At 31.2% G+C, this 56,132-nt stretch overlaps 2 protein-coding genes across 2 annotated transcripts; both read left to right on the top strand.

The window, feature by feature from the left end:
- Window positions 1–5,500: 5,500 nt before the first annotated feature.
- LOC111696187 (mucin-5AC) lies at window positions 5,501–11,238 on the top strand. The gene is made up of 5 exons (XM_023465737.1): window positions 5,501–6,598; window positions 7,806–8,000; window positions 8,395–8,463; window positions 8,940–9,038; window positions 11,173–11,238. Exons 1-5 carry the CDS (start codon window positions 5,501–5,503, stop codon window positions 11,236–11,238), a joined length of 1,527 nt encoding a protein of 508 aa, XP_023321505.1.
- Window positions 11,239–11,644: 406 nt separating this feature from the next.
- Window positions 11,645–45,662, top strand: LOC111696154 (sex peptide receptor). Its single transcript, XM_023465705.1, has 13 exons — window positions 11,645–11,775; window positions 15,491–15,560; window positions 15,762–15,853; window positions 17,591–17,696; window positions 20,362–20,432; window positions 27,126–27,207; window positions 31,811–31,887; window positions 33,667–33,739; window positions 34,899–35,009; window positions 40,299–40,346; window positions 41,058–41,120; window positions 43,498–44,096; window positions 44,446–45,662. The coding sequence occupies exons 1-12, from the start codon at window positions 11,682–11,684 to the stop codon at window positions 43,586–43,588; spliced, it is 978 nt and encodes a 325-aa protein (XP_023321473.1). The 5' UTR covers window positions 11,645–11,681; the 3' UTR covers window positions 43,589–44,096; window positions 44,446–45,662.
- The last annotated feature ends 10,470 nt before the right edge of the window (window positions 45,663–56,132 follow it).

Below are 56,132 nucleotides of genomic sequence, written 5' to 3'. Positions count from 1 at the left end.
CTCATCCTATATTCTCATCCTATATTCTCATCCTATATACTCATCCTATATTCTCATCCTATATTCTCCTCCTATATTCTCATCCTATATTCTCCTCCTATATTCTCATCCTATATTCTCCTCCTATATTCTCATCCTCTATTTTCATCCTATATTCTCATCCTAGATCTTCATGCTTTAACATAACTCAGCCCAACCCACCCAATGTTCTTGATTATCTAGATCGACGTGAATATCAGCCAAATTTCATGATTCAGATTTATATCCTGATAAGCTAAATCAGGTTGATATCTCCTTATATAGTTGTATACAGGTTCATCATATTCATTCAATTATTTAATCAGTAATCCGTTCATCTGTATATTGATCAAACTGCACCATTCATCAATCCGCAATTATTGAATTACTGATCCCCTAGGCTATATTAGGGATCATCAAATCTGTTTTTGATTCAAGGTTTTGAATATTTCCGTGAATAAGGAAATATATCTAAAGATGATTGCTTTATTCCTGGGAATTGGGCGGATGGTAGAAATAAACTTGAGCTCTTTTCAAACTGAAGTAGACAGCAAGTAAGATTGAAATCTGATAAGTTTTCAATCGTAATTCCTCTTATTGAAGAATCATTTAACACTTGTTTCATTTAACACCCTTTGCAACGTCGCAGACCTTTGATATTTCAAACTATGAATTATGTTAGATCAAACAGTCAAAGTTTAAAATATAAAAGGTTTACACCATCATATTACACAGATATAGGAGTTAGAAAATTTGAGTATGTGGCAAAAATTCACTTCCTTTGTTTGTGTGTAAAATCAAAAGTAGAGGAGTGACGAGGTCACAAAGTTCTACCATTAATGTTATTATTTGAAACAGTCGTTTTAAAATGGTAAACCTTACGAAGAAAAACAGGTGACCCCGTAACCTTTGCCTGAATTAAAGAAAGTGTGTGAGCTGATTTGAACAATATTTGTTAGACAGGTTGCTACAAAAATGGGATAGCACAAAATAAAGGTTGTTAAAAAACGGTGAATATTTACAGCTTTTATGACGTTTGTGGATATTCGTAATATTTGAAGAATCATTTAACACTTGTTTCATTTAACACCCTTTGCAACACTAAGTCGCAGACCTTTGATATTTCAAACTATGAATTATGTTAGATCAAACAGTCAAAGTTTTAAATATAAAAGGTTTACACCATCATATTACACAGATATAGGAGTTAGAAAATTTGAGTATGTGGCAAAAATTCACTTCCTTTGTTTGTGTGTAAAATCAAAAGTAGAGGAGTGACGAGGTCACAAAGTTCTACCATTAATGTTATTATTTGAAACAGTCGTTTTAAAATGGTGAACCTTACGAAGAAAAACAGGTGACCCCGTAACCTTTGCCTGAATTAAAGAAAGTGAGCTGATTTGAACAATATTTGTTAGACAGGTTGCTACAAAAATGGGATAGCACAAAATAAAGGTTGTTAAAAAACGGTGAATATTTATAGCTTTTATGACGTTTGTGGATATTCGTAATATTTGGAGACACCAATTTGGTGAATATATAGTATGTTGTTATATATTCTGTCGTTGAATATTAGTAAAGCTTGTAATATCTGGGACATCATGTTACTGTTAGTAGATTTTGTTATAAGACCAGGTTAATGACCCAAGGAAGGAAGTGTAGTTTCACGACCTTTCTGATCCAGGGAGATATCAATCCAGGGACTTAGGAAAACAAGAAACTGATCCAGGGAGATATTAATCCAGGGACTAAGGAAAACAAGGACCTGATCCAGGGAGATATTAATCCAGGTACTTAGGGAAACAAGGAACTGAAATAGGGAGATCTGTAATTTTTATGAATTTTCAAGCTTAACATTTTGCGGAGAAAAAAAAATAATAAATCTGTAATTCTCTAAAGGTAAAGCACATATACGCATTGCATTTGTTAGCCAACTTCTACCAACCAAGTTTTAGAGTTAATTAGTTTTACCTCTCTAACATCATTACCATCATTTCCCACTAACTTTGATCAACCGATGTTTAGGATGTCGTCTTCAACTTCATTTGGTTTTAACTTGCTTATCTATTTACATATAGTACAAGGTTACCCACAAAGGACTGTAATGACGACACAAAACTAAAAAATATGACAATTTGAAGCTTGCTTTGTGGTTTCTGCACTTAATTGAAGTAGTGTTGTAGTACAGTAATATTCTAACAAACCTGGAATAATATTAATTGATTAACTGATGACTTCAAAATCGTCTTTAACCTATAGAATAAGCATGTAGGTAACCTGGTTTCAGCAATGTTTTTTTAATATAAAAATGAATTACAAAACAACCCGATTATGTTACTTCCAAAAAAACCAATTTCATAATTATTAATATTTCTTTTTTCATTTCCTTATTTGATAGTAATCAAAAAAGTGTGAGGTCAAAAGCAGACGCATAATCGTGTAGTTTTCTTCATATTTTTTTATTCTGCTTGATTGATTCATATATAACGAAATACCGGTTAGATTGTATGTCGTCTTCTTTGTCAGCAAAAATTATTATTCATGAAATGGGTTATGACTTATGCTTTGATAATATAATACATTTTAATACAGTGGTAGGCAATTATATCAATACAATGAAGACGACTTTTTTGTTTTGATTGTTAACTACAAGTAATCAAGGAGAAAACCTTTTAGATTTGAAAGGTTCTCTCATAACTTCATATTATATGCTTTATGTGTATCCAGGCTGTCATAAATATGAATCAACATTGAATCTATCTTTTGTCGTAAACTTTATTAAGAACATTTTCTACTGCAAACTTAAAGATATATATACATAATAAAATGTACATTTTATAACATAAACTAGGTGTTTCCCTCATCCAACACTAAACTACATATAGACAGAAGGAGAAGCTCAAATTTATGCGACATAACTGATTAGACTTTGTGACCTCGTAGCACCTCTAGTCCTGATTGTATGAAACATGAGGAAAGCAAATTAGTCCGGTTATGTATTTCAAATTCAGAACATTTTTTCTTCTTCTCTTTAATAAGAAGAGTTATGATTAAAAACATATAAGATTTCACTGTTACGTTCAATTTATATTAGTTTTAAATGATATCCTTATTGTATGAAATATTTGCTTGAAAATATTAAATGTCCAATGAACATGAAGCACCACAACTGTACAATGTACAACAACAGTTAATGATTAAATTCACAATGTGGATATCTACTGGATATCATAACAGTTCAAAAACTAAATTAGAGCTGAAAACTTTTGTGTTGGATATCCAGAGAAAGAGTTTCTTAAATTAATATCCAGATTAAATATTGCTTGTTCTCCACATGAATTTAAACTCCAGATTAATTATTCGACGGGATATCTGGATATTTCATTCTAAAGTTTTCAGCTCAGATAAGATAAGATAAAGTTTATTGCTAAAATAAATGTATCTGTATACAGATAGAGTTTACAATCACAAAATTGATGATTATATTAACAGTACAAGTATAAAGCAATTAGGTGGAAAATAGCTCTTGGCCGTTTTGATTATTTTTTCCACCTAATGTTAGTAATTCAATGTTTTTACCTATATTGTTTTCCCATCCTCCTGATCTATATTTACTTATAATACTTCTCTCATGGTTCTACTTTCTACTTGTTGGTTACGTCACAGCTGGAGAACGGAGAAAGGACCTCCGGGCCTCATATCTATCTATCAATATATCCATCTTTCTATCTATCTATCTATCTATCTATAAATCTGTCTATCTATCTATCTATCTCTAAAAGCCTCCAGCTGGTACAACATTAGTATTACGAGTAGAATATAACGAAGCAGACTTTTATATATTTACTGCTACATTTTTTCTAAATATACAGGAAATATACGAGTAGAATATAACGAAGCAGACTTTTATATATTTACTGCTACATTTTTTCTAGTTAAATATTGTGCAGTAAATTGTGTTATGTGCTTTGTACAATGTGCAAATACATTCTGTATTTAGTAATGTTAGATTAGTTTTTATTGTACAGTTTACGATTTGAAAGATGTCTTTAGATATAAAATACATATGGAATTTTGATAACATTAATGAACAAAAATACCATCTAGCTCACTGTACACTCCGCATCATTTCAATTACCGGACCGACATTAAAGCAGATAGAGCAAGATGTTCAGGGCACATACACAGACTAAAGACTAAACGGGACAGCAGTATAAAAAAGAATCAGTCCCTTCCAAACTTAAAATGGGAAAATAAGGAATAATATGTATTTTAACTAAATATTTCGTTAATACATTCTTTAATAAGATTGAGTATATTTTGTAAAATTTCATGCATTTTTATCAAAAGACGGGCTCGTCGGAACTAATCCAGGTTAAAAAATAACATATGTAAATAAAACAGAAAAATTACACAAATTGAGAGACACTCAAACCATGACTTTAAAAGAGGAAAAAAAATTATTCATAAGATAAAATATAACTAAATAAAAAATTTTCATTGGAAATGTTATAGTGCAAGTGGAAACCTTCGTCTGAATGGGATTATGATATTGACAAAGATAAAAATCAGTTGAAAAAGGCTACAAGAGAAAACGAAAACGATTTTTTAACAAATCATGATTTTGAAAGTCCGGAAAAAAGAATACTCTGTAAGAAATTAAAAACATTTTGTTATAAATATACAGGAAATATACAGGAAATATACAGGAAATATACAGGAAATATACAGGAAATATACAGGAAATGTGCAGGAAATATACAGGAAATATACAGGAAATATACAGGAAATATACAGGAAATGTGCAGGAAATATACAGGAAATATACAGGAAATATACAGGAAATATACAGAAAATATAAAGGAATTATACAGGAAATGTGCAGGAAATGTGCAGGAAATATACAGGAAATATACAGGAAATATACAGGAAATATACAGGAAATGTGCAGGAAATATACAGGAAATATACAGGAAATATACAGAAAATATAAAGGAAATATGCAGGAAATTTACAGGAAATATACAGGAAATATATAGTAAATATGCAGGAAATATACAGGAAATATATAGTAAATATGCAGTAAATATACAGGAAATATAAAGGAAATATACAGGAAATATAAAGGAAATATTTAGGAAATATACAGGAAATATACAGTAAATATAAAATATACAGGAAATATAAAGGAAATATACAGGAAATATACAGGAAATATTTAGGAAATATACAGGAAATATACAGTAAATATAAAGGAAATATACAGGAAATATGCAGGAAATATACAGGAAATATACAGTAAATATACAGTAAATATACTGGAAATATACAGGAAATATACAAGAAATATACAGGAAATATACAGGAAATATAACTCATTTGCGTCTGAATTAGATTAAATTAGACAGATCTATCTTGTTTATATTTTTTAAACCATTTTAATTATTTATCTTATATTTTTAATTTTGTTTTTTCTTTAGAGATGACAACATGCTCTAAAAATGGAATAGTTAATGGAAGTCAGAGGAGTTCCATTGTTGGGATTACCAATGAGCAAGAGTTTGATCAAGATGCTGGACAACGATTAGAGGAAATTTTCGACAAAAAGCTGGATTTTGATACTTCTGAAAAGTTGGTTATTGATAAAGCTAAAAACAAAAATTTCGATACATCTACTGAACCGTTTAACGCATATACTTCAGCACTATCTAGTGGACAGGCACCAAACAGAGCAACACTAGAGTCTTCTAGCGAAATAACAGGGATTGAATCTGACAAAATAACATGGGAGACTTTGGGTGGACAGACTTTGCAGATGTCTAACAAACCAATGCCAACAGCATCTAGCAAAGTCTCTTTAGAGACACCTACCAGCGTAACATTAGAGACATCTCTTGGACCATCTTTAGAGACACCTACCAGCGTAACATTAGAGATACCTCGTGAACCATCTTTAGAGACACCTACCAGCATAACATTAGAGACATCTCGTGGACCATCTTTAGAGACATCTACCAGCGTAACAGTAGAGACATCTCGTGGACCATCTTTAGAGACACCTACCAGCGTAACATTAGAGATACCTCGTGGACCATCTTTAGAGACACCTACCAGCATAACATTAGAGATACCTCGTGGACCATCTTTAGAGACACCTACCAGCATAACATTAGAGATACCTCGTGGACCATCTTTAGAGACACCTACCAGCGTAACAGTAGAGACATCTCGTGGACCAACTTTAGAGACACCTACCAGCGTAACATTAGAGACACCAAGTGGGCCAACATGTGAGCAATCCATGGAAGAAAATTATGTTGGAATAAAGTTAGAGACGAGCAGTGGGAAACATTCTGTTCAAGGTCCAACCCGGAAATTGGGAACAGTCAATGAACAACATTTCATGACATCAGTCTGCAAACAGCTGACAACGACTAAAGAAGACCTAATCAAAACTTTTGACGCTGATGCTACATTTAAACCAATAGCTGTGCTAGGGATTGGTGAACAAATAAACAGTTCCTATGATATAGTAGATCTAGATGAACTTGATGAGGATGAAATCAGATCTGAAGATCAGGTTACACATAATATTTATTTTAATTAATGTTATGTTCACTTCATTCCACAATCATGCTTCACGCTTTAATATTGAAATAATTGCACATATATTTTTTTGATTAAAGTATAGTTTTATTGTAAGGGGGTTAAGACGGCTCAACATTAAGAAAACTTGTCTCTTATGGAAAGGTTGAATTTAAAATTTTTTAATGTTAGCTTAATTTGGATTTAGCCACTTTTGTTGTCTACATTTACTCTGCACTTTGCTGTTACTTAGGTTACCTAAAGGCATAGGTTGCAAAGATGGCAATGCCTGATTCACAACGGTACCTGGGAAAGCTTTGTCTGAACAACTATGAATTAGATATCAATGTTTGTAATTTTTAAAACTGATTTCTCTACAAAAATTAAAGGAATTATCAGAATCAAACACATTTTAACCCTAAAAATACGACGATATCTTCGACATTGATGATCTGATGCAGGTTTTAATGGTACCGTTGTGAATCAGGCATTGCTAGCTTTGCATGCAAGGTCATCTTGAAATTACGCTGACAGTTCCTGTAACGTAAGAAGGTGGATCATGGGTTCCTGATCTATATATTATATTTTGTTTTCCAAGTCAACTTAAAGTTTTCATTTTTTACTGGATCAATTTGGTTGTGTAACACCATGCAGACTTTTCTTGAAGTCATTTAGAATAAAAAAACTTAAAGAGATTATAGGCACAAAGAAACTATGAAGTTTTGGCAGCAAAGTTGAATAGCTGCCAAATAATCGATTTTTTTGATTTTGTCATTAAGAGTGTAGATTTCTTGTTATATTTTTTTCTATTTTGGTTTATTTATTTTGAATAAAAAGTAATGTTTTTATTAGTTCTGCATATCTCACAGCTTTAGGTTTAGTAAGAAATTTGTATTTTGCAACGTTCTGATGCGGAATATATTGAAAACAATAATTGTGTCCTGGAACTGATGCGGAATATATTGAAAACAATAATTGTGTACTGGAACTGATGCAGAATATATTAAAAACAATAATTGTGTCCTGGAACTGATGCGGAATATATTAAAAACAATAATTGTGTCCTGAAACTGATACGGAATATATTGAAAACAATATTTGTGTCCTGAAACTAATGCGGAATATATAGAAAACCATATTTGTGTCTTGTAACTGATGCGGAATATATTAAAAAGAATATTTCTAAATGAAAATGTTTTCAGTATTGTGAAAGTGAGGAGGACGAGGAGTACAACTATCCGATGGGACTCCGACTAGGTCCTATAGGACAGGATAGGGAGGACGAGGACAAGGAAGGATGGAACTATGAGAAGGATGACGGAAGAAAGCCTCTAAACTATGAGGATGAGGACGCGGAGAAAGTTCGAGAAAAGATGAAAAGAATGGAAGCTGAGCAGGTTTGATTTTTAGACACTGTCATGTTAACCTAATATTTTTTTATCGAGAGATTCTTTAAATTCCCCTCTAATATATATTCTATTCTCTATGCTTATATCTTAACATCCTAATGGTGTAAGCTGTAAACCTTTGATATTTTGTGCTTAGATTATGATCTAAGAGCAAAGTTTGAAATATCTTGGGTCTACGACATCGGTTAGCAAGCCTATATGTATTAGAAAATCAGAGTTTGTGGCAAAGAAGACGACTTCTCTTGACTTTTATGTTTATGTGTATCCATGCTGTTTAACAGCTTGATATTAATCATTTAAATCGAAAGTTGTCATCATTGTATTGATATAATTGCCTACCACTGTAGTTATTATTAACAAATGGGTCATTCTTTTTATTTAGGAAGAGTTATCTGGAAGTCTTCAAGCTTTAACATCTCATTTTGCTCGTTTACAACTTCGGCTTCAACAGGTCAGTTTTATTGATTCATTAAATATTTCATTCATTAATTATTTAATAAATTAGCTCGTTAATTCATTAATTCATTAATTCTTTATTAATTAGTTCATTAATTCATTAATTCATTAATTCTTTAATTAATTAGTTACTTAATTCGTTTATTCCTTAATTAATTTTTTTAAGTATTCGTTTTTCGTTATGAAAGGTCCCATCTATGAAATATCTAATCTATGAAATGTCTAATCTACGAAATGTTCAATCTATTAAATGTCCAATCTATGAAATGTCAAATCTATGAAATGTCCAATCTATGAAATGTCCAATCTATGAAATGTCCTGTCCATTCCAATATATGAAATGTCCAATCTATGAAATGCCTTCTATTAAATCTTATTGCTTGTTTGATAATTTGATCAAATTTAATAATTATTATCAATCTATTAATTGGAATTGGTGATCATTTGATTATTTAGTTGATATATCTTCAGGTGACTGCTGCCCCGGAAGAGCAAAGAGAAGAACTTTTAAATGATCTTCTCAAGTTTTCTAACCTTGGAATACCAGACTTCAGAGCAGCTTATTCACAGGTATACCAGACTTCAGCTTATTTACAGGTATACCAGACTTCAGCTTATTTACAGGTACACCAGACTTCAGAGCAGCTTTTTTTACAGGTATACCAGACTTCAGAGCAGCTTTTTTACAGGTATACCAGACTTCAGCTTATTTACAGGTATACCAGACTTCAGAGCAGCTTTTTTACAGGTATACCAGACTTCAGCTTATTTCCAGGTATACCAGACTTCAGAGCAGCTTATTTACAGGTATACCAGAGTTCAGAGAAGCTTATTTACAGGTATACCAGAGTTCAGAGCAGCTTATTTACAGGTATACCAGAGTTCAGAGCAGCTTATTTACAGGTATACCAGAGTTCAGAGCAGCTTATTTACAGGTATACCAGACTTCAGAGCACGACTTGTTTCCAAATAAACCCAACTTCAGAGCAGCTTAACAGACAGAAACTTTAGTGTAGCCCATAAATTATAATTTACAGATAAACCAGACAAGAGGGCCAAACAACATGAATAGTTTATCTGGAAATCTTGATTTTGATATTTAAACTATTGTAACCAGTATGAGCTCAATAGCTCGGAATAAGGATAGGTCTATTGCTGTAACCCCTTCAGTTTTATTACGGACCTGGAGCTAAGCTCAGATTGGATAGTTCTATTGATGTAACCCCTTCAGTTCTAATACGGACCTGAAGCTAAGCTCAGATTGGATAGTTCTATTGATGTAACCCCTTCAGTCCTCATACGAACCCGGAGCTAAGCTCAGATTGCANCTATTTGAATTCTAGTCAGGAAATAGGATTTGCCAGGATAAAGCCGAAATAAAGTTAGTTGTTATGAAGAACCGAAAAGAGGAAAGTTAATCCGTCACATGAGGAGGAAGAAAGGCGGAGAATCTACCCGAGAGCTCCGGCTTTATTCAAGTCATTATTATCAAACACTATCTTTTCTTTTTTACGCTGTAAATACATTTTTCCTATACTCTGTAGACTTATTTACGTCAGTTTCAGACTTTACATTTTCTTTACTTTCGACCACTTTTAAATGGTAACAGTAGCATGATAATTTATGCATTCTTCTTGCATCAAGAATGCATTTGTACTTAAGTTAGTGCAGTTGTACTTCCGTCTAAATAATGCATTTGTATTGCACCAGTTTTCTGTAAATGAGGAAATGGTGAAACAATTTTATACTGAAAGTGTGTTTAGAAGTGGGTTAGAATTGAAAATTTGTGTTTTTAGTTATTTTTAAAAATGCGCTTTTTGAAAATAGAAGCGAGCCAGCGATTTTAAGCGTCTAAGGACTGAGTGATTGACAATTAAATGAACTATAAGGGATTTAATGATCTCTGAATTCTGTAAGGTAGCGAATAAATAATCTGTTGAATATGCGAGCTATTATGTATAATGTATATGTAAATGAATTGGGAAAGAATGTGAATTGATCAAGAACGATTGGGGGGGGGGGGGATTCATAATCGGAATCATTATTTAGAACATATTGAAAATTAATGACATATCCCCCTTCCTTCACAACTTACTTTGTTGAACCTTTCTAAACTAAGATAAGGAATATAGTGTTTTGGTGTGAAAGCTTAAACATAAATAATTCAGTGATTTTGACTGAACCTTCAGAAAAGTTTTCAAATAAATACGAAATATATTTATTAAACGATACTCCTTAATTTTAAAGCTCAGGCTTATACAGGGTGTCCCAATAAACATGGGAATTCAGTGACGAATTCGATATCATCTTTTTATATAACTCTTTGATTTAGTATAGTATACTGAGAAAGCTGTAATCTGTAAGAGTTTTGTCTGCTATGTTCACATTTTGTTTGTTTATGTTTTGACTGCATACGGTTGTACTTAAAACAAGAAAATTGCTGTATACAAACAGAGTAAACTTGTCCGTCTTCACTGTTCATCTTGCGGAGACACATCTTTACAGCCATTTATCGTTTTCATTAAATAAACTCTAGCAGACATAATAATATTATGGGTTTGAAATTAGTTATTACAATCCTAATTCATAACAAAGACGATATCCAATTCGAATCTTGAAAAATAAAATCTTAAATTTTTGAGGAAAGAAATATATATTTTGAAAATAAAAATTTTGAATATTTGTTAGCCTATGTTACTCCCAGGGTTCCCATGGGTTTTCTCAAAGAATGTCAGCCAATTTGGTCCAGCAGTTTGCTGCTCAGCTATAGCTATTATATATATATATATATATATATATATGCATGAGCGAATAGCTTTTTTTTATAAACTAGGCTTTCAGGGCGCTTCGTGCCCATCTTCTATTTCAACTGTGAACATTTTCTATTTTGTAAATATTGTACAACAAAAATTTGCGGATTTTCAAACAAAACAAAATTCGTGAATTTTCAAAATTTTCAAAAATCGAAATTTGTTAGAGGTAAATTTCTGAAAATTCGATCGTCCATAAACCTTCCTTAGGGTCACGTGAGGTCCCACAACAAAATTTGGCCCCGATCGGGTCAGCCGCGCGTTTTGACATTCATTGGATACAAAAAACAAACGGATAAACAAACAGACAGACAAGCAAAGTATATATATATGTAAAAGATATATAAACATAGAATTGTACTGCAGGTTTGTGTATCTGTTTACTCTGGGAAACTACAATACTATGGGTTGGACTGGACCACTGTGCTACATTTTTGAGTTTATGATAGATACAGCTCCTCAGCTTTTCCACAGTGCGTCAAACCTTCTCACTCTAGGTAGGTTAGCAGAAAAGGGATTTTTGCTCAATTTAAAGGGACTGTAAGCGTAATTTCAAATGACCCTCCATGCAAAGATGACAATGCCCGATTCACAAAGGTACCCTTGAAATCTTTATCTGATAATTATCGTGTAAGATATTGTGGTTTTGTTAAAATTGTTAAATTCAGATAATGCCTATATGTTCTCCTGCTCAAGTCAGTTTTGTAGCGAATCCACAATTGAAAATAAATTTTTAACGCTATAAATATAGATATATAATTCCTACCTTGATCAGACAAAGCATAGTACTCTTGTGAATCGGGCTTTGCCAACTTTGCATGAAGGGTCACTTATACAGTCTATTAATTGATACTTTCTTTTATAAGTATCAAAAAGTTTGTTTAACTATTACTGTCCAAAATTGTATTAAGATATTGAGTGACAAATTTTCAACTTTTATAGTGGGACCAATACAACCATACCTTAATAACAATACAGATAGAACACTAGATGTCGTCTTTTCTCATCGGCATTTCATTCAACGCAGCATTGCGCGTAACTCGTTAGGGTTTCTGCCTCAGGGTTACTATGAACAAAATACCCCTAAATCTTGAAAAGACTACATCTAGTGTTCTATCTGTATTGTTATTAATCTATGACTACAACTAAATAGTACAATTAACATAAAACACAGCAATTGTACACTGTACAGTATATACTGTACACATACTAATTTCACAAAAAAATGTCAACGTTTCTTGCATAAATATTTGCTATATAACTACAATAAATGTCAATGTTTCTAGCATAAATATTTGCTATATACTACAATAAATTTCATTGTTTCTAGCATAATTATTTGCTATATAACTACAATAAATGTCAATGTTTCTAGCATAAATATTTGCTATATAACTACAATAAATGTCAATGTTTCTAGCATGAATATTTGCTATATACTACAATAAATGTCATTGTTTCTAGCATAAATATTTGCTATATAACTACAATAAATGTCATTGTTTCTTGCATAAATATTTGCTATATAACTACAATAAATGTCATTGTTTCTAGCATAAATATTTGCTATATAACTACAATAAATGTCATTGTTTCTTGCATAAATATTTGCTATATATAACTACAATAAATAAATATAAAATTACTTAGATATCGGCCTTTTTCATTTTATGGGGTAAAACTTTTTTTTTCGTGCTTTCAACATTCTTGCTGTCGACCATGCACAGCGAATTCATATTGGAAATAATGTTCAATGATTTCTATATCTTGTAAACTAGGACAATGCAGTCTAGTTGTGTAAACTTTAGATTTGAACAAAAAGTTCGAAAATGACAATAAAATACATTTTCTTGTTTTGCTCTTGTTTCCTTAGTTGTTGTTTATTCATGCAAATATTTAGCCCAAGACATATATATTATATATATACAGGGTTACCCACAAAGGATTATACTTCAGAGATGATTGTACGGAATTGGTATAGTCCGTGATCTTGCATTCAGGGTTCATTGTAGGCCAAAACTGGCTTATATCTGTGTTTAAACATTTTACACATCAGCACTCAGCAGAATACTGATTGAATGCAGAAGTAAAAAATTAAGCTTCAAATCGTCATATTTTTTAGTTCTAGGTCGTCTTTACAGCCTCATCATTTGTGGGTAACCCTGTTTAGTGTATATATAACTAGTATAATGTGCTGCTGAAGAATGTCCAACATGATACACAGTGTCCAGCAATAACTAATCTTAATAATAGAACATGTTCTAGACTTATTTTAAGAAGATAATGTATATATATATATATTTATATATACAGTGTATATATATATATATATAAAAATATATATATATATATACCAGGGTTAACAACAATTAGGATAAGAAATAAAAGGTGGTTGTACCAAGTTTATATAGTATGTCTTTTATGTTAAAAATACCTACAATTAAGTCAGTGAAAGACAAAAAGGACATGAAGAATTAAATCTTAGGATCGTCATTTTTAAAGATTTTGAAGTTGTCTTTACAGTCTTATCCTTTGTGGGTAACCCTGTAAATACATATATATATATATATATATAAACAGTACAGACACTGTATACTGTATTCTACAATGCAGTACAGTACATATGAAGTATTGAACAATACAGATACTATACAGATAACGTTTAAGGCAGTAAAGATGAATCACAACATAGTTCTTTATAGCGCAGCAACAACATTGCACAAGGCAGTACATTACAGATATAATACATAACAGAAACTACCATAAGATAACTGCCAGGTTCATAGAACAAGCTGTAACTTGCTGTAACTACGACTATGATTTCCAGACATAGCTCTGAGCTCTGATCTCAAAATTGGATCACACCTCGTTCATTAGTCTCAAGTCATAGCATTTGATAGCTGTGACTTCGAGTCGCAGCTAAGCTGTAATCCAAGCTGCGAAGTCATAGCAATTTGACAGCTTAAATTGAAATCTTACTGGGCATTTGCACAAAAAGCGATCTCTTTAATAAAGTCGTCTTTTAAAAAAGGACAAAATTTTACCAAAAAAATTTGTATTACAAAATTTCAAGATACTAAATTCTGAAAATTTCATCATATTTTGTTGACAAATTTGTCTAAACAAAGAATAAAGTTTTTTAGTTTTATGTAGATGAATATGCAATTTTAATATTTATTTATTTATAAAAATGCATCCTCCCCCTTGGACCCAACGCCCCCCTCCCTTTCATTTCTTCAAATACCAAAATTTTTTTTTGAAAAATCAAATTTTCGAATTTATTTTTAATCATTTGTTTATGAACAATTTACATTTTTATTGCAATATAAATTTGATCAATTATCTTTTCATTTTGTAAACAAAATTAACTATTCTTTTTTTGATAAACTAAAAGTAAAACAATACAACAAAATATTATATTCGATTTTTCATATTTTCATTTTAATGGCTGAATAAATGTTCCCATTTCATTTGGATTCTGTAAATAATGGCGTCCAGTTTGTTCCCATTAGCTGTGATTTCGCTGTGAAGTCGGAGCTAAATCCTAGCTGAGGTATGATTTGGATCAGCTGAAATTTTGCTACGATTTGAAGTCACACCTAAGGTCTGATCTAGGTGCGTTCATTGACTAGAAAACTCAGACAGCTTTAACTAGCTACAGCTCAGCTGTCAAGTCATAGCTACAGCTCGATCTATGAACCGGGCTAACATGTACTGCAGTTTCTGGGAGGTATGTAAACATACGGAATGTCAAGGTACTAATGCAAGGAAAGTTAATTGCGGTCACGTATACTCTCGTACATATTTAAACCAGTTCTCTCTGGGCGGAATTTGTAAACAAGAATAGATGCATCAGTGTTCGTCTAGTATCTGAGGAGGATTAAAGCATTTAATTTTGATAATTTTGATAATTCACATAATAGTTTCCGATGACCAGAATATTTCATAGATTATTTTTGTGAAAATCGATCCCAAGTCAGGCTGTGGAATCCGTCTTGTGTTTACTTTTCCGCCCAAAGACAGTACACTGCAGTACAAAAAATGCGTACACCTCTGAAATAACTTTCCTTGCATTTGCACCTTGCGCAGTGCTACCAAGGCTAATCTTTGTTTACATTCCTACCAGAAACTACAGTATATACATTATTTTATATGAGTTTTTAAATGCTCTTTAATTCCAGATAAAGGACTAATTAAATACATTTATTTTAGCTTTGGCTGTACAGAGATACATATACGTCTGTCATGCTACTACAGCCAAACAGTGGTGCACTATTGCTAGGTAACAGACAAGACAGACAAGACAGACAAGACAGACAAGACAGACAAGACAGACAAGACAGAAGACAAGACAGACAAGACAGACAAGATAGACAAGATAGACAAGGCAGACAAGGCAGATAAGACAGACAAGACAGACAAGACAGACAAGACAGACAAGAAAGACAAGATAGACAAGGCAGACAAGACACTAAATATTCAGGAGTAAGGTAGTTATCTGTTTAATTTTGACCTTGTCTGTTGCGCATATGGTTAGCCGTACTGCGGATAGGAACTACTCAACAATAATGACAGGTTTGCTTCATTTTTCAAAATAATATTTTAAAGAATTTTTAAATATTTGAAATGATATTATCCAGCTTCTAGAGCTGAAAACTTTAGAAGTAGATACCTTTAATCACGATTCCTTAATATACACTTTTTGAAATATCAAACTTAAAATAATATTTATCTTGAGTTTATATAATATTGATCCCGATATCACAATTCTAAAGTTGTCAGCCCAGTTTACAAGATCCAAAATATGTGAGCACTGTGCAGTGTATCATCCCAATGTTAATCTTCTCGCAGTAGATAACAATGAATAAGTGATAGAATAAAGAAAAGCATTTGGTAGGGTTAATTTCAAGAGTTTTATGAGTGTATGTTCTACACTAGAATATATCTAAACCAGAATATTTTGTTTTAATTTTTGTTAAAAAAATTTTAAGTTAGAGAAGATAATTTAAACAAAAAATTGTTAATGAAATTCACTCTCTTCTATTTTCCTTGTTTGCTCTTCAATATTGGTTATATGCAGGTTTATAAATTATGTAAACTGGATGAAGCCTGTCTATGTTTGTCTTGTTTTTACTTTTTACCTCCTCCTTTTGTCCATTAACATTAGAGCAAAAAGATAGAAAAGGAATTGTAAAATCGATTTTACAATTGGTGTAAAAACTGAAAGAAACCTAGGAATGATACTCATTTTCTAAATAGACGATATTTATTTTATATTTTTATCTTTATTTGCAAAAATATTTATATTTGTCATCCAATAAATACTGTAAAGGAAAAATGAAAGGGGGTAAAGGATGAAACCTGTGAATCTCAGGAGTTGAACGATACATTTAAGACATCTAACTAATGTTTCTGTCTCGAGAAATTGATATAAAACTGTGTCAAATTTATACGAAAATTCATTTATATGCAATTTGTATAAAAGTTGTGGTAGTAAACAGATCATATTCAACAAATACGAAACCAATCTGAAAACGACAATATCCCACAGGAGTCTGAGAATCTCAGGTTTGTTCCTATTATAATTTCTAAATTTTTATTTTGCATTTTTTATAGATATAATTGATAATATTATTACATATAGTCCGTATTACGTCACCAGAACTTCAGCCAATGGCCCGGCAGTGCAGTAAACTGGTCACGTGATTTCCGTCTGTATCACGTGACAATGATACTGCACTGTCATTGGCTGAAGTTCTGGTGACATAATACGTACCATACAGACTATATGTAATTATATTATCAATTATCTATTAAAAATGCAAAATAAAAATTTTAAAATTATAATAGGAGCAAACCTGGGATTCTCAGGCTCCTGTGGGATATTGTCGTTTTCAGATTGGTTTCCTTGCGTATTTGTTGAATTTGATCTATCTACTTTAATACAAAATTGCATATAAATGAATTTTCGAACAAATTTAACACAGTAATATATCAATTTCTCGAGACAGGAACATCAGGTAGATGTTTTATATGTATCGTTTAACGCCTGAGATTATCCGATTTCACCCTACACCCCCTTTCATTTTTCCTTTACAGTCCCTTTAATTCGATTATCATAATCGAAAAATATATTTGACTTTAAGAATGGTCACAAAATCTTTTAACTTTTACTACTGAGGTGTGGTGCCAACGAAACTCTAACGAAATCAGTTTTCCACGAAATGTTGTGACGCCAACATAATCTATACCGATTCTAATTTAAATAACAAAATTTCATTTTTTAACTACGGTGACATTTTGTTTTTGCAGATGGCGCCAACGGAACTGCGATAATACCAGTTTGTCGCGTTGAATTCTCTCACTGGCTGACAGCTGCTCCAAATTCTCTCACGATCTACTTTAACACATACTTCTGGTAAGTCCCCTCTCAACGGTCATCTCATTATTAAATATTAACCTGGCACCGAAATTAATGAATTTGAATCAACACTTCAAATCCTCTCTTAATCTTTAAATTTGATTCGGCGGCAGTAGGAAGTTTAAATTCGCTCACTGATATTTTTACAAGAAAGCGCTAGCTATCTTTTCATAAAAAAAATTACAACTTAGAAATAATAAAATTTTATTTAATCATGCACTTCAATGCAATTTCTATATGTTAAGAAGATCATGTAACAATATAGTTATAGTATCATGTCAGTTCCAATTATTTGTGTGACGTTGTCTGTTTCATGAATTAACCCTATTCCTGCTGGGGGAGGGGGAGGTCAATTTGACCCCCCCCCCCAACCTGTAGATTTTTTTTTCATAACTCAAAAAGTATTTGTCTGAGGCTGTTGAAATTTTCTGACCTATAGCCCTCTCTTAAGGTCTAAAACCGGGCTTTTATTCTTACTGCCTAAGTCCTCAGGCACACTGCCTGAATGACTACTTTTTCCTGTAACAAACTAAATCTTTGTTTTGACCCACTTTCGGTTGTCAGATTTTAATAATTTTTAGTTTTGGAAAGCCTATGATATAAAGAAACGGATTGCACAAGTTTTGTAAATTATTTGCAACCCGTCAAAAGAAATTTGCACATTTTTAGTTTTTCTTAATTATACATCAGGTTATTTAAAATTTTGCAAAATTGTTTGCATATTTAAAATGGCATGATCAAAAATGCATATTTTATCATTTTTTGGACATATTTATTTTGCAAACATTTTTACTATTAAACTGGATTTTGCAAAATTTTTCAATTTTTGCATACGAGCTTTCCAATAATCATTTGTCATATTTGGACATCAAACATGGGATTCAAATTGACCCCCATGGCGTATCCTTGTTTTCATGTACCCCAGCAGGGATAGGGTTAAAACGTATAATTTTTAACATAAAAGAAGTCTCAACTTTCTTCTTTTCTTTGATGAATGATTAATAAACAACGAAAAGATTTTCTGGAACTTATCAAAAGACATGAATAGTTAATTTTAATTAGCAGTAAAAATGAAGTCTTTCCTTTCTTCCAGAATGTTTAATGTTTGCATATACTAATCATACAATAATTACTTCATAGCGGGGATTTTTTTTATTAATAAGACATGATTTATAAAACATAAGATCAAAATTTATAATTTATCTTATCAAAACCGGCTGGCTTTGGGCTATTTGCTATAGTGATAAAAAACTGAAAAAAGCTTAATTCTAAAAACTTTTTAATGATAACAATATTTTTTTTCGGAATAGGCTTGTTATTTTCTATTTTTACTGTAAATATGTTCCAATTAAACCATATTCAGTTATTTTTCGTCTTTAATCCCCAGGATGCACAAATTAACTAAAATAAAAATACTTTTGCTAGAACTTATCATCAATTTTTTCAAAAACAAAAAAAGCTGACTAAACCGTATTATTAGTCGTTATTTGTAAAATCATTAATTGACTCATCAATGTTTTTAATCTTTCTGAAAGAAATATATTTAAGAAAGGTTTGAATTTGGGTATCATTGTATCATTTCATCATTCCCCGTGTCTTTCGTAATTCTAAATAGATATTTTTTTAAGTTATGCACAATGCAAATTCTTTTATTTTATTACAGTATTAGTGTTCCAAGATCTGAAGTTAAAACTTTTGTATTGTGAATCTTGGGATCAACCATTGATTTCCAAATGGATTAATTTTAATCCTTTAATCCTTTGGTGGTTATACTCTGCAGGGATAACTTTAATTGAGGGATCCAGCATTTATCCTTATATCTAAAAGTGCCCCCAATATATATTGAGATCAAGAGTTCAAGATTAACACAAAAGTTATTACATTTTAACTTATAATGTCTTAGTCCTTTCATTTTTCAAACTTTGAACTCTGCTAGATCAAACAGTCGGACTTTGAACTCTGCTAGATCAAACAGTCGGACTTTGAACTCTGCTAGATCAAACAGTCAGATCTTGAACTCTGCTAAATCAAGCAGTCGGACTTTGAACTCTGCTAGATCAAACAGTCGGACTTTGAACTCTGCTAGATCAAACAGTCAGACCTTGAACTCTGCTAGATCAAACAGTCGGACTTTGAACTCTGCTATAGATCAAACAGTCGGACTTTGAAATCTGCTAGATCAAACAGTCGGACTTTGAACTCTGCTAAATCAAACAGTCAGACCTTGAACTCTGCTAGATCAAACAGTCAGACTTTGAACTCTGCTAGATCAAACAGTCAGACCTTGAACTCTGCTAGATCAAACAGTCATCTTGAACTCTGCTAGATCAAACCTTGAACTCTGCTAGATCAAACAGTCATCTTGAACTCTGCTAGATCAAACAGTCAGACTTTAATAATGGTTAATTATTTGAACTGTTCAGGTTTCGAGTTCTGATGATGGTTAATTATTGGAACTGTTCGGGTTTTTGAGTTCTGATGATGGTTGATTATTGGAACTGTTCGGGTTTTGAGTTCTGATAATGGTTAATTATTTGAACTGTTCATGATTCGAGTTCAATGGTTAAATATTTGAAGTGTTCATGTCTCCAGTTCAATAGTTAATTATTTGAACTGTTTAGATTTCCAGTTCTGAAAACGGCTAATTATTTAAACTGTTCAGGTTCAGAGTTCTGTTTGTTCAGCTATTTCCTTGTATCTCTCTAGTTATACTGAACATTCTTCTATTCTCAGGTATCCATAGTATATATATAAAGAAGTAATCTCTGTTTGTTTATTGGTATGTCTGATCATAACTCATCCATCTCTTGACCGATTTGCTTCAGATTTTGACATGGCAGCTCGTTATAACCACGAAAATGTTAAGTTCAAGAAATTGTTTAGATCTGCATGCAAAGCTGGGTTCCCAAGCTAGTACTTTACATATATAAAATAGTTTTCCCAGGAAATGTCTTTTTGGATGTCCGGCGATAGCAAAGAATCCTATTGACCGATTTTCCTCAAATTTTGTTTGGAGAACTCGGTAGAACAACGGGAATGTTCTTAGCTTGGTTTGAACATTCCAAGTTGAGTGGGTCCATTTGAACAAGGAAACTCCAGGGAAAGCTGAGTTCCCAAGTTATACCTTATATAAATGGGCGGACATCCAAACAGATAAAAAAAATTAGTAATCAACTTTCAAGACCGGGTTGACTCTGAAATGTCACAACGTCGCTGCCTTTACTACAGTGATAACCAGGAGACTTTAAAATAGGAAAACGACAGTATTGAATTAATTAATTGAATTTTATGTTGTTTCAAAGCAAACTATTACGAGACACTTATTTAAACACTAATTGATTGGAGTAGGCCTGTTTACACTGCACAATTGCCGTGTTCCATGCTCATTGGACTATTTAAAGTCATAACTTGAGTCTAAAAGTCGTCTTCACATTTCAAAGTTTTCTGGTTATCACTGTAACTCACTATATATGTATATTCTAATATCCCTACAAAAATACAAAAACACTAAATTGAAAGAACAAAAACGCAAAGTGAAATAGATTAAAGAATCCTTTTAACCAATCAAAACACCCATTAAAATCTCAACCGGGGCCGGAGGGGGGGGGGGAATAGTGTTTTATAGATCGTTGACTCTAAAGTTATCATCTTTGCCAACCATTTTATCATATGCCAAAGATGAAAAGCGGGGGAAAATCGAAAATGTGGAATCAAAACATAAGAAACTCTCAGATATACATCAAAATCTTGCTAATAAAATAATCATAAATTAATTAATCATTGAACGATCACAAATCCCAAAATTCTATTAGTCTTTTATAACCTATCGAAATTAAATATAAAAATTACGAACATTTTAATCGAAATTCAAAAAAAAATGATAAACGACTCTGTTTTTTTAATTACTTGCAAAATAATTGTAATATGTAAATGTGGAATCTCTATCCATAACATTTTCTTCACATTTTTGAAAAAAAATAGTTTTTTCGATAAAAGTCAGATATTACGATGAAAATGTTTTCTTCGGGGAGAATTCTTAGAATTTAAATGAAAACATGTTCGCGGTTTTTTAATTTAAATTGGTAAATTTTGAAAAATGATAAATTACGACAGTTTTCTGGGCAAAATTAGTCCCCTTCTACCAGCCATACACCTTTCCTACAGTGAAACCCTTAATAACGAATACATCGGAAGAATTTATCAAATGTCGTCTTGACAATTTTTTAAAGAGTTTTATACAGGGTGTCCCACATCAAATTAGACCGCTTCAATGGGTCTAAATTACGATTTAGAAAATTTAAGAAGAATGAATCATTTTGAAAAATTTAATAAGGCTAATAGAATTTTTTTTTTGCAGAAAATGCTAGATTTTTTGAGTATTATGTGCGTATTTTGGCGTTAAAGATTGGAGAAAGTCTAATATGATCTTGGACGCTCTGTACTCTATTACGTAAATTTCAGTATTTGCGAAAATAACTAAATAGCCATGAATATGCGGGAACAGTTTTAAAGAGTTCCATATCATTATTTAATTAAAAAACTAAATATCTGCAACATTCCATTATCAGAAAGTGAAGAATACGACATTTGATTAATTCTTTCGATGTATTCGATATTAAGGGTTATGGTGTACAGTCATGTAACACAAATTTTGGACTCAATCTGTTTAGCCATTTTAACGGGTACAAATAAACAGACAGACACCATGACAAACTAAGGACATACGGCTATCATCTTTCATTAATTCTAAAAATGTAGCACTGTTTTCCTTAAACTATACAAATTAATTAATAAGAAATGTTTAAAATTATTCTAAATATGCTAAAACTTCTTGTATCAGAAACTTTTTTATGGTTAGATCAGAGTATAAACTTTGGAGAAAACTTTCCTTTAAACTTATTTTCCCTGAGCCCGTTCTCTCCATAATAATGTTTAAACAGTGGCCGTGTTGTTCACGTACTTTGGGGTACGATAGTCTGACCGTTAGATGTCTCTCGCAAGAACTATCTATCCATCAGATAAGAATTTTGCGTGTGACATCTAGCGGCCAAACTATCGTCCCCCAAAGTACGTGAACAACATGGCCACTGTTTAAACATTATTATGGAGAGAACGGGCTCCGTAGTATTAGTATACAGGGTTACCCACAAAGAATGAAACTTTAATGTCAACCGTATATATTTTTAACTTTTATGCGTTTTTTTAAAGTCACTATTTACAAATGCAGGGAATAAAGAATTTTAGATAAAAAAATAAAGAATGAAAAATTTTTCTACAGTTGCCAAGTTTTATCCTTTGTGGGTACTCCTGTAGCAAGAAATGGACATCCTTTACGTGACCACTGACCGGCCAATAATGTTGTAAATTTAATTTTCGGAAAATAAACTTGGAATCTATCGAATAAATTAAAAATGATCTTTAAATCTTTGTAAACCAAAAATGTCGTTCTTTTTATGAAGGAGTTATTTAACGGTACGTCACGTCAAACTAAAGTAAAATGCACTTGCGATTCAAATCTTATATGTTTTTCATCATAACTCATCTTTTTTGAAGAGTTATTAAGAAGAATAAAAATGTTTTGAATTCATTATATGAAATCAAATAAATTTGCTTTTCTTATACTTGCGCTTAAAATCAGAACTAGAGGAGCAACGGAGTCACAAAGTCGTAAAAGCAATGTCAATTGAATTTGACCTTCGCCTCCTGGTTAGTTTGCAAATGAAAAATAACACAATAACACACAATAATGTTTATTTTTTCATTTTGTTTGATCTTTTCGGAAACGCTTAAAAAAGGCCATTTAAGAAAAAAAAAATTTAATTCATGAAAAGAAATTATAGTCAACACAAAAAAAGATCGAAGAACTTGCAGGGTGTTACTCAGAAAGGGTCAAAGAAAACTTTCAAAAATGTACTCAGACTTTTCACCCTATTGGTTCCCCGCAACAGCAAACTTGTTTCTTTCTTTGAAAAAATTAACGTATATTATTTATAAACTATAAAACAAACAGAATCAGGCTTCAGATTTTCATTAAAATCTCATTATTACAGGGTGTACTAGTCAAGTGTATTTTCCAGGCATTTACTAGCGTTTAGTAAATAAGAATTGTAAAAAGGGGGAAAAGAGATTAGAATCTTATCTGAAAGTGCCCATTAAAAGTTAGAAACCAGGATGGGGTGGGGGTGTGGGGGATATGGGGAAGAGATAGGGAAGGTGGAGGGGTACGTAAAGGGGAGAAACAGGGTTAAGGAAATGGGGAAGGATCCGGGTTCAGGTCAAAAACAGTTCTTCAAGATTTACTGGTCTTTTTCAAACAAATTACAAATTCTATTTTTTTATTTTTAACTTGATGAACCATCCTGAGATTATGAAGTTTTTAAAATCTCTAATGGTGAACATTTCAGATTTGTTTTTTAAATGCTAAAGTTTTCTTCAGCAGGTTTTGGTTGATAAAATCTTTGTAATTTTGTATTATATGGTTGATGTAATCTTTGTAATTTTGTATTATATGGTTGATGTAATCTTTGTAATTTTGTATTATATGGTTGATGTAATCTTTGTAATTTTATATTATATGGTTGATAAATCTTTGTAATTTTGTATTATATGGTTGATGTAATCTTTGTAATTTTGTATTATATGGTTGATGTAATCTTTGTAATTTTATATTATATGGTTGATATAATCTTTGTAATTTTATATTATACGGATGATATAATCTTTGTAATTTTGTATTATATGGTTGATGTAATCTTTGTAATTTTATATTATACAGTTGATATAATCTTTGAAATTTTATATTATACGGTTGATATAATCTTTGTAATTTTATATTATACGGTTGATAAAATCTTTGTAATTTTATATTATATGGTTGATATAATCTTTGTAATTTTATATTATATGGTTGATAAAATCTTTGTAATTTTATATTATACAGTTGATATAATCTTTGAAATTTTATGTTATACGGTTGATATAATCTTTGTAGTTTTATATTATACAGTTGATATAATCTTTGTAATTTTATATTATATGGTTGATATAATCTTTGTAATTTTATATTATACAGTTGATAAAATCTTTGAAATTTTGTATTATACGGTTGATATAATCTTTGTAATTTTATATTATACAGTTGATATAATCTTTGTAATTTTATATTATACGATTGATAAAATCTTTGTAATTTTATATTATACGGTTGATATAATCTTTGTAATTTTATATTATAGGGTTGATGTAATCTTTGAAATTTTATATTATACAGTTGATATAATCTTTGAAATTTTATATTATACGGTTGATATAATCTTTGTAATTTTATATTATATGGTTGATAAAATCTTTGTAATTTTATATTATACAGTTGATATAATCTTTGTAGTTTTATATTATACGGTTGATATAATCTTTGTAGTTTTATATTATAAAGTTGATATAATCTTTGTAATTTTATATTATATGGTTGATAAAATCTTTGTAATTTTGTATTATACGGTTGATATAATCTTTGTAGTTTTATATTATACGGTTGATATAATCTTTGTAGTTTTATATTATAAAGTTGATATAATCTTTGTAATTTTACATTATATGGTTGATAAAATCTTTGTAATTTTGTATTATACGGTTGATAAAATCTTTGTAATTTTATATTATACGGTTGATAAAATCTTTGTAATTTTATGTTGTTGATATAATCTTTGTAATTTTATATTATATGGTTGATATAATCCTTGTAATTTTGTATTATACGGTTGATATAATCTTTGTAATTTTGTATTATATGGTTGATATAATCTTTGTAATTTTATATTATATGGTTGATATAATCTTTGTAATTTTATATTATATGGTTGATATAATCTTCGTAATTTTATATTATACGGTTGATATAATCTTTGTAGTTTTATATTATACGGTTGATATAATCTTTGTAATTTTATATTATACAGTTGATATAATCTTTGAAATTTTATATTATATGGTTGATATAATCTTTGTAGTTTTATATTATACGGTTGATAAAATCTTTGTAATTTTATTTTATATGGTTGATATAATCTTTGAAATTTTATATTATATGGTTGATATAATCTTCCTAATCTTATATTATACGGTTGATATAATCTTTGTAATTTTATATTATACGGTTGATATAATCTTTGTAATTTTATATTATATGGTTGATATAATCTTTGTAATTTTATATTATACGGTTGATATAATCTTTAAAATTTTATATTATATGGTTGATATAATCTTTGTAGTTTTATATTATACGGTTGATATAATCTTTGTAATTGTATATTATACGGTTGATAAAATCTTTGTAATTTTATACTATACGGTTGATATAATCTTTGAAATTTTGTATTATACGGTTGATATAATCTTTGTAATTTTATATTATATGGTTGATATAATCTTTGTAATTTTATATTATACAGTTGATAAAATCTTTGAAATTTTGTATTATACGGTTGATATAATCTTTGTAATTTTATATTATACGGTTGATGTAATCTTTGTAATTTTATATGTTACGGTTAATATAATCTTTGTAATTTTATATTATATGGTTGATGTGATCTTTGTAATTTTATATTATACGGTTGATATAATCTTTGTAATTTTATATTGTACGGTTGATATAATCTTTGTAATTTTATATTATATGGTTGATATAATCTTTGTAATTTTTTATTATACGGTTGATGTAATATTTGTAATCTTATATGTTACGGTTGATATAATCTTTGTAGTTTTATATTATACGGTTGATATAATCTTTGTAATTTTATATGTTACGGTTGATATAATCTTTGTAATTTTATATTATACGGTTGATATAATCTTTGTAGTTTTATATTATACGGTTGATATAACCTTTGTAATTTTATATGTTACGGTTGATATAAACTTTGTAATTTTATATTATGCGGTTGATATAATCTTTGTAATCTTATATGTTATGGTTGATATTATCTTTGTAATTTTATTCTTTGCAATATCATTTCTATTGCTGTTTAAAGTTTTAAACCTGAAATTATCTATGTAAGTTTTCTTATTTTAAGTATTAGAACAAAAATTTATTTTCAACCTGTGTCAGACTAAAAATTTAAATTCTAAAAGCTTAAACTTTTAATATGAAGAAATTGAATCTAAGATCTTTATTAATAAGATGGCTATGATAATTAAGCATCAAGAGAATATTAAAAATTCTAATTTTTCCTCTCTAAATCTCTTTAATTTTGTAGTAAATATTAAATATCATTAAAGCGTAAAAATATTAAATATAAAACAATTTTCGCGGTATTTGACACAAAAAAATCGAAAGATTTAAAAAATAAAGGATTCCTTATAATTATTTTAAATTCTATAGGAAATTTGCCCTCTTTAAATATTTTATTCATTTCATAGCCATGAGGAGAGCTGAGAGCAGACGAAGACGACTTACAGTAAACAGAAACACTCCTAAAGTACAATCCGCGGCAACATCCAGGTAAAACGCGCTTTTTATGCTTCAGCCCATTTTTAGGAATAGATATCTCAAACCATAAATTCTTTAAGATAAAATAATCTAAGTTGAAAATATCAAAGGTTTACATCATCAGATTTTTAAAATAAAGAGACTAGAAAATTTGTAGACTCAGTTCCTTTGTGTGAACAAAAAATTGCCAAGACAATTATAATAGAAACATTGCTTTATTAAAAGTTTGCATAAAAAAATCTATAAATTTATCTATCAAGATATCCTGAAGATTGCATCGAGAGATGAAACGATAAGAATATTAAAGATATTTTGTAGTCTTGTACTTATTTTACCTATCAAAATAAATCAAAAGACTTAGATACAACGTGTCCCATTAGACATGGGAATTAAATGACATTTTCTATATCGTCTTTGTTCCAAGCAAGATTACTTCGTAAAGCTAATTTTGTAGAATCACATGCAGTTAAAACATTAGACACCGAAAACTACAAGTCTCGGGATTTTCAAAATGTGATCTACTATTTTTTACCCTAAAAGTTTACAAAGGCAATAGGAAATTTTTCCAGATTCCAGTTTATTAAAACTTAAAACTTGTCAAGATTTGGCTTTTCAGTAAAATGTTTTAGAATCTTCATAAGACATTTAACTCCAGTAAAAATATGAATAAATGTGAGTGCATTTTGTTTATTGATAATATCTAGTTTTATTGCATATTTCCTGCCAAATTCTACTAGGATCCCCAGACCATACATTGACGACAAAATATCCCACCCAAACCTTCTCTACCTGTTTGCATCCTATCCTACCATTCCTGTTTACATCCCATCCTTCCCTTCCTGTTTACATTCCGTCCTTCACTTCCTGTTTACATTCCGTCCTTCACTTCCTGTTTACATGCCGTCCTTCCCTTCCTGTTTACATCCCGTCCTTCCCTTCCTGTTTCATCCCATTCTTCCCTTCCTGTTTACATCCCATCTTTCCCTTCCTGTTTACATCCCATCCTTCCCTTCCTGTTTACATCCCATCCTTCCCTTCCTGTTTACATCCCGTCCTTCTCTTCCTGTTTACATCCCATCCTTCCCTTCCTGTTTACATCCCATCCTTTCCTTCCTGTTTACATCCCATCCTACCATTCCTGTTTACATCCCATCCACATTCCGTCCTTTCCTTCCTTTTTACATCCCATCCTTCCCATTCCTGTTTACATCCCATCCTTCCCTTCCTGTTTACATCCCATCCTTTCCTTCCTGTTTACATCCCATCCTTCACTTCCTGTTTACATCCAATCCTATCCTTCCTGTTTACATCCCATCCTTCCCTTCCTGTTTACATCCCATCCTTCCTTTCCTGTTTACATCCCATCCTTCCCTTCTTGTTTACATCCCATCCTTTCCTTCCTGTTTACATTCCGTCCTTTCCTTCCTTTTTACATCCCATCCTTCCCTTCTTGTTTACATCCCATCCTTTCCTTCCTGTTTACATTCCGTCCTTTCCTTCCTTTTTACATCCCATCCTTCCCTTCTTGTTTACATCCCATCCTTCCCTTCCTGTTTACATCCCGTCCTTCCCTTCCTGTTTACATCCCATCCTTTCTTTCCTGTTTACATCCCATCCTTCCCTTCTTGTTTACATCCCATCCTTTCCTTCCTGTTTACATCCCATCCTTCCCTTCTTGTTTACATCCCATCCTTTCCTTCCTGTTTACATACCATCCTTCCCTTCTTGTTTACATCCCATCCTTCCCTTCCTGTTTACATACCATCCTTCATTTATATTTACTTTTAACTTGATCAGACAAAGCTTTGTGAATCGCGTATTGCAACTTTGCAAGGAGGTTCACTTGAATTTACACTTCCAGTCCCTTCAAAAAACTACTAACAAGAGCAAAGTCTCCACCTTTCTTTATACATAGTTCCCCCTCAAATATTTGTCTATGAAAAGGTGGGGATATTTCCTCGTCCCCCCCCTCCCCATTATTGGTATTTGTTTTACGCAGTTACCTTTTCTATGGATTTCTTTGAATAATTTATTCTAAAGCCTCAATATTGCAACAATGAAGTTCTGTTCAGATAAATCGGTTTTATGCATTTTATATCAAAAAGTGCATCTAGGGATTTTCCACAAGAAAAAAAACTAGGTTACACTAGAGGCGGGAATCATTTTCAGATATTTTTTTGAAATTCGAATTTTTTTTATTATTTGATTGAGGAATTTAAATATAAGATGTTTGTCACTTTTCAACTTTGTCTGCTCTACAATTTTGCTAAAATTATAGATATAAATCAAAACATTATCGAGCTTAGCCATATTTTAAAGTAAAAAGATGGACAAGGTAATAAAAGTTTTTTTGGTTTGAAAAATGAATACTTGTGAAAAACTTTAATTTTTAAAAAGGGAACTTTAAAACACTGTCCAATGCCCATCTTTAGATTTAACATTCTTTGCATGGATTACACAAATCTCATTTATGCATATGTTGGAGAAAGGGGCGTACACAGACCTGAATAGGAAAATATGGAAAGTAATTGCCAATTACCCCCGCCCCCCCCCCCGCCCCTGCCCCTTCTTACCTAGTTAATTCTCCTCTGCTAGAGTCTTTTCTGTACAATTTAAAATTTTAAAGAGTGTCGTTGAATGAAACTCCCTAGTTTCCTTTTTGGGGGTTTCTTAACATTTTGTAGATTTTGATTTAAGAGATTCGAAAAAAATGGAGAATATAAACAAGCTGAAAAACTTTGAACAGGAAAAATTAGGAGGGGATTTGAGCTTTACACTATCTATTTTTTTCACCAATAGCGAATGAAGACAAATACACAGGATGGCAGATGTCCCATCCCCCCCTCTATGTCTTACTCAAGATAAAAAAGTGGAAAATGTGTAAAACGCCCCCCCTACCCCGCTCCCCCTCCATCAAGAAAATTTTATTGAAAGTGTGTTAGCTAGCAATGCAGGAGCTGACACAGTAACATGACTGAAGCAAAATTAAAAACAAACAAGGGAGAGAGTAACCTTTTATTCTTATTTTTATTCTCAAAATTAGCCAAAGTATGATTGAAGGATGGACAAGGAATGGACGATCAAGAAGAAAGGATGAAAAGCAAGAAATATAGAAGTCTCAAAATATTTCCATCTGATATCATATTGAAATTGAAAAATATTGTAAAATTTAATTAAAATAAATTATTAAAGTTAAAAACAAGCTGAAAAAAAGTAATATTTCAATATACAAAACTATTGATATTCACAAAACTGCCTAACCCCGTTCGTAAACCCGGGGTTTTAAAACTGGTTTTCATAACGATACTCAGTCTTCAGTTTTGGGCTCAGGTTTCTCATGAATCGTGTAAAGTGCAATATCTTAAAAAGAGAAGTTTTTATTACAACTAGCACAGAACACATCAAATTGATGTGGAAAGGTGCATCAATTTTTAAGATTTAGACGACTTTTAAGTGTCGCAACGCCTTGACTTTTCATCTTACCTCATAATAACATAATAGTATAGGATATACTATTTTGTAAACCTAGACATGCACATTTTATAACTATACGCATTTGTTTATAGCTAAAGTTTTAAAGAAGAATTCTGAAAAATGAAATCAGATTTTTGCGCTAATAAAATTAAACTTTTTTAATTGGCTTTTTAACTTTTTAATTAAAAACTAATTTAATCGTCTTCAAAAAGGACGAAATTTCAATTTAATTATATCTTTGTTAGATTTGAAATATTTTTAAATTAGTTTACATTACATCTTGAAATTCATTTGTTAACAAAACTTTAAGATTTAGATATTTAGATTTGAAAATTTTACGTCTTTTTAACATTAATATAAAAAAATCAGTTTAATGAAGTGATTCAATATAAATTTAAGAATTCTATAGCATATTTAAATGTCAAAATATTCACCTTCATTAAAATGAAAATTTAGAATATTGAAAACAGATAAATTGAAATTGAAGAATTCTTAAAACTAAAAAATTATCCAAAAATTAAAAAAGTATGGTTTAAGGATTTTAATGATAAATTATTAAATGCTTAAAGGCAAAACTAGTTTAAACATTATATAATTTTTGTGGGACCAAAAATGGCCTCATGAGAGCCTTAAAGGGACTGTTAACATAAAAGTGACTCTCCATCTATAAAAGGGCATCTATGATACACAATGGTATCCTTAAAAGTTTTGTCTGATCAAGTATCAATTAGATATCTTTCCTTTTGTTCTTGAAAAACTTAATATATTTTCATTTGTGGTTTTTCTAAAAAGTGGCTTTCTTGTTTGGGAAAAAATGGAGAAATTAACAAAATTAAGCACTTTTGATGTTAAACACCGTTATCTTCCACATTATTGATCCGATTATGGTCTAAAGGGAACCGTTGTGAATCAGACATACCCCTCTCGAAATGGAGGATCGCTTTAAATTACAAGAACAGTCCATTTAAAGTTTCAAATATTTACGACACTGGGTTGCAAAGATATAGGAATTAGAAAATCAGAGTTTGTGGCAAAGACTCTTTAAACATCTTTAAAAAAGTACGTATAATTAGTTTTGAATAAATAATCATAAGTGTGACATATTATGATTGGTATTTTTTTTAAAATAATTTATACCTAGAAGAGCATCGTTGTTTGGTCTGAGCAGAGAGAATAGGAGGCAGAGGGATGCTAACAGCACAACTATGATGCTCATAGGTATTATTATTATCAGTGTTATCATTTATTTCATTAGTATACTTATTATTATTATTAAGGATTGAGAATAATGATGTTAATCATTATCATCATTATCATTTTTATCATCATAATCATTATTATTTTCATTATAAATAGGGGTAAAAATTTTAACCCTATTGTCATGATTATCTTTTTATTATTATCATTCCTATTACCATTAGTAGTATTATCGTGAAAAAGCGTTCTAACATGCAGCATGCTGGATCGGAGTCGGCAGTTTGCCATAAAATAATCCCAAAAATGATTAACTTTTAGAAATAACAAAATGTGCAACTGTAAATTAAGTTTAAAAGTTGATTAATTCTATTATTTGCCACCATCCCCTAACTGCCTGGAGAGAGAAACTTTTGATTAAGATAGCTCTTAGCGTCATCGCTTAACTTGATATCCACTGTACAAACTTTTGAATCGGCGTTTTTTTAACTCCTTAAATCGGGGAAAGTTGGCAATTTCTGGAATCTTCGGTTAAACCAGAGGAAGAGTACACAACTTTTAAGTTGTAGCTTAAAAACTCTGTAAAATAAAGAGTTAATGATTCAATTAAAATTAGTTTCATACTTTTATATTAAATCAAAAAATGGGTTTCATGAATACGCAAGTGCTGCAGCTTTTTAAAGAAAACTATATACGACTGCTGGGATTTGATAGGTTTATAAATTCAACTCGTCGATTCGATGTGCCAAATATTTGTAAGGTTTAGTTAAGGTTTAGTTTTAAGTTACGAGCGACATTTAAACTTTAACTTTTTATTCTGTAGTTTTAAACTCAGGGGAAAATGAATCGCCTAAGCATTGGAGTTTAAAGGGAGTAACTGGCTAGACATGGTAGTTGAACTGAGAGTGCATTATTGTAAATACATGTTTTATAATTCATTTGAGACCCGTTAGGGAACACGTTGAGAAAAAATGGTCAGTGAGGGATAATTAATCAATTTTGCTCTCTTACTGAGCAATCATACAGTTTACACCATAAAACCGTCTGATGGTTTCAAATGAATTCCAAAAAGTCTCTACACTACTGCATTATCAGCTCAACTACCATGCCTAGCCGGTCACTCCCTTTTCGATACAAAAGTTTTTGCCTCAAGCCCATTAAGATTCAAGTTAGTGAGGATCTGTCCATCAAGTTTGTCCAAAGTTTCTAAGCTTGTCAGAACAGAGAAAAACTTGTATAAAGTCTGTATAAAGCAGTTTCCTGAATTTATCCTGGAGAATTAGAGCTAGAGAGGAGTGCTGCCAGAAATACATAAATAAAGACAAATGGGATGAATAAAATCGGATTAAGGAATAAATTAATAATGAGAGTTTAAAGCGGATGTTTGCGAAAAAATGAAAATGGATGGATTCTATAAGTAAACTTATCAACTTAGAAAAGGATCGTTATAATAAATATTACCCGTTAAATTACAAGTCAATATTGTTTTATTATTACGCTTTTTCATTTTTTGTGAAAACTCTTAACTCTACATAAATTAATAAGGAAAGTTATAATTTGGCAATTAACTTAAATGAAATTAAGATGAAATTTGAAGCAAAATGCTGAATGAAAAAAATAAAATGCAAATTGAAAAAAAAATGATTGCAAGGAAAACAATTTTCTAATGTTTAATATATTTTTATATGAATTATTACAAGGAAATGAATTTTCGTATATTTGATATTTTAATAATAATTCTTCATTCAATATTGATTAATTAATATTTGAATATTCTACTGATTAAAAAGAGATTCTGATTAGTTGTGATTGCTGTTTTTCTCGTCGTTGAGATACCACTTGCTGTCATGTCAGCCCTACATACAATATCCTCCAGGTATAGATATATATATGCATTACTTTTATGTCAGCCCTACATACAATATCCTCCAGGTATAGATATATTTATGCATTACTTTTATGTCAGCCCTAAATACAATATCCTCCAGGAATAGCTAGATATATGCATTACTTTTATGTAAACCCTACATACAATATCCTACAAGCATGGAAATATTCCCTACTTTCATGCCAGCCCCGCTTACAACATCCTCGAGGTATAGCTAGACATATTCATTACTTTTATGTCAGTCCTACAAACAATATTCTCCAGGTATAGCTAGATATATTAATTTCTTTTATGTCAGCCCTACATACCATATCCTCCAGGTGTGTAGATATATTCATTACTTTTAAATCAGCCCTACATACAATATCATACAGGTATAGCTAGATATATGCATTACTTTTATGTCAACCCTACATACTATATCCACCAGGTATAAAAATTTTCCTTACTTTCATGTCAGCCCTGAATACAATATCCTCCAGGTATAGATAAATTTCTTACTTTCATGTCAACCCTACATAAAATATCATCCAGGTATAGATATATATATTATTATTATGTCAGTACCCTACATACAATATCATCCAGGTATAGTTATAAATATTATTTTTATGTCAGTACCCTACATGCAATATCCTATAAGTATAGAAATATTCCTTACTTTCATGTCAGCCTGCATACAATACCCTCTAGGTATAGATATATTCATTGCTTTCATGTCAGCTCTAAATACAATATCCTCCAGGTATAAACATATTCCTTACTTTTATGTCAGCCCTAAATACAATATCCTCCAGGTATAGATATATTCCTTACTTTTATGTCAGCCCTAAATACAATATCCTCCAGGTATAGATATATTCCTTACTTTTATGTCAGCCCTAAATACAATATCCTCCAGGTATAGATATATTCCTTACTTGTATGTCAGCCCTAAATACAATATCCTCAAGGTATAGATATATTCCTTACTTTTATGTCAGCCCTAAATACAATATCATACAGCTATAGATTTATATCTTACTTTTATGAACTATGAACTAATATACCTATGTTTAGTGTTCATGAGTTTATGAGCTATGAACTAATATACCTATGTTTAGTGTTCATGAGTTTATGAGCTATGAACTAATATATCTATGTTTAGTGTTCATGAGTTTATGAACTATGAACTAGCGAGGGATATTGTTCTGTTTATCGACACAACCATCTGCTTGAGCTACCCGGTCAACTTCGCAATCTACTGTGGAATGTCAAGGTAAAACGACCTTATAGGGATAGCCATTGTTACGCAATTCTCCATTTAAAAAGGGACATTCTTGATTCTGAAGCAAAAAAAGGCAATTAAAAGTAATCCATTTTTGGAATAGAGAAATCACTTAACTATCATAAAAACAAGAAGTCAAATATTTTTTGTAATAGTTTCAGTACACGCATTTCAGCACAGTAAGACCTTTAGGAAATATAACCAAATAAGACAATTACATGACACCCTTTCCCCTCCTTTTTGAGCCTATTTTTTTAAGATCTGAATTACTGTTATTTTTCATTGTCATTTTTTATTTATAAGTCTTCAGACAGTAAAAAGCTGTCAATGCCAGTTATAAATGTTTTTAATAATAAATGAATTGGTCTCGCAAAACTATTTTTTAAAACTGTAAAAATTTCTTATGCGTATTTTTATAATAATGGTGCCATCAATGTTAAGTCAGTGAGAGTATTGGTAGACTTTTCTTATGTTATTCCTAATTCAGGGAGAGTATTGGTAGACTTTTTCTTATACTTGTCCTGATTCAAGGACACTGTGGGTAGACTCTTATTACACTTTTCCTGATTCAAGACACTTTGGATAGACTCTTCTTATACTTGTCCTGATTCAAGGACACTGTGGGTAGACTCTTATTACACTTTTCCTGATTCAAGACACTTTGGATAGACTCTTCTTACACTTTTCCTGAATTTAAGAACACTTTGGATAGACTCTTCTTACACTTTTCCTGATTCAAGAACACTTTGGATAGAATATTCTTATACTTGTCCTGATTCAAGGACATTGTGGATAGACTCTTTTTAACACTTGTCATGATTAAAGGACACTGTGGATAAACTCTTATTATACTTGTCCTGATTCAAGGACACTGTGGATAGACTCTTCTTATACTTGTCTTGATTCAAGGACACTGTGGATAAACTCTTCTTATACTTGTCTTGATTCAAGGACACTGTGGATAAACTCTTCTTATACTTGTCCTGATTCAAGGACACTGTACTCTTCTTATACTTGTCCTGATTCAAGGACACTGTGGATAGACTCTTCTTATACTTGTCATGATTCAAGGACACTGTGGATAAACTCTTATTATACTTGTCCTGATTCAAGGACACTGTGGATAGACTCTTCTTACAATACTTGTCCTGATTCAAGGACACTGTGGATAGACTCTTCTTACAATACTTGTCCTGATTCAAGGACACTGTGGATAGACTCTTCTTATACTTGTCATGATTCAAGAACACTGTGGATAGACTCTTCTTATACTTGTCCTGATTCAAGGACACTGTGGATAGACTCTTCTTATACTAGTCCTGCTTTGTTGCAAAATTTGCAAAATAATTCTTAGCTTTAAGTATTCATTCATATAAAACCTTTTTGGTGATTTTGATTGGAAAAAATAATTTCATGGAACAGTAAAGTTATTAATACATCCAGGGTTACCTAAAATGTACGAGAGTTCAGATATGACTGTACGCAAATTGTTTAAAAACTTTTACCTTTATAGTTACTTCTAAAAACTTTTTACATTACTTTTCAAATTATAAAATTTTTTATGTATTTAGGCTGCAAAGACAATGGAGAAAGTTGTAAGAAATTAACCCTTTATAAAATAAAAAGACGATAACAATAGCTTCCTCATTGTTACTTAGATAAAGGCTTTAAGGGTATTTTGTGAATCGGAAATGCCGCGCTATAAATAAAATAAATGCCGTGCTATAAATAAAATAAATGTCGCGCTATAAATAAAATAAATGCCGTGCTATAAAAAAGATAAAGTTCGCGCTATTAAATAAAATAATTGCCGCGCTATAAATAAAATAAATGCCGCGCTATAAATAAAATAAATGCCGTGCTATAAATAAAATAAATGTCGCGCTATAAATAAAATAAATGCCGTGCTTTAAAAAAGATAAAGTTCGCGCTATTAAATAAAATAATTGCCGCGCTATAAATAAAATAAATGCCGCGCTATAAATAAAATAAATGCCGGCTATAAATAAAATAAATGTCGCGCTATAAATAAAATAAATGCCGTGCTTTAAAAAAGATAAAGTTCGCGCTATTAAATAAAATAATTGCCGCGCTATAAATAATAAAAACGCCGCGCTATAATAAAATAAATGCCGCGCCCTAAATAAAATAATTGCCGTGCTAAAAATAAAATAAATGCCGCGCTGTAGATAAAATAAATGCCGCCCTATAGATAAAGGATTATTTAAAATTATATTAATGTTTAGAACTGCAAAGAAAGCATAAACATATCTGGGATGCTTTGGTCTGCGATAAAGTTTAGAAAATGTTTTTAAAAGTTCCAGTTGGAAATATAAGTTCCAATCCCTTCTGTGAATAGGAAGGGAAACCATGTAACTAAAGTTTTGATCTAGTTTTGATTGATCACTTGCGAGGAAGGGTGAGTAGAGCCAGCATTAGCCCAGCGAAAAGACCTCCGAGCCTCCAGATTCGCGGAATGCCCTCCAGGTCCCTGCGATACCATCTCAGTGCCTCTCGTTATTTCTTCGAGCCTCTTCATAACTTCATACACAGATGTTTTTACGGGACTTGGAGGTCATTCTGCAAATCAGGAGGCTCCGGAGGTCATGTTCCGGGGTCATGATGGATCTGCACTCCCTGCCTCCACTTCCTCTTATAGTTTATCAAACTGAGAACCCAGTTTCTAATCAAATATCTCTAGAACAGTCTTCAGTTTTCTTTTAGCTATCACTCTATTAACTGGTTCCTTTGGCGGGTTAATTTGAGTCATCAAATCCATGCACCACGTATTTCTGTAAATTATTTCTTATTATTTTATGGTAGATTTCGCATTTATAAGTATAACCAGTATGAAATATAAATCCATCAATGTAATAGTTTTCGTTGTGGATATCACTATTTATTTTTGAACATTTCATAACATGTTTAACCCATTTCAACCCCCCGGGATACCCATAAGTTCCCTCAAAAAATGTCAGCTAATTTGGTCCAGACGTTTGGCCAGCTATAGCTATAATATAGAGATTATAAACTTTCAGAAATTAGAGAGGAGCCTTTGTTAATCGAATTAAAAATAAACCCACCTCCTATAGATGCAACACAGAGCTGGGTGTAACATGCTGTACAAATTGTGGGAAGCGGAAGATTATTCCAAATTAATTCAAATGGAATAATCAACCAGCGGACTTTTTTTCAGCATGTCACCCTTAGCTCTGTATAAAAATTGAATGGTTTGATCTTATTGTAAATCGGTTTAGAAGGGTTCTGTTCTGCCCTTCATTTCCAAAAGAGTATAATAAGGTTAAGAAACATTTTTTATATCCTGATAAAGTAGCTGTAAAAAACTTCATCGTCTTCTGAGATGAAAATGCACGGTTTTTCACGAAAACATCGCTGAGGCCAGAGGGGGTGGTTATTTTACTTGATTGTTTCAAGAGACGTAAAGTGACTTGACGTCCCTCTGTTGGGGGGAATCTTGGATTGGTTATGTTGGTCAAATAGCAATAAAATTCTTAACATCTTCAGCAAAGGTTCTGTGACACCTTTACGGATCTAAATTGATCCGTAATGAATAGGAAACCCTATCTCAAGTGTGTCTGTTGTATAGGTTTTCCATGGTTCAATTTAACCTAATTACAACAAGAACTGGTTTCTAACAAATAAATAGAAAATGGAAGAGATTGAAGAAGACGATGAAGATAGATCTTGGAAAGATAATCATATGAAAAGTATAAATAAAGTTTTAATCTACTTTTCAAAATTATACTTATTTTCTTATATTATTAAAGGGACTGTAAGCGTGACTTATAGTGACCCTCCATGCAATGCCTGATTTACAACGGTACTCTAAAAACCTTAATCCTATAAATTAGAAAAACAATATTTTAACCCAGAATATATGAACAAAAATATTTTTTTTTAAATGCAGAGTCGTCCCTTAAGTCTCCCCCGTTGTGGTTAACCCTGTATATTGATGTACAGATTAAATATTAAAGAAACTATATTTATTGATTAGAGTAAATATATTCCGTACACCTAAATGATACTCTATAAAAATGAATAAATAATTCCATTTTACTTCTTACTTATCATTTATTTTTACATGAATTGATAATATGTCCTTGTTTGGCTGCCTGAAATGATTTTTTTTTTAAATTGTGGTTTATCCATGAAAGTGATTTGCGGTATTGTGCTACGGAGAAAATGATCGAAATTGTCAGAATTTGATAATTTTTTAAGAGAAAAACGACTGTTTGCTTCCGCATTGTGCAGGTTTAAAAGGTTCTAATTTTGTTGCATAAAGCACTCTAGATGAACCACAAAGTTGGTACACTAGACGGGTTGGTACGAGTAAACAATACACCAGGCAATCCTTGCACTGGTTTGGATCATGCAACTTATGAACTTTTGTTACCTGGGTACTGTTATGAATCGGTGATTCCGCTTTACAAATAGAGCGTCATTTGAAGTAACGGCTGCTGACCGTTTAAGGTTTTTTCTTCATTTCGTCACTGCACACCACCCCCCCGTATATTTACATTTTTCACAAATTTTGTAAAATGTTATTATCAAGATGATTTCCATTTTAAAGATATTTTACATTTAACAAGGTTATAAAAAGTTGTGATTACAAGAATAAAATGTTAAGAGTTCGACTGAAAACATAGTTGTTACTCAATAAAAACTATTTTGTATTCTTAGAGGGTAATAAAAAGTATTACAACCCCCCCCCCCTCCCCCACGGCAAACATAAAAAGTGTGTAAATAAATAAAAAGGCATTGATAAACAAGAAAAGTGCATTGATTTTGGATATAAAAGTAGTACTGCAATCTCGATTCTTGTTTCATGTAGTACAACATTTTAGTACAAGGATCTATCTAAAGTGTTTAGAAAAAATTCAAAAATAATTTTTAATTCATTATTTATTTTGGACTGACTGTCAGCTGTGTTGAATTCAGACCGGACGTAACTCAAAACAGTACACACTTGAATTTTCAGCTAAAAACAAGTGGACCTCGATAAGTTTACACACATATATCTCTGTACTCAACGAGCATATGTTGAAGGGTACCGTTGTAAATCGGACATTGACCTAATTGAATAGGGGGTTACCTTGCAATAGTTTAAAAACTTTAAGACTATTGTAATTATTTCTTAAAGAGCATTCTTTGGATGATTTCTAATTTGAGTCAAAGAAATGTTAAAAATCATCACTTTTTTAATAATGTTCATTGTTTTCTTGTTTTGTCTGAGATAACTGAATTATATTTTTCATTTAGACAATTTCGGACAACATTCAGTTCTCTGATCCTCACCCCGTGCATCAGGTTGGTTCTAAAAAAAAACATTTCAAAATTTAAATGTCAAGGTTTTTCTGGTTAAGTCTTATTTCTCGAGAACATATATTATATTTAAATTTGAATGTCTCTTCTGAGTTTTTTAAACTTCCAAATGCTGATATTTTAAGCTGATAACACCATTTAAATTATATTTTTTTAACTCGTTCTTTTAAAGCTTGTGCACATTTGACACAATTTGTACTCATCTGAACTTGTTGAATTCATTTGTACTTATTTTTATTCATTTGTTCTCTCTTGTACTAAATTGTACTCATATGTACCCATTAGTGCTCGATTGTACTTATTTTACAAAAATAAAACTCAATCGATTTAAAGTTTTTCTTTGTTTGTATTTTATGTTCTTTCTTGATCAGATTATGTTGTTAAAACTTCTCGATACATATGATGAAAACTGCTCTATAATTATTAATAAGATGGAAAATTAATCGATAATTAGATGGAAAACTATTCAATAACGAGATGGAAAACTACTCGATAATTAGACGGAAAACAATTCAATAATGAGATGGAAAACTACTCGATAATAAGATGGAAAAATACTCGATAATAAGATGTAAACTAACCAATAATAAGGTGTAAACTACTCGATAATTAGGTGGAAATTTCTTAATAATTTGATAAAAACTACTCGAAGCTTTGAAGAAAACTACTCGGTGTAAACCACTTGTTTATTTTTAGACTGGTTAAACCTGCTCCTAGCCCTGATGAAAATATTGAGGAGAACCCTGAGAGGAGCAAATGGTAAGAAAAATTCTGTATTTTTATATCTTTGAAACCTTAGGGTGTAAACCTTTGATATTTCAAACTGTGGCCCTGTTAGTACAATATTTTCCCCCTTGTGTATATAATATATGATATGTAGGCTTACTTTATAGTGATCCCTTGGGGACCGTTCATTGTATACAGCTTAGACTTATAGAGATATTTTTCATGTACTCTACTAATTAGGGGAGGGAGGGGGGATAGTATTTTCATGAAAAGCTTGACAAAAGAATCTGGATTCAAATAAATAAATTCACGCAGAAGAGAGTGAAATGTGATGAGCTTCATGGTTAACATTCTTTCAAAATAATATACGGTAATAATAAAACCTGAAAACTCTGGAATAGGAAGTCGACTTTTAAACTCACAAGATGGCTTTGAATAATGCAATGAACTTGAGACACAGCAAATGTGTAGTGTAAACCCATTTTACTTAATAAGTGATTTATTAAGTGTCTAGTAAATCTGTTTGCTTTGAAACCACATCAAATGCACTTCAGTATTGCTTAAATGTCGTTTTCCTGTTCTACAGGGTTCTGGTTATCACTGTATCTTATGATGATTTTAACAAGCTCACCATACACGAAACCTAATTTAACGAGCTTATTGTAAACCGTTCCTTCAGAGATTTAACGATTGAAAACTAAAGAATTTTTTTCTCCAAAAAAGTCAAAATTAGATAAAAATCTCTATTCTGCATTTCATTAATTTTCGATGTAAGCTCGTGTTTATCGGTGCTCCGTGTTCTTGACATATATCGTGTGCTGTGTTGGCGCCAAGGTTGTGTGTTTTATGTTAATATAACCTGGTATTAGCTGGCAACTAAATATATATAAACAACTTCTCTTATCTTCAACCTTACTGCTCCTCATTTAGGGGCAAATAAAAAAGATTTTGGGGCCTTTCAGGATAGGGAAAATATCCTTTAAACATGTCAGAAATAAACAATTTTCAAGAAAGAGAAACAACGAAGACTTTAAAATTATTAATGCACGAATGTTTGTAAATTCAAGGAACTTTAAATAAGAATATATGTTTGGTAGGTACAATTCACAACAGTACCCTTTTAAACTTTCGCGGATTAATAATCTCAAAGTGTTTGTCGTTTCTCTCGCTCAAATAACGTCTTCAGATACTTTTGGAGAAAATTCAACGGTTCAAAAGGGCGTTCTTACTCTTTAATATTCACATACCCTTTAATATTCACATACCCTTTAATACTCACATACCCTTTAATATTCACATACCCTTTAATCTTCACATACCCTTTAATCTTCACATACCCTTTAATATTCACATACCCTTTAATATTCACATACCCTTTAATATTCACATACATAAACCATATGACTTTTCCTAATTTTCCATCTAATGTAAAAACTATCTAAATATTTCTATGAAAGGATCTAGAGTGCTGATTGAAGAATAATCGGAAGTAACTGTCAATGCACCATCATTGTATATCTTTGATACTCTCAAACGTTAATGGGTAAATGTTGCAAGGTTGCAATCTAGAAATCTTTCTTTTTAATTTCCTTTTCAACCGACATGGTACGGTAGCTTTCCCTAATACTTTCTGTTGTTTAACTATTTTTAGGAATTTTTCAGGATTATATGGTATTACCCAAAAAATTTAATTTTAATTAATAATAAAAGGAAATTGGTTTGAAAAATGAGAAAAAATAAAAAAAAATAAGGAAAGAAAATTTTGGGAAAGAAGAAAAGATGTAAGAATAATATAATATAACTATAGCTAGGGAACCAGACACTGCAGGTTACTCATAGTTACTCCCGCCGTTTAACCGCACATAGTCGATTTTATCGAGAATCTAAACAGCTAAAAAAAGTCAACCCACTCGACTAAAAACTGTTAAGCAACGCTAAGCACATTCCTGTGGTTCTCCCGAGTTCCCCAATTAAAATTTGAGGCAAATCGTGAGTTATAATCGTTCATACAAACAGACAGACACCCAAACAGATATCACAACTTTATATATGTTGGTACATTATAAGAATTGCTGGGATCATGGTTCAAAAAAAGATAAAAGAGCATAGATCTGTTAAAGTTGGGATATTTTATATCTACTAAATGGGGTCTGTTGTGTACAATCGGAGTACATCATCAATTTACAGATATCTGCAGGGAAAGTTATCATTTTTAATGCCATATGATACGAATTACAAAACCTAAAAAATAGACTACTTTCTTGAAATTTTATGTCTTTTAAATTAGAAAATATTGTTGAAATTTAGATTTTTATTTAAAATTGTAAAGTTAGAATCCCTGGAAGTGTCCATGGACTAATTTTCTCTTATACATATTATTTTAGATTAAAAATCAAATTAATTTATTTAGGAATAATGGAGCAGGGCCCAGTACAAAGATTACAAAAGCAACCGTAGCTGGTACAACAGAGGCAAATGGTCTGCTTACAACAAACTTCTAAATGTAATCATGTACAGGGCTATCGACCAACTTCATGTGTACATAGGGAATCAACAAGTTTAACATGTACTATGTACATAGTCTATAAAGGAGCTTATACATGTACAGAGCTGTCAACCAACTTTTAAATGTTCACCTGTACAAGAATATCAACCAACTTCACTTGTACATACGCTATATCAACCATCTTCTAAATTTACACATGTATTGTACAGAGATATCAACCATTTTTTAATGTACAAATTTAAAAGAGTTAAAAGAATATCAATTATCTTCAAAATGTAAAGATGTACAGGGCTATCAATCAAATTTATGGCACACATTTACATTGTACAAACCAAAGATACCAAACGGAGACAAGTACAATGCTGCCAAATAAATGAACGAATGAACAAGGCTAATACTCATTCCATACTCCATGTATATTGTACATGTACATGTATATGTACGTGTATTTGAACGCTGCTGCAAATCACAAACTTTAAACTGTACACTGTGCAGGATAAACAGTACATACATAAATAATACATATATATCAGGGAGTAAGGAATAGAAGGGAGAGACAACTGACGCGGTTCGCCCTACCATATGATTATACATGCTTTGCAGACGGTACTCCATTTTATATCGAGCTGTTTGGTTTCTTTAGTAGGGCCCCACAGGAAAAATATGTATTGGCGAAACTGGTCAGAAAATTGAGCCAATACATATTTTTCCTGTGGGGCCCTACTAAAGAAACCAAACAGCTCGATATAAAATGGAGTACCGTCTGCAAAGCATGTATAATCATATGGTAGGGCGAACCGCGTCAGTTGTCTCTCCCTTCTATTCCTTACTCCCTGATATATATGCTCCTAGATTTACGTGACTATTATCAACATTAAAGAACAGTTTCTCATGTACAATTGTACGTGGGTATATTCGGTGATACAAATACATTAATTTGTAACAGTGAGGGTATAGGGATCAATTCTTACAAAACAAAAAAACAAATAATTAAAACATAATTAATTTGTTCAATGAAAGTTGATAAACCGGTTTGACCAGGGATTAATCCTTTCATTACGAGAAAATCGGCCATCTTTCTTTTCCAAACCAATCGGCCATCTTTCTTTTCCAAACCAATCATTGTGTATACACTATACAGGCGTGTCAAAATAAAAATACCCGACAATGGACAGACATTTTTTATTCAAAATATGTTTGGCTAAAATTGTCAGTCTTTTTCTACCAATTATATTTTATACCACCCTTTATGAAATAGAAGAAATATTACACATTGCATGATTTAAAAGTGAATCGTTTATTGGACACAAAATTGGAAACCTGTCATATCAAGAAATTTAAGATATGAAAAATTTTCTAACCGTTTATTATTGTAAACAGGGCGTATTCAGGGGGGGGCTATGGGGGCTACGCCCCCCCCCCCTGAACCAGTGAAATCTATTAATTTCAGGGGGTTTTCAGACCCCAACGGGTGCTTAGCCCCACTGGAAAGATAAAAAAATGTAAGCCTCCACCCCTGGACAAAATCCTGAATACGCCCCTGTAATGTAAACATATAGTATTAAAAAATGATGTGAGCGTGTTGTGACCTATTCAATGTGAATCAATGGAGTTTGCCCATACAGATCTTAGACTTAAAAATTAAAATAGAATATTATTTTTTACGCGAGCAAAATACATTTTCTGAAGTTTTAGTTAAACTAATAAACATGAATTGTAAGATGTTTTGCTTGAAATATTATGCGCTGGTTTTACAGTAATATCCAGATCAAATAGAGTAGATTTTACGTCAAAAATTAATTTATTTTCATAGCGCATTCTCTCATTGAATGTTATTGAATTGTTAGATCTAGCTTAATGGAGACAAAAAAATTTAATGTTTCAACAAAAATATTAAGTGTATGTTGTTCATCTTATAACGAGAACTCCGTAATTCGTTTAAAGAGACTGTAGGCGTAATTTAAAGTGATCCTCTCTTAGCAAAGTGACATGTCCGATTCACAACACTACCCTTTAAAACTACTAATATTTACTTTCCACAGAATTCGCAGAATAAATTTAATATTTTAGTGTAGAACCAAAGAGAATAGAATATATATTAGAATGGAATTTAATCAATCCTTCGGTATGAATTTTGTCAGTCCCTTTCAGCCTGAAAGGGAGTTCAAAGTGTACAAATCATGTAAATGTTCACAAATTATATGCAGTAGAGTACAAATTAATACAGTATGTTCCCTAGACTATCCATTTCAATTTCGATTTTTTAAAGCTGTTAAATAAACTTTCTAAAATGAATTAGGTGACTTAAAAAACATCATTTGATTTATAGTTATAACACCCTATCATCGTTTGTAAAGTGAAAGGCATAGAGTCTATTTGAAATGATTATTGGTTAATTTTGAAACCAGCCTATTTCATAATTTGGTTTTCTTTTAATATTAATTTTAGATTTTCTATAAAATAATGTTCCAGGGCCCAAAAGGTAATGTAGCGCAAATATGTGAAGTACACCTGCAGTATGGAAACAGTACAACAAAATGGCCGTTTTTTACTTTTTTCTAGTAAATTCCCCTCTAATATATATTCTATTATCTTTGTGTTGAACACAGGATGATATCAGTCAAAGAATTAGGGGGTATTTTTGTACTCCCTTTTGCATGCAGGGGCTTTTGAAACCCCGCTTACAGTCCCTTTAAGAAAAAAAATGAAAAACGTTAAAAAAATATTGAAATGAATGTGATGTATCTAGGAAATAAAAACATTTGTTGTCTTAAATAAAGATTTATTATAATAGGTGTCTATTCAGAAAACGCTTAAAATTCAAAAGAAATTTCAAATTTTAAATTACAAATGTTCCAGGAAAACTATGTTTGAAAATTACATCAAGTAAGAAATAAAGTATAATTATTAAGTTCTGAAAACCTGTAATTTCATGATCTCATCTGTTATTGCTAAAACATATTTAAAAAATTGTAAAAGTATGTTTTTACGGGCTAACAGATTTCCTAAAACTTTTACAATAACGAAGTTTGGTAAAACAATGATTTTTTATCTCATATACCATACTCGTAAAAGGATTTTTATCATGTATTTACAAATAAGCTTTACCAGATTTCTTAAAATGGAAGTTCAAAAATGTTTTAAATTTTTAAAGACTACTGCCGTAGCTCCCTTACGATTAAAAAAGATAGATTTTTTGGAAAAACAGTGGCTAATGGTGAAAATTGCATGATTTTTCTCAGAAAAAGTTAAAACTTCCTTTTTCGTGTAAAAATTAAAATCTCCAAAAATCCCCCATCCATAAACCAAAAAAAGCCTAGTCATGTATAATGTATATTTAATACTTGTTTTTGTCATGATTGTTGTAAAATTGTCAACTTGTCTCTTTAGTTTAAAGTGGGGTTTACCGGACAAAAAAAAAGTCAAATCATCATTTCTCAAATATTTTTTTAAAACTTAGATCAAACTCCTGCATTTAATTTTTAAATAGAAGGAAGACTTCACTTCAAATTCAAAGTTCAAGGGACATTCAAAGTCATTTTGGTTGCCCACAATTTATAGACTATATATGTGTCATTTAAAATCATGTTAAAAGTCTCTTTTAGCAGAAAATTGAAGTTATAATAATGGTAGGGGGGGGGGGTCTGCAGATTTCTTAAAAGTTTTAGAAGGAGGGGGAAGGGCGGTAGGGGGGGGGGTAGTATAATTAACGGTAAAAATCATAATATTAATATTATAATTTATTTGCAAAACTTACTTTGAAACATGTATATGAATAGTATAGGAATATATAAAATATATTTATTTAATTGAAAAATCTGTAGGTTTAGAGAAATAAAATGGAATTTAAATTTATGTAATGAATGTTTAAAATATATGTTAAAATGTAAAAAATGTGGATAAATATATTTATTGTTTTGTTTCACTTCTTTTTGGATTTTGTAATATAGATTTTTTTGGAAACCACTGTAATAAACTGCCTTTGGGAACCACTGTAATATACTATAATTTGTTTGGGAATTACTGTAACACCACAATATTTTATATTTTGGGGATAGCTTTAATGTCAATTATTTATGGGACTACCGTTTGTATTATACTAAGTTTTCCTAATATAATTTTAGCTTTAAACTTTTTTAATATTTTAATTTTTCTTAAACATCGATACAAGAAACATCGATACAAGAAAAAGGCTTATTAAATTCCTTACCGTCATCTCTGAAATCCTGTAACTTAATTATCATATAAATTTCCGTGAAAACTGTCTACGACTCCTACCAAAATTATGAAACCTGACTAAATGGCCCTGCCTGACATGCTGACCCATATGGTTCACATTGTTGAAATTAACTAAGACGACTGTCAATTTAGAAGACCCATCCATCCTTCCAGTCCAAACTTAATTCTTTTTCGTGGATTTTCTAATTTTGATTTTTCTAATTCTGACCATTCTTAAAATTTTCCTGAGGTCCGACAATAAATTTGGGCCAAACAACCAATCACTCAAACTAGCAAAGTATATATATATAAATTATATATATATATATATATATATATATTTAATCTTGATTCTGTGTTTATATTGTCTTGTAATCTACTTCAGGATTGGCATGCAGTAATACTTATTTTATTTATCTTACTAGAGCTGAAAACTTCAGAATGGTGGATATCGAGATTAATGCTTGATCCTCACTTTTTCTTAATAACGAGACTAACCTAATCTTGTCCTTTTATCCTCAATCAAGGTCACATATATGAAGCCGATAAATCTAAAATTTTGCGCGCCATTTAAGATTAACATACAGAAACGGGAGGGACTTTCAATTTTTAAAAACCGGTTCTTGATTTTTCTCTACTATATCCAAGAAAGAACGGTTTAAAAAGAAAATCGATCAGATTAAGTGATAGGGATTAAAGAAATCTTATTCTAAAGTTTTCAGCATAGGCTAAATTACAATAGTTACTTTATTCTCTTTAATGATTACCATTTTCCAAACCTTAGGTCGGAATTAATGAATAGTGAGAAGTAGTTAAACTAGGTGAAAGTTGAACTTTTAATCTAGAAAATTGGTTCAACTAAAATTCTGTTATCTACGTAATCTTCAAGAATGATAAAGTTGACAAAGAAAGATAGTATTTTCTCATTTGTGTAAAAAGCTCATTGGAACCTTCGGGTCATTTCAAGTACCGCATCGACTTTAAACCAGGCAGAGCAAGCTGTACAGTACAAATACAGACTATATAAGGTAAAACTGGACAGTACGCCAAATGAACAATCCAATTTAACCCTATTCCTACTGGGGGGGGCAATTTGACCCCCCCCCTGTAGTTTTTTTTACATAACTCAAAAAGTATTGGTCTGAGGCTGTTGAAATTTTCTGACTTTTCCTACATACCCAAAGCCTTCCCTTTAGGCCTAAAACCGGGCTTTAATACTAACTGCCTGAGTCCTCAGGCATACTGCCTGAATGACTGCTTTTTCCTGTAGCAAACTAAATCTTTGTTTTGACCCACTTCCACTTGTCAGATTTTGATAAAATTTAGCTTTTTGGAAAGCCTTCGACATAAGGAAACGAATTGCACAAGTTTTGCGAAAAAAATGGCAAATTTTTTGCAAACAACCTGTCAAAGGAAATTTGCACATTTTTAGTTTTTCTCGATTAAAAATCAGGTTATTTAAAATTTTGCAAAAACTTTTGCATATTTGAAATGGCATGGTCAAGGGCTTTTCAAAAATGTAGAATTTTTCATTTTTTGGACAAATTTTTTTTCCAAACATTTTTACTATATAACTGGATTTTGCGATAAAAAATTCAATTTTTGCAAATTTGTAAATTTTTTTGCAGATTTAAAAGTAGAGCACAAGAGCTTTCCAATGATGTATCATTTGTCATATTTGGACATAAAACATGGGATTTAGAGGGGGGGTCAAATTTCCCCCCCCCCCCAGCATATCCTGGTTTTCAAGTACCCCAGCAGAGATAGGGTTAATAAAATCTATGTGAGCTTAACACATCAACTCATATATTCTAAAATAAAAATTAATAATTACATCAGAAACGGGATAAAATAGTTTGAATCGTATTATTTACATAATTAAGTTAATTAGACGTTCATTTATAGTCTATAAGAAGTTAAACTACCTTTTCCTGGTTCATCTAATTCTTCATAATATCCAATATCTTGCGTCGTAGAATGTCACAATTAAAGGGATTGTACAGGAAAAATAAAAGGGGGTAAAGGATGAAACCTGAAATTTTCAGGTTTCATCCTATGACCCAGGATGAAACCTGAAATTTTCAGGTTTCATCCTATGACCCTTTTCATTTTTCCTTTACAGTCCCTTTAAGTATGGATATCTGATTTATCTTTAATGAGACTAAACATATCTGTGTACCTTTGCAACTCTACCTTACCACGCTATTATCAATTACCGCTTAAGTTCTTTAATAAACAGAAAGCAGACTTAGAATAAAAAGATGATTGCAAAGATTGTTATCAAGAAATTGATCATAAAAAGAATATGAAAAAAATTATCTCAGTATTAATACATTAATTTACATAATAAATTAGCATATAACAAACATATGACGAATATGCAGAAATCAATTAATAATCTGACGAATATGAGTCAAAGGACGATTATGTATAAATAAATGATTAATGTGACGATTTTGAATTGAATGATGATTATGAAGAAATTATTTAATAACCTGAAGAATATAAATACAGGGACGATTATGAAGAAATTAATGAATTAAGTTACAATGACGATTATGAAGAAATTTATAAATTATCTGACGACTATGAATTAATGGACGACTATATAGAAATAAATGATTAAAGTGACGAATACTTAACAAATGAAAGTTATGACTTTAATGTCACAAGTTTCAACCTTTTAACTTCTCTATGGAATTCTAAAGTTACAAGTGTTCTATTGGTTTTTTTCACTCTCTAGGGTTCTAATAAGGGTTTCAAGCTAACGAAAACTTTCGAGCAAAAATGCGAAAATGTTTGCTCGTACTACGCAAAATTTCGCGAAAATTAATTAAGCGAAAAAATGCGAAAACGAGTCAAAATTTTCGCAATTTTCGGGAAAAATTAAATGTTACCAAAACTATAACAATTAATTGCGCAAAAAAACTTACGAAATCTCTACTCTCAGAGCTCAGCATGAGAACTTTTATTATATCATAATTAATAATTTCTCTTGCTTTACTTTCCATGTTCGATGAAGAGAATTTGATATATCTAGTATTACTAACTGACTCTAAATATAAGTAACGCATGTTTAGAGAAAAAAACCTCCCATATCCTTAACACTTTTTTAGGGATGTGATCTTAGGGGTCTAATTCATTACCCCCCCCAACCGAATTAGCCTATTTTTTGCGAAATATTCGCCTTTCTTATTTTGCGAAAATTTCACATTTTCGCGAAACAGATCAAAGCGAAATTTGCGAAAAAGCGAACATTTCCGCATTTTTCACGAGCAAAAAAATTGCAAAAAAATGCGAAATTTCAGACGAACATATTTTTTCGCGAAAATTTTAGCGAAACGATTTTCCCCTCTCGCTGTAAACCCTAGTTTTAATTTAAAACAAAATGTTTTCTCCTGTTTTCCTTCTCTGTGGATCTAAAGTCACAAGTTTTCTCCTGTTTTCCTTCTCTATGGTTGTAAAGTCACAAATTTGCTCCTGTTTTCCTTCTCTGTGGTTCTAAAGTCGCAAGTTTTCTCGTGTTTTCCTTCCCATGGTTGTAAAGGCACAAGTTTTCTCCTGTTTTCCTTCTCTATGGTTCAAATGTCACAAGTTTTCTCTTATTTTTCCTCTCTATGGTTCTATAGGTCACAAGTTTCCCCCTGTTTTCCCTGTCTATGGTTCTATAGGTCACAACTTTCCCCCTGTTTTCCCTCTCTATGGTTCTATAGGTCACAAATTTTCTCCCGTTTTCCCCTTCTTTGGATCAAAAATCACAAGTTTCAACCTTTTTCCTTCTCTATGGTTCAAATGTCACAAGCTTTCTCTTATTTTCCCTCTCTATGGTTCTATAGGTCACACATTTTCTCCCGTTTTCTCCCTCTTTGGATCGAAAATCACAAGTTTTAACCTTTCTCCTTCTCTATGGTTAAAATATCACAAGCTTTCCCCTGTTTTCCCTTTCTATGGTTCTATAGGTCACAAGTTTTCCCCTGTTTTCCCTGTCTATGGTTCCATCAAGATTGAATGGTGGACAAAGCTGAGGTTTTCTATTAAACCTAGAGCTGCATTATTTATGTTGTTTACGTTCTCCCCCAGGTGTCTCAAAAAACATATTTCATTTTACAAAAACCGAAAATGCCAGTTCACCTGAACTACTGCTATTGTAACCCAGTTTAAAGATAATTTAAAACTTTTCATCGGAATTAATCCTTATAGTTTGATCTAATCAACCAATGGTGCAGTCAGATATATCGACAGATCCGGTGAAATTGAGAAAATTACTAATTGTTATTTTATAGTAAACATTTTTTTTTCTTGAATTATCATTAATTTTTATATTTACAGTAATAACCAGAAAACTTTGGAATAGGAATAGGAGTTGTAAACAAACCCATTTCACTTAATAATTGATGTTATAACTGAATTGTAAAGTTATTTGCTTTGTAACAACATTAAATGCACTTCAGAATTTATCATAATCACAAACAGAATGTCGTGCTAGTTCACAGTGATCCAAATGTTTCAAGTTCTCGCCAAAAATCGCTGAGATTTTGTCAATTACTCTTAAAAACTAAACCTAACAACGATTACTTCACTATTCTACAATGTAAATGTCTAGAGCTACAAAAAAGTAAAAGTAAACTATTGAGGTAAACTCATGGACCAAGGCGTTACGACGTTTCAAAGTTAACCCAGTCTTAAAAATGTTTATGCAACTTTCTAAAGCATTTAAATAATATGAATCGTAAAATTGGGATTCCTACTAAAACGTTTAAAGAAAAATAATGATAAAATACTATTCTTTAACAAGAAGTATTTTTGGACAGACAATCTGTTCTTGATTTATCGTATATTGTCTGAATACACTACAAACTATATAATAGGCAGACATATTGTTAATCATAATAAAAACTAAATCAAATATACTATCTATGTCTCTACAGAAAAAAACTAAAAAGAAACAAGGAAATGGATCGAGTAGATGAAAGTTGTAAGATGGGTAGAGGAGATAGGGTTTGTTAACAATTTATGGCAACATTCAAGTTGCATAGGAACTCTTTCAGACTTGCAATGTCAATATTTTTCCAGCTGGTTTTTTTTTCTTTGGTCACCGGTTTTCATTGATTTTATCTGATTCCAGGTTAAATTGCACATTTTTGAGCGAAAATGATATTTGTAGAAGCAAGTGCAAACGATGCGCAATTCCGAATTTGCGCGGAATTAGTGTCCAACTCATTCCGTTGCAATTAAGCCTTTTTGCACGAAAAAGATCAAAGCAGAATTCCGCTCAAATTTGGAAATTTAAGCTTTTTTTACGCAACAAAAACTATTTCCCCATTGCGCTGGATACCCTTCTTCAAACCCAACTAAATGCTTGTACTACTTATTCCCTGTACAATTCCTGGCAAATTTAAAATTCTGAATAAGAGTTCTTTTTTGCACAAAAGTTTTTGCAAAGTTTTGTCACTCTAATTGTAATCTACTATAATACTATATAGGCTCTAGGTGCATTTCTAGACACAACCGCAAAATAAATCTTAAATATTTTCATCTTTTCAGATATTGTAGATATTGTAGATATTGTAGATATTGAATATATGTAGATATTGTAGATATTGTAGATATTGTAGATATTGTAGATATTGTAGATATTGTAGATATTGTAAATATTGTAGATATTGTAGATATTGTAGATATTGTATGATATTGAAGATATGTAGATATTGTAGATATTGTATTGGTGATATTGTAGATATTGTAGATATTGTAGATATTGTAGATATTGTAGATATTGTAGATATTGTAGATATTGTAGATATTGTAGATATTGTAGATATTGTAGATATTGTATTTATTGTAGATATTGTAGATATTGTAGATATTGCATATATTGTAGATATTGTAGATATTGTAGATATTGAAGATATTGTATATATTGTAGATTTTGTTAATTTACGAAAGATCTTAAAATAGTAAGATACATAATTTTATGATCAAACTGTTTATTTCAATCTAATAGCAGACCCTGAAGACGACCTTCTGTGCCTAAACGGTTATTAGACAACAGGATAAGAAAAATATTAAATGTTTCCAGGGGGTCGGGCAGCCAGCAGGGGGGATTTGACATTCAAAATACTTTTTTTTCTTGAATTTACCTTGTGATATATAAATTCTTGGTAATTTTCCAGAAAAATGAAATAATATGTATCGAGTTATGTCTAAAAAAAACTCCAAAAAGTTTACTTTTCTAAAAATGAGCATTTGAAATGTTTTAGGTCTCGTCTAATCAATTTCTTTATATTAAAAAATTCCAATGATCCAAGTTCATTGGTTGAATACGAATACATTGAAATGTATCATGATTGTTTTTTTTCTTGAAAAAAAACGTAAATAGTTTTAAATTTTTTTTTCTCTCGAGTTTATCATGTCATTTATTTTATTTATGATAATTGTCCAAAAATATGAATCCGTTTTAATTTTCGGAATTTTTTAAAAAATCTAAAAATCTAAGTATGTATTCGTTTAAAGCTTTATGGTTGACATACATATTAAATAGCGTACATTACGTACTTATTAAAACGTGCTTCAATTTACTTTAACAAGTTACATTGAACTTTTGAGAGTGAAGTTAAAAAAGCGTGAATTTCAAAATGTCATATATTTATGTAAAAAAACCCAAACAAAAAAAACTTTTCTAAAAAACTAGCATTAAAGACAAGTTAGGGCCTCACTAAATTATTTTTAATATTTAATAGTTCCCTGATTGAATACTATATAGGAAATTATTATTTATAATAATCATTTCTTGACAATTCTATATTTTTACTTTCTTTATTAGTTTTAAAACTTTACAATTGATTTTATCATATAATTTAAAAGAGTTGTCGACCTTAGATTTCTAATTTCTCTCCGTTTATTGTGCAATGGAAAAAATTACCGCGCTTATCGCGCGCACCATTTTTTAAATCAGTTATTATTGGTAGACACCTTGATGCTCCATTTTATGCATATTCTACGCAGTGCAATGAACACAAATAAGGAGTATATCAAAATATATTTCAAAACTTTATCAAAAGAGATTTTAACCATCAAACCATCCAACCAGCCAATCATACAACCATATACAACCAGCCAACCAACCATCCAACCATCAATCCACCCATCTAACCAACCAATCGTCTAACCATCCAACAAAACACCTATCTGACCATCCAACCATCCAACAAACCAACCATCTAACCATCCAATAATCAAGCCAAACAACCATCCAACCATCCAACAATCTAACCAATCAACCATCCAACCATCTATCCATCCAAACAACCATCCAATCATCCAATCATCCAACCATCTAACTATCCAAACATCCAACCATCCAACAACCCAACCGACCAGCGAACCAACAATATCCTGTAAGGTGTTACCAGGTTTAAATTTCCCAATATTTATTGGCATTTTTCAGTATTGGACTAAACAGTATTTCGTAATATTGACAAGGCTGGCTTTTTCATTTGATATTTAAAAACAAATTAAGATTTTTGTTTTTGTTTCATGGATTTAAATTTTCTATCTTTTCTTTTCATATTTTTTTTCAACTACAAAACAATTTACTATACAGTTTGGACCTGCTTTAACCCGGACTAAGCATGTGACAAGATGCATACGGTTTCTACTAATTGAATTCGATCATGTGTTCGTCTATTATTCAACAATCTTTAAACTTACGAAGTTTTTCTTATTATTTACTTTAAAAAATGTAAAAGAAAAAGGCTAAAAAATGATGTTTAATTGGTCAAATTGTGATCGAAAATCCCAATTCTCCGGGATAAGGATCGAACTTTTAACTACTAGTGACGAGAGGCCGAATTTAAGGAATTTGAGCCGCGCCTTAAATCTGAGCCGCGGCTCAAATATGGTTGGTTCCACTTAAAATTGTATTCAATTTTACAAGATCTAAGCCGGCGCTCTATTGAAACCGGTTTTTGGTGGATTTGAGACGCGGCTCAAATTCATTAAATGTGGACTCAGGGTTATAGGTTGTTTTGATTGCTTGGCCTTATACTGAAAATAATAAAAATAATGAAAATAAAGAATTCTTTTGTCTAGAATAAGTTGATTAAGACAAGACAAAATCCAATTACTGATTGAGAGGGGGGGGGGGTTGACAGATTAAAAAAAGAAAGGTTTAACCCTCCATATACAATAGAATAATATATAAAGTGATTACAGTGCCCCCAAAGACTCCGAAGTGGCTTAAAATCTAATTTTCCCCTCTCAAAATTGAAAACAACACACACACAAAAAAATTTCTCTTTCCTAATATGGGGGGGGGATAG

This window comes from Eurytemora carolleeae, unplaced genomic scaffold (assembly GCF_000591075.1).
Source record: "Eurytemora carolleeae unplaced genomic scaffold, Eaff_2.0 scaffold80, whole genome shotgun sequence".
Classification (NCBI taxonomy): Eukaryota; Metazoa; Arthropoda; class Copepoda; order Calanoida; family Temoridae; genus Eurytemora; species Eurytemora carolleeae.
The sequence above is the reverse complement of the archived record's forward strand: the minus strand, read 5'-3'. Positions and strand labels throughout refer to the sequence as shown.

Excerpts from the sequence above, each read along its gene's own strand:
- LOC111696187 (XM_023465737.1), top strand. The coding sequence starts at position 5,501 with ATGACAACATGCTCTAAAAATGGAATAGTTAATGGAAGTCAGAGGAGT. Across the intron at positions 8,464-8,939 it reads TACAACTTCGGCTTCAACAG|GTGACTGCTGCCCCGGAAGA; the intron begins GTCAGTTTTATT and ends ATATATCTTCAG. Across the intron at positions 9,039-11,172 it reads TCAGAGCAGCTTATTCACAG|GGTTCCCATGGGTTTTCTCA; the intron begins GTATACCAGACT and ends TGTTACTCCCAG.
- LOC111696154 (XM_023465705.1), top strand. The coding sequence starts at position 11,682 with ATGGGTTGGACTGGACCACTGTGCTACATTTTTGAGTTTATGATAGAT. Across the intron at positions 11,776-15,490 it reads GTCAAACCTTCTCACTCTAG|CTTTGGCTGTACAGAGATAC; the intron begins GTAGGTTAGCAG and ends CATTTATTTTAG. Across the intron at positions 17,697-20,361 it reads TACTTTAACACATACTTCTG|GTTCAGAGTTCTGTTTGTTC; the intron begins GTAAGTCCCCTC and ends TAAACTGTTCAG.